The following is a 61,323-nucleotide window of genomic DNA, read 5'->3' as shown; positions in this document are numbered from 1 at the left end:
ACTTTAGCGGACATAGTCTTCACCATATTTTAGAGGGGCATGAAAGATTTCAGGTTATTTTTTTGGCGTCAAACGTGAAGGAATATTTTTGAATACAATACCGAACTTAGAGAGGGATTTTGATATTCTATATTCTTCTTTTCCGTTTATTTTGATCATGAGCATATTTGCTTATGTTTTCTCTTTCAGTCGATACTAAAAGTGTCGAAAACTGACGAGAAATACTCGTTCTACACGGATTTACTCATAACCATGAATCTGCTAATTACGTATGCAAGCACAGCTCAGCCGTGCATACGACTTGAATAAATACGTGCGTTTTCGCTCGCGCTGCCGACTGACTGTAAGCAATCAAAGCCCACGAGACCGACACTACACTTAAAAGGCCCACGAGACCGACGCTACGCATACAAGGCTCACGAGACCGACATTACGCAAAAGAGGTTCACGAGACCGACACTAAGCAAAGAAGGCCCACGAGACCGACAGGATGAACAGCGCCACCTATAGACCAATAAATTGTATAGGGTGTCCTGATAATGGCATAAGGAAGATATGAGAGATGGAAAAGAAGAGTTGCCAGGGTGTTACCCCTTCAGTTGCCCCCCCCCCCCCCCCCGAAATGATCAGGATCTTTAATTGTGTTTGCGTGGGTGTGTGTTTGTGAAAAAAGTGAACAAAATTCAGTAAAAGCGTGCAACAGATCTCTCCACATTAACTAAAGATGCCAAGACACCCTCGTTTGCATGTTAACCCTTTGACCTCTTCTATATATTTCTACTCCCAGCTCCCCCCCCCCCAAAAAAAATAAAAATAAAAGAGAGAAAGAGAGAGAGAAAGAGATCTGCCTTTGGTGATTGTTATTATATTCTAGTGGGAGGCATTTTATAGAATAAAAATCGGCATGATTTGAGTATGCTTATGATAGTAGGCCAGCCAAAACGATTTTTTTTACTTTGGACGGCAAAATTTGTTAATGCTAAGTTTTCCAGCTGAAAGTCTTGCAAAAATACTCAAGTTTAGCGTACGGCCGGATGTCAAGCGCGTTTTTGCCGAAAAATGCCTTTTTTAGCACAAAATTTGAAAGAATGTAAAAAATCACGATTTTTATTTTTTTACCGAAATAAGTAATGGTTGATAAGTATCTTTCAAACTAGAAATGTGTTATCTTCCATTTCAAGTTTAGAACCTGACTAATATGCATTTGAATGTAGAATTTTTACACGCACATATATGGCGCAATGAAACATAAAAACTTGATTTACTCAAAATTGTACTTTGTAAAATCTACCAATATTTCAAAGTTTTTTTAAACTACCTAAATCAATCTATTCAAAAGTTTTTATTTTTCCGAAATATAATATATATTCTGATATCTTATGCAGCAAAGAAATTACAAGATAAGGCGAAAGATAACTCGTTTTATGTTATCCTAAATGGGACGATGTATTTTTACCGGACGCGCATTTTGAATGAAAAATCGAATGTATAGCGTAAGCCCATATATATTGTACATGGTATAGTGCGTGTAGGTATTTATCTCACATAATTGGCGAAGTCAATGGACAGGTTGGATAGCTGACTGCAAAACCCTTTGTGGCACCTTGATATGATTGAAATGTGCTTCTCCCCCCCCCCCCCCCCCCAAAAAAAAAAAAATAAAAAAAAATAAAATAAAATCAGTAGTGTTGTTACCATGGCAACTGATCATCATTAGGTCACTCCCTGAAAATTTCAAATATTCATAATTGTAAAACGTACGAAAGTGTTGAGACATTTTGTGTGTGTGTGTGAAAAATGTATCAATCTAACTAATCTATGTTTAACGATGAAACCTAAGAGTTATATATAAATTGTTTACTATGTTCGGAAATGGTTGTCATGGAAACCGTGATAACAAATCACGTGTTACTGGGAAAAATTACGATACCAAATCTCCCATCCTGCATACTCACCCCTTCCCCCGAGAATGCTTTGTAATTCATAATGCTATATAGTTTGCATTCTCAGGCCCTGAAACGGAGCCCTGCAAGGGATAGGCACGAAATCACTTTTACTTTTGTATTGTTCTAAGGCGAGGTGTTTGTATTTTATTTTTATTCATTCTCCCGCAGGAGACTTATACTAAATGTTTCTTTTATGATGGTTGATTGTTTACATGAACGTTGTTTGGAACGCACACTTAGTCGGCGACATAAAAATGTTATTATGTATCCCGGATTTGTGTGAAAAAGTAAGGCAAATATCACCCTCAAAAGAGAAAACAAGAAGTAAAAAGGAAGTAGAAGTGAAATGCGTACAATGCAATAACAGCCTCATTTCCCCTTCCCATCATTAAGTCGGTTACTAGTATATCGAGTCTATATTGCAGATTATATTAATCCTTGACCAAGTTCTATGTCCTTGGAGCAGACATGTAACAACTTGTTTGTTTGCAATTCGATTTTTTTTTGTCTATATTATCACAAATTTGTGAAAAAAAAATCATTTCAGTTATCATCAACACTCTAAATTCCCAGTCAACCAACAAAACGTACTACACAATGTGCACACGCCCGCAACCACCGTCTCAAACAGCGTTCACGAATGAAATACAGTAAACAGTAAACGAGGCAATTTCTCTTTTTTAAAGCAATGATTTGCCATTAGCGTACATTTACTAGAATAGCAGCACTTGACATCTATGTTGCTGGTTACCAAAATGCTGATTAGAACACCATACACAGTAAGAACATGCTTGAATCCTGCAAAATATATATAATTATTTCTCTTAAACAGTATTTCGTTTTGAAAGGTAAAGAACCTCAGTCTCCATTTGTGGACATCTAAAAACAAACCAAAAAATCCATCTGAAAGCAATCTTCTTAAATGATTAAAAGCATTAGAAAAGAATGAGTCCTCAGTGAAAATGTCTTTCATGAACAAATCTCTGTGACATACATCCAAAGAGTTTGAAAAACAATACAAATCGCGCTGACTACATTAACTGCATTGATAGCCTCAATTTTTTTTAATGTGACATATACTATAATGTGTCCAGCATCACAAACGTCTCTTTAAACAATATTTCAATATCTCTATCTTTTTAACAATTTGTGGTTACATATCCTAGCTAATTATGACTGTACGCTGCTGCATTGAACTTTCGTCAATGTACAACTAAATTAGAATGGTGACTGCCAAATTTTTAAAAATCTACTTTTAGTCTGATATTATTTTTGTGTTCTGCAGACCAGTGTGATAAGATATCTGTACTGAATGCTCGTCTCTCAGTGAAGAAAAAAAAATCACCTCTCCAAAATGCATGGGTACTGTTTCCCTCTAATACTTTCCCTTATTCCAAGTACCAGAATACATTGTTGGGGCCCTGAATAGCTAACATATATTACAGTATTACCAACATCATGACAATTATGGCACATGTGAAAGAAACCTGGCAAAAAATACATCTTGACCAGTAAATTTTCTTTTCACTACTTCTTGTACTTAGCATTTGGATTAAAACATTTCACTTATGTTCGTTCCTTTAAGCTACATACTATTCTTTCATATCTTAAACTAGAAAAGAAAAAAACATGCTCTATGATATTTCCCTTCAGATTCACCAACTGTTACTTTGTGAAATTTTCTCTTTTTAAGCACTTCAACGTGCAGTTTTTTTTTCTAACATGTCACATATTTTCCTCCATCTGATGAAGAAAGGCAAAGTTCACTTCCCTTTTGTTGCCCCCCCCCCCCTCCCCCCATAAAACAAAAACAAAAGACATTCCATTCTGACAGGATTAAAAAGTTGGCGTTTGGGCTTCAAAGGAAATAACAGGATCAATTTCCATGAACTACTAGTATGCGGCTTGTAACTCTGAGTCTCGAAGGCATGGTATAGTTTTGGTTGAGATGGAGATTCAGACTTTAACTTTTTGCAAGCAAATAAAAACAACTTATGAAATATGAAAGAGCATCAAATTCTTAGAGTAATCTGAAGTTTGTTTAATTAAAGTTCTTGGTTTTGAAACGGCCGAGAATTTTTTTTAAAAAAGTGACACAGAATGATAATAATTAGAAGTGGGTGCCACCTTTATTAGGACCTCTTTGTTTTGGTACATCTCAGCCTTTTCAAAACCAATTTTTAACAAATGAATTTGGAATTCCTCTTGGTATTGTTTACTCTTTAATATTTCATAACAGGGTTCTCATTATTTTACAAAATCTCCATCTCAGCCCCCATCTCAACCAAAAGTAGACCATCCCTCATCCCTTTAATGCTGCCATCAAAATTGGAAGTACACTGTAGATCTATATCAAATCATATTGTAAATGCTCTTTGCCAAGTAGTGTTGTGCACATTTTGATATCATCACTAAGGGGAAAAAAAAGAAAAAAAAGATTAGAAAAGAAGCATTTAATCTGGATTAGTAGAAATTTCTAATATATACACATGTCTTTTATATATTCAACTTCTATAATAGTCCTGAAAGCACATTGTGATTATATTTGAGAAGTTTAGATGGATGCATTCCACATGTAAGTTCAGGTTCTGATGACATCCTTCATACGGAATCTGGATGCGGACCGGATAGCCTGGCAGGGTTGTTTCTGGAGAGAGACAGAGAGAGAGAGAGAGAGAGAGAGAATGCTGTATCTGTCTTTACTTGATGAGGAAAGTGACATGGGCATTTTAATCTTTGGTGAAGACACAGTGACATATACGCTAATAAAGACATACGGTTACTTGATTTCCTCAATATGTAGTGTTTCCTTGAAACTGTAAAGTATATTATTTTATACAGTAGATCCTAATTGTAGCAATTTAACCATGAGTACACGATGAAAATATAAAATGTAGGAAACTTTCATGATCCAAATACTAGTATCCAATTCTTTCCATTAAGCTTTTTATTCCATTCAGAAGAATTTCAAGGGAGTGCTTGCCTGATACTGCAACTGGATACATTCAACACTTTCGTGCATATAATGTCCCCGTGACCTTTCACATCAATACCCTCATAACTCATCAAAGTCAAATTGCTTAGAGGTTATGGTAACTTTGCCATCCGAAGGTAAATATAATATCATGGTAGCAATGCTCTACAGTCAATAAAAATCAGGGTTTCCCTGTAATTTACAATCAGCAGCAAAATCACAACAATAATTAAAATGCTACTTGTACAAGGCTCAGCAGGTAATCATCTCTTGTGTATAAAACCAAAGTTGAAGATGATCTGCTGAGTAAATGTTAAGTTATTGCAAGATGAGAATAGGACAGATGTGCGTGTGAATGGATGACTGCAACAACATAAAAACTCCTGCAACCATCTTTGACAGAGGCTAAAAAAAAATAATCAGCTTTAATTCATGTAAATCTTCGTTGTTGGAGTGATTGACTACATGCATATGCAGTACTGCATTCATTTAGCAAAACATGCGTTAATTTTCTGCCCAATGAACGATCGACAGTCAAAAATTTGGTCAAGATGTCAAAGGCTTGACAAAATATTCCAACATATTTGGGGTTTACATTTTACATGTATTATTGCTTACCTCCCATATTTCCTTTCGAAATAGAGTACAGGATGCACAGATTAGAAGTTGGTAGTCAGGACATCTGTCTCTTTCTTTTTTTCTCTCTCTTGTCCGTAGTTGGCTGTGGTTTGCAGGGTCCATTTTGTCCACTTTGTGCTAATTCTGGTCGAAAATACAATTAACAAAAACTTAAATAAGTTATCATTTTTATGAGTGAAACAGGATAATCATACTGCAACAAAAAACAAACAAATTCATCATGTATTAGAATTAATCATCACGATCTCATGAATCCCTTAGTATGAGATTTTGGATCTTCAGGTCACTGTCAACATTAATTTGTCTTACATGTAATACATTAATCGTGCCATTGTTATTATCATCTTTGATGCTCTAAAGCCATATCTTACTGAAAATGAATTATGTAGGATGGAAGTCATCTTGACACCTGTAATTCCTGTACACAAATATTTGATTGTATCATGCTCTCATTTGTATGTGGATTAGGATATGATTTCCTTGCATAAATCGGTTTGTATTCATGAGATGATATTCCTAATTTCAAATCGTTGACACTTACTTGTGAGCTGGAAAGGGCATTCACATCGTAGTCAAGACATCTTTCTATCTCCCCCTCACTCTAGTGGATGTGATCTCAAACTCAGCATGTCCATTTGTTGCTGACACCTTGATAAAAATAAAGAACAATACATCACAGCATATCACCCTTACGTCATACTTAACGCAACATAATAACAATGGAAAGTTAATTGATTTGTGACTACAGACGTATTTTCATCTGTGCACACATTAAACACTTGTGCCAATTGACATGGTTGAGAAATATTTCATTACATATATCTTACTTGATTACATTTATGTTTGATTTTTATATGATCTCATCTTCAGTAGATAGAATACCGTTCTTTCATATGATCCTCTACAATAGAACATGCAATGAATTTACAAGAAAACAAGAATACACATTTGATCATAGATTTGCTCCCCTTCTTATATAAATGGAGATACACGTGTATAAGATTATTCTTCTCTTTTTGTTTGCAAAGTACTTGTACAATGCATTGTAAAGCAACTGTCAAAGTGAAAATATGCTTGTTACAATTTATTCAAATGGAATAGGAATATTTGATACTCAGTGTATTTAGATTTGGCATTATTTTCAACTGGGCACTGAAGTGATACATTTGATAATCAAACACTTCGTAAGTTGGTATTTAAAAGATATTTCAAATTAAACCGCTATTTAAGACATTTACCGTTTCTTACCTTCTGGTTGTTCTGCACTTTGTTGCAGGTAGAAAGAGCTCAGTCTTTACAATTAGATTTTGGCAAGTCAGGATAGGCCTATGTCTCTCTCTTTGGTGAAGTTTGAAGACAAGACTCAGTCTGTCCACTTGTTGGTACATCTAGCTGAAAACAGAAATCAACATGACTCAAATAATTTTTTTTTCATCTTTAAAGCAGAACATTATAAGCTAACAGTGAACAAAAAGTAAAATCAATTTGAAATTTGATTGTTTTGAAAAGGCATCTTGATATTGACATAATTTTCTTTGTTCCCCATGCAAATCAATTATAACTGAAAATATATCTCTTTTATTAAGATGATATATATTTTTAGCTTTTTAAAAAGTTAAAAAAGAAGAAGGAAGATATTTAGGTTTCAGTGAGTCGGTATAAATGATCCATTAAAAATGTAATATTTACATTTTTTTCAAATGAACCTTTATTCTTTGAGACATTAACATAAGAACTTGGTACTTATGAGTAAAGACTAGATCTATTTGTAAACTAGAAGAGTACATGTAAATGATTCACAGATTAGAAGAGGTTGGCAGTCAGGACTGAACACTTTCTCTCTCTCTCTCTCTTTCGGGCATATTCGAACGGTAAGATCACTTGGTTGTAGACTCGCTTTTATATAAAACACCTAGGCCTAAATCCTAGACTCTTTTTCTGAACCCACAGGTCTACAAATACCAGAAAGAGTGGAATCAACCTTAATAGACCTCTGCTCTAGAGACTAACATTAGTCTAGCTAATTCACATTAGAGCTATTAATGGGTAATGTTCGGATCTTCTAATGTTGGATCTAACATGAACTTTTTGATCAAAGTTAGCCTACATATATAGTATAATTATTATGCATAACTCTTAGATTTTAGAACCTCTAGATGTCTAAACTTAGGTCTAGCTAGGCCTAGTAAGCTGGGTCTTTACAACAAAACTGCCTAGATATGAGTAGTAGGTAGAAACCTCTATAACGTTAGGTGGAATCAGTGGCCCAGATCTTGACTAAGGTTGGACCTAGATCCTAATTCCAGACACCAGCTATTTATGCTTCAGACCCCGGCCCTAGATTTTATATTGTAGGTCTAGTATATTAGACTCTAAACGTTGGTAGATCTACATCTACACCTTCTGTATAGACTACAGCCCCTTGCCCTGGACCTGGTTCTAGCCCTACAAATACATCTAACCAGCGCAGTAAAACGTTAGTAGTACCTGTAGTGGGCCTGTACTGTCCACGTTATACAACTGCTAATGTGCTAACGTTAGGTGTTAAGTTCATTGTGATATACTATCACAGGGCCTAGCCCGATTGAATTGTTTTGGCATAATAACAGGCGTAGCCGTACATTCTAACACTAACACTAACGTTAGAGTGACACTACCCCCTACTAGCTAGAATGTCTAAGACTTACGTTAGTACAGTTGTATTAACAGTTAGAGAGAGTGTAACCGTTAGATAGATTAGACCTAACAGTAGACGAGGATTCAGTCCAACTGCATGTGATGAGGCCATAGATTACAAACCTAGATCGAACGAACAAGACACCTAAATCTAGACGTAGACCTAATGTTTGTTAGGCCTCTTTTCGCACCGTGTCAAGACGTGCTTTACGGAATAATGGGTGTTCCACTAGCAAGCACCGCCGGCACGGTCGGGTGGCGACCCGGGGGTTGGTAGGCATGCCCGCGCCCACAGGATCGGTGCGAAATACAGTAATTAACTAAGGACATCGGCCTAACGTAGTATACTAGCGCTTGAACCTTGATATTAACCAAGTCTCAGATCAAAGTTGTATATCTAACTGTTAGATCAAAACAGATTTTTAAGTTCCGTTATGCAGTGCAATAAAGAACTATGTATTTATTTACTAAGTTACTTACATTCGAAGGAAATAGTCCCTTTTCCAGTCACCACGTTTCCAACTCAACGACCGAAACATGCAGCTCTCGCGCGAGAGATTTTACCTGTAGCTAGCTAGCTCGTAGGGGTAGACGTACGCACACGTATTAAGTATTTGCGCGCACACAAGCTGCGCGGGGCTACTGGAAAATGCTCGAAAATGCATTTTCTGAGTTCCTGCAAGTTCAGAGTTTTGATTAAAAGTAAAGATTTCTTCAAGAAAACTAGAAATAATATTGACACATTCAATTAAAGAAGCACTTGTAGTTTTATAAAACATTTAATTACTTTTGGAAGATCATCTAATTAGCTTGGAAAAGCAAACTTTGCAGAACGTTAATTAATCTGTGAATATTATTTCGAGAAAACAACACCCAAACATTTGAGAGCCCCATATATGGCTGTACAAAATGACTTTTTAAATTGCTAAGGAAACACATTTAAATCGTAATTTCATTAAAAGGGACAATTGAAACTCATGATCTTTCAAATATCAATTGAATGTAAGCAAAAAATAAAAATCGTGATTTTTGACATGCTTCTGAATTTTGTGCTAAAAATGACATTTTTCGGCAAAAACGCGCGTGACATCCGGCCGTACGCTATTCCTTAGTATTTTTGCAAGACTTTCAGCATGAGAACGGAGCATTAACAAAAAATGCCGTCGAATCCTTATCTAGAGCCTTTTTTGAGGCTTGGCTGGTCTACTATGATTTGAATAGAGAAAAAACGGCTTGTAAGAAAAATTGTTAGTGCAATTCAATCTAATCTGTATAAACAAAGTGGCTACCAAAATCATTACGTTTTTATTCTCGTAGGTGGTTGCTTGTGGAAAACTCGTCACAGAACTGGCAAATTAACATCACTTAAATTACATGATGAGAAGGTGGAGCTGCAGACAAGAATTTGATACAAGTCAACGAATTAGGAAGAAAATAAAGCATATACATTTTGTTTAATGCAAATACAATACATTGAATTGATGAGAGATAAGTGGTCTTAGCTATACTTCACGGATTTTGGGATCTTATGAGATTCTGTTGTACTATGATGTTAATCTGCATTGGCTCGAAAAATCAGATTATCAAGGAAAAAAATATCACGAAATGTGATGGCAGTAAATGATTAAAAAATGACAATTTCTCATATAGGTCCTATATAATATATACATATTCGATTCGGATTCGGAAAAAAAAGATGCATCCATGAAAACAGCTATTGTATTTCACGAAAAATGTACTGTTTTGGAGGAGAATAACACAAGCCACAAATCGAGTTGACTCCCTGCGATATGAAACGTTTTAATCAGTTGAATTACATACATTATAGTTACAGAGAAAATTACAAATAGATCTTACTCCAAAACGTCTAAGCACGGGGGTAGGATATCTAATATAGCCTAAGAAAATAGTGAATAGAGAAAGAGAAGAGGTAAAAAGTATATCCTGTCCATCTTCTAGCTGAAAACTAGGAGACCCTATTAAAAGTAGCACGGTGGCATTATCAAAGCTCTAAAATTAATCCATACATCGTTCTTGTCCTCTTTTATCAATTCATTTGACCATGTGTTTTTTGTGTTCTCCTTTTTTTGGGGGGGGGGGGGGCATGAAGAATGCAATTCTATTTTTCTAATTGATAACAATGTCGCTCCCTGACATACCTGCCCCCTGGAAGTATGTGGAAATACATTTGATGTCGTTCATTATGTAGATGGTTACCATCTTTCACTTGATAGCGTGACGAAATTGCACCCGCCAGTATGTTATTTTTTCGTTCATGGAACACCCTGTACAGGTAATTGACATGTAGATGGCGCTGTTTATCTTGTCGGTCTCGTGGGCCTTCTTTGCCTACTGTCGGTCTCGTGGGCTTTCTTTGCTTAGTGTCGGTCTCGTGAGCCTTTTTTGCTTAGTGTCGGTCTCGTGGGCCTTTTTTGCCTACTGTCGGTCTCGTGGGCTTTCTTTGCTTAGTGTCGGTCTCGTGAGCCTTTATTGCTTAGTGTCGGTCTCGTGGGCTGTGTTTGCTTAGTGTCGGTCTCATGAGCCTTTTGTGCCTAGTGTCGAACTCATGGGCTGTATGACTCCTGAGCCGCATAACTCATGGGCTGTATGACTCGTGGACCTTTTATTGAAGTCGGTCTCGTGGACCGTATGACTCGTGGGTGTCGGTCTCGTGGGATGACCCCCACCAGACAGGGGCTGCATAAAAAAAAAAAAAAAAAAAAAAAAAAAAAAAAAAAAATCGGCAGTGGAGAAGCATAGAGCAAGAGCTGTGGTGCGGATAGTTTTGGCATCTGTTCCCCATCTTGTATTAGCAAGCTTCATCAATATGCTGTTCCTTGCTCCAGCTTTTGCCTTTGTCTTGGCAATGTGCTCCTTGTATTAAAGTAAGGGAACGATCCAGTGTGACGCCTAGATATATCGGCTTATTGGTGTGTTTAAGCCATTTTCCATACCATCTGACCCTCAGTTGTCGGTTAGCATCTCTGTTCTTAAGGTGGAAGACGCTAAGTTGAGTCTTCTCAGGATTTGCACGTAGGTGATTTGCGGCATAGTAAGGAGTTAGACCTGTCGGAAAATGACAGACATGTATTAACAATTCCTATATATATTATGTGATATATCAGCCAGCTGCAATGCAGCGTGAAAAAAAAGAAAGAAGGAAAAACTCTGACAGTGTGACACGACCTAAGGTCTTGTACTAGATGATGACATTCCTTCCGAGCTTACCATTTATGATGTGCTCGTATAGTGATTTCGAACGTATGTTCGCTATTTGCCGTCCTTACACCCTCCCTATTTCGCTTTCCTCCTCCACTTTCCTCTCTCTATTTCTTTTTTTCGCCAACGAGTAATCCTTTTAAGGACTAGACCTACATACTCATGGTGTTACCGCAAACCTCTCTTCCTCATTTATACATCACCATGCAAACTTTCAAACAACACATTCATTTATTATTACAATGTATATACACAAGTATAAGATTACAAGATAAGTATACACTGCATAAAATGAAAATCACATAACGATTTTACAGCTACAGAACCACTTTTCAATTTTCAGTTTTATAATCATCCTGAAACTGACACCGTCAAAGCAAGAAAATCCATTTTATTCAAGAAATACTGTCTTGCATTATGCGTAGAAATAATACAGTTTAAGTCAGCTTGTCTTAATAGGCGATGACCTCACCAGAGCATCACTGAGTGTTTTTCCACCTCTTCAAAGGATTGCTTCTGTGAGGCAATGCAGAGATCATCAGCATACAGGCAGCTCCTTGTACTTGGATGGATTGGTTGGTCATTCGTGTAGATGTTGAAAAGAAGCGGGGCAAGGACGCTTCCTTGCGGGAGACCGTTTTTCTGTCTCCGCCATCTGCTGTGGGTACCATTCAGATTCACGTAGAATCGCCGGTTTGAAAGCAGGTTCTGGATCAATTTATTGTGTCAGCTTGACATCCTTGGTCATCTCAAAGACTTTCCTTGTAAGAATCCTATGGTTCACTGTATCGTAGGCCGCAGAGAGGTCAACAAAAGCTGCTCCATGCAGTTATCAGCCCTTCCTCAAACCCATCTTCGATGTACTGTGTGAGATTCAACAGTTGGCCAGTACAAGACTTTCCTGGCCTGAAGCCTGCCTGCTCGGGAATGAGGAGCTCATCTACAAAGGGGGCGATACGGTTGTTTGTTACGTTGTATATACTTCAAATAAGTCAAATCAAATCAAATCAAAAAACAAAAACAGGAAAAGAAAGAAAAAACTGATATTCGGAATGCGTAATTGGTTAGGCCTATTCTCGCAAGATAAAGATAAAAAAGTAATACCTAACTAATAACTATAATAAGCAAAACTATGAACTTTGTCTTTCCTATCTCTGGCCTTCATTCCTATGACTGTCTCAAACGTCAAAATGAAGATTATTGGGGAGATTGGTCTAACTGGTCGGAATGTGAAAGACATTGTTCCACTCGAAAGGGAGTGAGGAGGCGGGTGCGTGTGTGCTTTCGATCGACCAACACTCAGCATCTCATCCAGGCTTTCTCCGTGTGTGATGGGCGACTGGAAGGCGAACACTCAGAGGAGAAACCCTGCTATGAGGAGAAATGTGACGGAACGGGTAAGCTCCCTCCAGAGTTGCAAAGCTGATGTTGTGAGACTGTTTTCAAAGGCATTCTTTCCGTTGTCATCCCTGCTGAGCTGTTGCTGGTTGCATGGTGGAAATTTGCAGATGCAAAGTCTGTATATCATACAGGAGTCTCTCATCGCTTACTTTGTACCCAACAACATAGGGATCCTATAGTCATTTCTCTTTTTAAGAGTTTAGAACGTTATGGTGCTGTACAAAATGATCAGGGGCCGCGGAATCGGGGGGGGGGGGGGGGGGGGGCTAACCGAAACTTTTGGTTCGTGAAAAAAAAAGAAAAGAAAAAGGGAACGAATTGGGAAAAAATCACAACACCCATGAATTTGAATTTCCAAAGATTCCGCCCTTCATACATAAAGTTCCCGTCTAAGCACCGGCGTAGCAAAAGGGGGGGGGGGGGGGGGCGATGGGCGATGGGGCGATTCTGAGTGCACAAGACTTATCACTTACATTCCGGAAAAAAAAATCAATAGTTCCCTCATGTACAAGGGGGAATATCCCCTTTTAATCAGCTCTTTCCTCTCTCAGTTCCCCCATCATTTTTTTTGATAATTTCCCCAAATAATCCATCAAATATGCGCGTACGAGATATCTCAATTTCAACTTTAAAAAGGCAAAAGCTCCCCCGTACGGGAAGGGTTGAGATAGTACTCTCCCACGCTTTCTCCCTGTTCGCCCCCGCCCTGTGCATATAAGTAGACTATGGCTACACTTTAGAGGGGTATCCTGCCACCCTCCCATTGATTGGTCCCCTTTATAGACTTGGTACACTTTTGGGGAATGACAATTTCCGAATTTCCCACAAAAAAAGTGTGCTTCAGATCTCTTTATTTCAATTCTAAAAGCGCAAAAGCTCCTTCGAGCGGGAGGGGGCATCCCCCTCCCACACCCTCCCCCTCTATCGTACCTCATTTGACTTTGTACATACACACACATGATGCACAAGCGGAATAAGAGCTAAATGCCGTGATTTTGCTATTAACACTTCCCTGAAAAAAAGCCCAAATTATTTCCATTATTTTTTTTGGGGGGGGGGGAGGGGGGAGCTAGAAAAAATTTCAAGTACTGCACCAAAAGTTTGCACCAGATTGCTGAATTTCAGGTCTGAAAATGTAAAACCACCTTTGTGTGGGAGGAGAAATATCCCTTATGTACACTCTCGTGTGCATGCCTTTTCTGTTCGATTGCTTGACAGACAGCGTTCATGAAATTAATTGTAAGAATTAATACAAGAAGTTTATTTAAATGGTACCACTTTATTTGCAATTGTTCAATGATAATCCACATCAAAATATCCTGCTACCTTAAACAAGTGGGGCCGTTTCAAGTCGATAGAACACGCAAAAACGGGTGCTGTTCGTTATTCCGAAGGTTCTTTATTCCGAAGGTTCGTTATTCCGAAGGTTCGTTAATCCGAAACACACAAATTTCCTATACCTAGAGGTTCGTAAATCCGAAAATGAAAAAGGGTTCATAAATCCGAACATTCGTGGCGTTATTTCGAAGATTCGCTATTCCGAAGGTTCGTTAATCCGAAAATGAAATAGGATTCGCTATTCCGAAGGCTCGATGATCCGAAAATGAAATAGGGTTCGTTATTCCGAAGGTTTGTTGATCCGAAAATGAAATAGGGTTCGTTATACCGAAGGTTCGTTGATCCGAAAATGAAATAGGGTGCGTTATTGCGAAGGTTCGTTATTCCTAAGATTCGTTAATCCGAAAATGAAGTAAGGTTCGTTATTCCGAAGGTTCGTTAATCCGAAAATGAAATAAGGCTCATTAATCCGAAAATGGAATAAGGTTTGTTAATCCGAAAATAAAATGAGGTTCGTAATTTCGAAAATGGAGTAAACTCATTGTGATGACAAAATGACGTTGTCGTGATTTAAAAAAAAACAACCAGTTGCTATGATAATTCGCAATGAAAATTCGATATAGTCTCTGGGGAGGATGATACACGTGTATATATTCAGGTAAAGCATGTCGTGTTGCGTGAAGAAGTGGCGTAGATGAATAGTCTTGATTTTAATTCACTCTGAACAATTATTTACCTGAGCGATTGAATCTAGAGCGTAGGGGATCGACTGTGTGATTTTTGTATAGCCTACCTTCAGACACCCTCACACTTTTAATGATAATACATGTAACAGTAACGACAATAAGATTAATACAGAGAATAATCATTAATACGTATGGACAAGACTAAAAAGTAACATTGATGGTAGTAATGACAATAATTATCGATGTTAACAATGATAACGCATAGCAACTGTGATTATTACTAGATTCACAGGGAAAAGTGTCGTTACCGGTATCAGCATTTCATATTAACCCGATAATTGAACGACCTGCGGCAGAGCCAGGAGGAACTGGCAGAGGAAGTGGGGGGGGGGGTATATAAAGAAAGAAACGTAATCTTAACCTGGGACGATGAAGCATTCTTTTCAATGAAAGAAAGAAACACATTCCTTTGGAACGCTAAAACAAGAGAACCTCATTTAATTTCTCATTGAATTCATGCAAAAATCATTTCTGACAAAGTGTGTGATCGGTAGGACAAGTTCCATTAAATTCCTTTCTTCACAAGCGATTCAGAGTTTTTGATGACTGTCTAACACAAGAGCGTAGATAGCAGTTAGTATCCTGGGCTTAAACCGAATGCAAACATGGCTCTGTAACTTTTTCAGAATCCTGCGAAAGTAATAAGACTAACACTAGGTGTCATAGCATAGGCTGTCATAATGCTAACGCAGTTTTCTTTACTTTACGACAGCTAGAAATGATACATAGCACTAGCTGGCTTACATTTTGTCAGTCACCATAACGACATGAATTCCATGTGTTACCATGTCACACACACAAAAAAAGTGGAGAACTGCATTTAACTTCTCACTGAATTCATGCAAAAAATAATTTCTTACCGTGTGTGTGATCGGTAGGACAATTTCGATTACATTCCACTCTTCACAGTGAATAGCTTATTAAAAGAGATGTTACATTTGAAATCTGCTGGTTGATTATATTTAATTGTTTATTTGCTTGATAGCTTTTATATTTAAGTCCACGCATATAAGTTTTTTTTTTTCTGCTTGAGACATGTTAGAGTTGCCGAATACGGTAATCATTTCAAATAATTGATGTATTATCCTCACGATAAAGAGAAGAAGGAGGGGGAGGGGCGAGCTCATCCTCTGGAGGAGAAAATACCTCTACTTTCGTCAATAGTATACATGTACAAATGAAATTACAAATTACGACGACATTTTACGTCGCTGATAGAAGTTTGTGTGGAATTTCATGTGTTTGTGTGTGCCTGTTTACATGTGTGTTTGAATGTGTGTGTGCGTGTGTTTATGTGTCCAAAGAGAGTATGAGCATGTAGGCATCCCCTTTTCAAAGTGAACATGCCTCTCCTGAATTGTTATGATGATGATGAATTCTAAACTACTGATAAACGTAAGGCTATGAGGCGCGGAAAATGGAGGTGAGGGCGGATAAGATTGGCATTTAAAAAATAATTCCAAGGGTTCTATGCACTTGACTACCACACACACTCTCACACATAATGTGCACACGTATCAACGCACGCATAAGACAGTATGTTAATGACAACACCGTATTTTGTCTCTACAAGAATTTTACTTTATTTTCGGAATTACGAGCCTTATTTTATTTTCGGATCTGCGAACCTTATTTCATTTTCGGATTGACGAACATTCGGAATAACGAACCTTATTTTATTTTCTGATTAACGAACCTTCGGAATAACGAGCCTTATTTCATTTTCAGATTAACGAACCTTCGGAATTACGAACCCTATTACATTTTCGGATTAACGAACCTTATTTCGTTTTCGGATTAACGAACCATATTTCATTTTCGGATTAACGAACCTTTGGAATAACGAACCTTATTTCATTTTCGGATTAAAGAACCTTCGGAATAACGAATCTTCGGAATAACGAATCTTCGGAATATCGAACCTCCGGAATAAAAAAACCTTCGGAATAACGAACCTTCGGAATAACGATCTGTAACCGCAAAAACATGCATCAAATTGCACCATTTACAACATCAAAATGCAAAAAGTTCTCACCGTGGGAGGGGTGAGAACCCCCACACCCCCCCCCCCCCCCCCTCCCCCTCTCGCTCGCTTCGCTCGCTGGGGGGGGGGGGGGGGGGGGGAGGCTTGACACCCTCCCCCGGTCCGCAGCCCCCCCCCCCCCCCCACACACACACTGAAAAACGTTCCGCGGCCCCTGATGATCACTACATCTAGACTCATCTCGATTTTGATAACGATGAGTCAGTTGAAATTGTGATAAGTGCTCTATAATCTAACAGGAAATTTCGTAGGGATTTGGTCTCCGTGGGAGCCCTGGACCTGTACTTTCGAGAGCGGACTCTGCGGCGAAGGGATCAACAGGAGGATACGGTTCTGTACCAAGATCGCCGATAGCGTGGCCCTTGACAGTCGGATGAGAGTAGGACCAGATAACTGTCCTGAAGGTAGTGACACGGAAGAGGAAGAGTGTTTCAAGAGATGTCCACGTGAGTGCCAATATTTTGATGAAAATAATGTATCTTTCTTGTGATGATTTGTAATAATGATTAGTCCCGATAAAATGGTATAAGAAAAAGTTTAATGAACAAAATGCATTCATTGCTACTCCATTAAAAGATCGCATGTACGTCTTTGTACGTAGCTAGGCATGTCTCTCGCTGAGCCATGGTATCAAGATGAAATACACGATTCCGTTAGAATATCAGTAGTGAATCAAGGTGTTTTCCTCATTCAACAACTAGATGTGTATATGGTCTGGGAGAAAGTTATTGTGAGTCTTGACGATCCGAATCAGACTGTTGAAATTACAGTTTATTATAGTTCTTTATTTCTTAATTGTTTCTTTATCTCCTATATATTACTGGCTTAAGTTGATAGCAAAAACATGCAGTATAGGCCTACTCCCGATGCTTGTGTATACCGTATGCCCCCCCCCCCCAAAAAAAGAGAAGATACAATCGGAATTTCTGCAACAATAACCTTAAAAGTATATAGTAGGCCCTAAACCAATCAAAATGCAATTTCAGGGTATGTGTCTGTGACTTATTACATGTATCTACATATTGCAGAAATCCCCATTGGATTTGCGTCAGTGGTCACAGACAAATGGGTATCTTTGTGAAAATGCAACAAGTCCCTTCCATCCAAATTTTGGAAAGGGAACGCATTATCAATGGTGTTCATTGTACACCTTACAAATACAGTGGAGCTACTAAATATCATGTTGTTCATTGTGTTCTCTGGCACAAATCTCTTGAAAAAGTGACTGCTTGTTTATTTCATGGATTTTGAACTAAGCTGTATATAGTACCTGTATATACATCATAAATGCATTGCAATAATGTTTGAGTCTATACGATTCAGTTAGTTTGGACGTGGTGCTGGCGTGGTTATCTTGAGAAAAAGGCTACCGAGGAAATTGAACCATGATGACCATTTTATCAAAAAAAAAAATAATGCACATAACCGGTCGCTACTTAAATCATCCACCCTCCGTAATTTGTATACAGTCCAAAGTTACTAAAAATATCGGGTGGATAATTCATCAGATTCTGACCCCCTATATGAAATGCGCAGAATATCATATTTTGTATGTCAATGAATCTCTTGCCTCTGATTTAGATGTCATATACTGAACTCATAGTATTTTGTGATATTCATCGAAATTATTTTCTTCTCATTGGTAAAACGATTTCCCTCTACCTTTGCACTCTCTTAGTTCGTTCCAGAGCAGGTACGTATAAGATTCGTGTTTCTTGGTTCTTTCAACATCTCTTTATTGATACGGTAATATGCATGGTGTCTTGTCCTAATCCATTGTACAGTTGTCCTTAATTGGGAGACTGACAATTTCTACTTTGATGACTCGAATGTGTTTTACCGTTCTTACACTAGGAATGCTGTTAGTCATTACTAAACCCATCACCTTGAAATCTCCCCAGAAACTTACCCAAATTAAGTGGCGAGTCTGGTATACTGTTCTTTGTATTACTTTGAACCTTGTTCCCGGCAGCAACGGCAGACCCGTCTGCCCGAAACGTAGTGCGCCGTGGGCAGGTTGAATATTTATTCTCCTTCCTCTCTCTCTCTCTCCCTCTCTCTCCGGTATAGTTTGATTAGGATGATATCCTCGCCAGTGAAAATGTTTTAGCTAGACAGGCCAGACTACGCCATACACATTATTTCCCGTCGCGTCCCGCGACGAAGTATGCTGCGTGTACACCATGTTCCGGGCGTCCACGGCAGTCACGTTTCAGGCCACCGTGGACAAAACGGAATGGACGTGAAGCAACGTGGTGAGACGGGATAGGCAAACGTGACAGGCCGTAGATGCCGTGTCAGATTTTTAAACTGTCAAAAAAATTGCCACAGCAGTGCCGGTGCCAATGAGATCTCTTGTATGCGGTAATAGAATGGGGTGAACGCAACAAAACACGACGTCACGTAATAGACCGTAGCAAAACTTGGAGGTGGTTCGAAGTGGGACGCAACGAAAATACTGATAGTCTAGCCTGACCAGACGCCACGAGAACAGCGTCTGATAGCTATGATCATCGGGGCGAGGACTGGAAGGAACAAGACTTATAGAATATAAGAGGGGAAAACAGGAGAATATCTCATCTACCCACGGCGCATTACGTTCCGGGCAAACGGGACTGCAATGGCCGCCGGGAACATGGTGTAATAGGCAGTATTAAGTACTGTCTATTACGTGCTGTCACTATTTTGCTCACGCCGTTTTGCTTTTTTCCTTTTTTTTTCCTACGGCCTATCCAGGTTTGTCATCAACACCATGACTGCCGTGGCAATGTCTTTGATATAACATAGTCAAAAAAACTCTGACACGACATCCGGGGCAATCACTGCCTGTCACGTTTGTCCATACCGCCCCCTCCCCCCCCCCCCCCACACCATTGTGTCACGTCCATGCCGTTAGGTCCAAGGTGGCCTGAAACGTGATTGCCGTGGCCGACGGAAACATGGTGTAAGCGTAGCACTATCTGTGAACACCACTTCATGTGCAATTTGGTCAATGGCTTGAAATCGAGCAAACAAAATGAAAGTTTGCGATCAAATCGGCAAATCAGATGTGATTAGGTCATTCGCTACTATAGTGCTCCACCAGCTTGGATACAAATCTGCACAAGATACCCTCTAATATGTTTTGTTTTGTTTTGTTTTGTTTTGTTAGTTTTTCTTGATTTGCTGAACTTAAAGCAAAGATATCTTTCTGATTACTCTTTCTATAGTGCTGTAATGATTTGGAAATCACGAATTTTCATAGGAGAGTTGCTATTAATGCCATTCTTTTCTATAGCTCATCTGCACATGGGGTCGAGTTTCCCGTGCCCAACAAGTTCTAGGTAACTTTGCTGCAGAAATTATCATCTTGTCATCATTAATTTGCCACCTCTAAATTTCACAAGGATTCTCATATATTGGAGAGTATCTCGTTAAATATGCACAAATCAGACAGATATTTACATAACTGACAATCAATTTTGAAGACAAAATATAGGAACGTCAATCTTCTTCAATGTGTTGCCAATTAGAAAAAAAGTAATAAATTAAGCAATTGGGTTTTTGAAAATAATATTCACATGACCAACAAAGTTCTCATATGGTGAAATTGATTCATATATAACTACCTTCTGAAACACGGGCAGTGCAAAAGTACAAATTACGACTAAAAGAGACAGCACCAAACCACATATAAATGAGGTTTCTTGGGAATTGACGGGTGAAGGTATCGCAGGAGCGCTGATACCAATGATAGGCAAACTATGTAATTATTTGCTCTCTTGCATGTAGTTGTCGGTAATAAACGGAATATGTATTTATGTTGAGTGGAAAGCGGATATGCTAATAGTCATTAACGAATCACAGATATATAAATAGGAAGGCACATCGTCATTTTTGCCACTGTTCTGGGTTTTGTGTTTGTTCTGTTTTGTTTTTGTATTGTTTTTTTTTTTACAAAGACAAATACGGTGGCTGGAGCGATTGGAGTTCCTGGGTATGCCAGATGGAATGTGTCGACGGTGTCATGGCAACGCGTGACAGAAGATGCGACAATCCTCCACCTCTCCAGGGCTACACATGTCCAGGTGACGCCGAAGAGAAGAAAAGCTGTGACGGGGTCTGCGTAAAACGTGAGTTATCGACCACAGAATTAGAAATTTTTATTTTCTTTTTTACTACTATCGACACCTGGGGGGTGTTTCATGAAGGAACTTGTCGGATAAAATATCTGACAAGTCAATTATATCCGACAAGTTTTGAGAAATTCTTTAGTCTGATTGGCTGATTTCTCTGAACTTGTCGGATATAATTGACTTATAGGACATTTTATCCGACAAGTTCCTTCATGAAATACCCCCTGGATAATGCGCCTACATTGTATTGTTTTGATATGAAGAAGAAGCATGTGAAGAAATAATGCATTATACGTCCATGCTCATTATGATGATATACGTAACGTGTGAACCATGATGCGGACACCGTTGAACCGCGGTCCGACCGCACTTTTCAAACATGGCAAAATATTTTTTTCATCCCCTTCATTGTCTGCCCTTCTCAGTTTACATGAGAAATGTATAGGTTTCTTTTCTCTTTCTTTTTATTTCTTCTACTACATGGTATCCATAATAAGGGAAGTCCAATTCAGCGTGCCTATTTCTTGTCTCCACATGGTTATCGAATTATTCCCCCTCGTATTGGATTTCGTTCTGGTACGATATTGGAGCAGACATGTCTTTGCTCTGCAATGAAAGATGACAGAAAGCAAAACGTACCAAAGCGTTTCTTTACAATTTGAGCTGAATTTGGCATCGACACATTTCTTAGATTTATACCCTGATAATGTCGTATATTGTACAGTCAAGTGACTTTAAAACAAATAATGAAGTATAGATTGTACATAATTCTATTCACAGGTTCTTGATCAAGTTTGTCTTACTTCACACTTTAGAATGGAGTGACTGGCTGCAATGGAGTCGATGCTCGAAGACATGCGACCAACCCCTTCGCGAGCGGCATCGGGACTGCTTGGGCTTCGGCACTCCATGCGTAGGTGAAAGCAAGCAGACGACGCGTTGTCTCGATCAGACCAGGCATCAACTTTGCCCTCCAGGTGAATTCATCCCGCTGTCTTGCAGTGATTTTTTAACGACCAGGAGGGCATTTCATGAAGGAACTTGTCGGATGAAATATCTGACAAGTCAATTATATCCGACAAGTTTTGAGAAATTCTTTAGTCTGATTGGCTGATTTCTCTGAACTTGTTGGATATAATTGACTTGTCGGACATTTTATCCGACAAGTTCCTTCATGAAACGCCCCCCAGAAATGATAATTAAAATGCCAAGAATACTTTGATGAAAATATGTTAATGTCAATATTACTGGCGTCGTCATTATTACCCCCCCCCCCCTTTCCGATATCAGACAAGATCATGTGCATCGTCGATAGTTGCATTATTTTGATGGATTCTGTCTTATGCAAGTAGACTTGACACTCCTTTTGATCGTTAATGATGCTGCTTAAGGCCACCGCACACTACACGATCAGACTGGTCTTAAAGTCTTAAGCCAAGCTGGGTCTTAAGACCAGTCGTACGACCGGACACCGCACACTATACGACCCGACTGTATAAAGCGCTCGTAGTGCGCACTGCGTGCGCTTGCATTTTACTGCATTGTGAATGGCTGAAAGCCTACGACCAGTCGTAGAAATTCAACATGTCAAATCTCTACGACTGGCGCTAAGACCCAGTCGTACGACTGGAAACTGGCAAGACTGTGACGTCACACTTCTAGTCTTAAGGTCTTAAGACCGGTGAATCGGGGCAAAATCGTGAAGTGTGCGGCGGGCTTAAGTAACCACGTAGTAACAGTAACGACATCATTTCCCGCCATATCCATAAGTGAATCAATGAAACTGAATACCGTGACGATATTTAAAAAAATACGAGTGTGGCTTTTGCAAGACTATAGTGCCCTGTCGTGTCACCATCACGAGGAAAGGGCCAAGGAATTGATTAATGAGAATCTCAAAAGCTTACACCATCTGTACATATCACCACATTATAAAAAGTTTCTTTAGCGCATGGCATTTATGCTTGATGCAATAAGTAGGGCTTATTTCAGAGAGCTAATGCCCTCACTTTTACTCGTCTGTCCTCAACCCTTATCAGTGAACGGTCGCTGGTCGAGGTGGGGTTTCTGGTCAGATGACTGCAGTGTGACCTGCGGCCAGGGAGTCAAGATGAGGAAAAGAGAGTGTAACAACCCACCACAGGCAGGTTTAGGTCGAGGTAATTCTTGGATTATAATGGAACAATATACCCGCTATGAAGTGAATGATTCGTGTTTTCATTAACTGCCTCATTAACTACGTGAAATATGTTTTGCTTTGTTTGATTCTTTCTTCCAAAGTACTTTTTGGTGTTTACATTCATTTGATTTCAACAACAATTTCTTACGACGGTTCTTTGATATTGTACAATGCAAAAAGAGTGTAATTATCAATTTTTGCGCAATCTCGCACAATAAGCTCAATGTTATGAGCTCCAGTTAATGAGCATCTATTAATCTTTCAAATGTTGCAAGGTCAGTAACACTTACAAAAAAAAAAAATCCAACGACATAATCCTTATTGCCTATGACTGAAAAAAAAAAAACTCACCTTGTTTGCCTCATCGTCATGAATGATTACAGCAGGATCTTCCTTCATTTGTGACTGATGACTTGGCGTATCAGCGTTGAAAGAAAATTAACTCTAACTAAAGACAGGGACTCAATGGATGCAGAAATATTATAGAACACATCAATGAGCTTTGAGAAAAATTGGGCAGTCGGTTCAAATAATAAAAGTTTTGGGAATTTCGGTTAAATCCATGTGCCATCATCGTCGGGGAAGAAGTTAGTGATGTCACTGTAGATAGCGGAAGGATATTATATTTAAAAAAATAGTGGGAATTCTATGTTTGCTTGTGTTTGTTTTGTTAGTTGGTTAATTGTTTCTTTTTGTGTGTGTGTGCGTATTATGAAAGAGCACTGGACAGACCTTTTTTTTTTAAAAAGAAAGGGAAAGACCTGTGTCCAGAACAAGTTGATGCAATGAAAAACATGCACTCTTCATTAAAATGTAAAATTTGTTGTTATGGGAATTTAGCACTGCCTCAAGTGCAGTTTCATAGATAACGAAAGCCATTAACGACCAGAGCCGCTATTCTGTATTTTCTCTCTATTTTTTGACACCTACCCTATGTATGTGGAATATTGTTGCTACAATTTAACAAACACGCATATAAAACACTCATGTGCAGACACACGGGCTTGTGTGCATTTCTCATCTTTCGATGTACCACAAAGCCAAGGATTACATTCAAAGTTTTGTATACATTTAGGCAATGTAACTAACCAGATAATTATAAGGCTTCTGATATTTTCCATTATTCCACCATTGTCCCTCGGATAAGACATAAACTGGAAGTCCCGTGTATGAGAGTCACAACCATGCACGCAAACGATGCCCTTTTACCTCCCTGATTTCACTAACTTTATTCATCGCAAAGAGCAGGGCGCATAACCCGGTAAAGTGGTCCGCCCCAGGAATTGCATAGAAACTGTACCCCATCATGGAAGATCAGCTGTGATAGTGCAAGTGAATATTGGCTATGCAACCATCAAACTGATCAAACTGAAAACAAACAAACATTTTGTGACCATCTTGGTCATGAAAATGGGGATGAAATTTTACGTTCTTATGCACCTCGAGAACCGAACGATCAATTAAATTGCATCAATCATTGCAAACACAGTGTGAACCATAACCGAGATAGCAATAAGATAATTATGAAATCAGTTGACCATAAAAATACAGAGAAAATACTGCACGTCACCTTTGTGCTATCTTTTCTAATGACATTCAAGATTGCGAGGGCAAACGGAATGAAACGCGGTCGTGCAGGGTGGATATAGTCTGTCCCATTGACGGCAAGTGGACGGAATGGGGTCCGTTCAAATATTGTTCGAAGGAGTGCGGTGGGGGCAAAGGCTACCACAACCGAACGTGCATACCACCCCGAAATGGCGGGAAGCCGTGCAGAGGCATAACGGAAGAGTATGATGCCGCTTGTAATACGGAGCAATGCCCCGGCGCTACCCTACCACCAGGTGAGTGCTCAGAGATCTTGTCAGTAGGTGGTGATGCATGAAGGGATGTCTTTTGAATGTTCACTTCGTGACTTTCTTGGGAAACTGATCTTTTATGAAGTATCAAATGTATGGTTGATATAAGGGGTGATGTCAATCATTGTACATTCTGGAAAAATAGGTTCAACTTCGCTCCTTTACCAGTGCGCACTAAGAAACAGTTGTACGGGTGCAACTTCGCACCTTTCAGACCAGTGTCTCGATGGTAGCTCCCAGTGTGACACTGGCAAAGTTTCAAGTGAACTAATTTTTCTTGTAGAGATTGGGTATAGAGGGGTTGCAATGTCAAAATAATGCATGTAGGCCCTCCATTTTTTCCCTGAAACCCAGCTTGCGATTGTGTTTAGACAGTCTCAAAAGGTTATGTACAAGACCATGATAGTTGGGCCCTATTAGCCCCAATTGCGAAACATCACGGAAATTGCCATACCACAGTGCTCCGATTAACACCTATGTCCCATATAGCAAAAACAAACAAACAGACATTTTCATGGTCACCACCGTTCAGTGGATAAAATGAGGCAGAGGCCGAAAGGAGAATCCATGAAAATAATGATCATAGCAATAGTAGTGTTAGTGATAATGATAATGATAATGATAATGATATGAATGATGGGTATAGTAGTAATGATAATAATAATAATAATAATAATAATAATGATAATAACAATAACAATAACAATAATAATAATAATAGTAATAAGAGTGGCCTCTTGTGAAACGCTGAAGTCCATCAATGATTATGCTCATGGCGCTGTTTCATAACCAGTAAATTGTAAACTTCTAACAAAAACATCAAGGCAGTGTGAGAACACCCAGTGATATTCAATTACCATCTATTTACCAGATAAGATTTCACCGGAATGGGAAGGCTTTCCAGGAGGTTACTTCCTCGTAGGGTAAAAGTCCGGTAACTAGAATTTTTATGGGAGGGTTCAACTATATTTTGAATAGCAAACCTTTCTGTAAAAATATACACTCATTTCAGACACCACTCCTATAGGGGACGATCAGACTAGTTGGTATATTCTTTGTTATCTTCAATAGGTTGTTTTATGTATCGGCCAGGAATACGAGTCTCTCTCCTTCGTACCTATTTATGCTGAATTGTTCTAACCTGTTATCTTTACCAATTTCAGTTTTGTAATATTGTTACGTGATTTTCTTATGTACTGCATAAATTATATGAAAATCTAACATCCTAGCTGAAGAAAGAGGGGGTTTGAACAGGGAGGTGGGATCCCACCTCCCTGCATGGTTTCAAGACCCCTTTTCCCAGCTGTGTACGGCCAGGTTCGAGTCTGGGTCATATTAGCTCCCACTGAGATACTATTTCGCCGACTCGGTGGTTGAGTGTCTGTGGTTGAGTGTCAAGACTCAGCCAGTCACTCTGAGTCTAGACACTCGACCAGAAATGACGATGAAGCGGGGGTGGGAGGGGGGGGGGGGGGGAGGGGTCAACCTATCATGGTCATTTACATGTATTTTGATTTCTGCTCATTCGAAATATTTAACAACAACAACAACAACAACAAAAGAGAAACTCTTTTGTTGCATTTAGGCCTTTTGGAAGAAGTTTTCATCTTGAATTCTTTCATTTTGTTTTTGCTTTATTCAAGTGGATCCTGCTTGCCAGCGACCTCCTACCGTCGACCCCCTCCCAATCTTTAGTAACAACTTGGGTGTAACAGTCTCACGGCCTATCTTTTTTTTAAGCTTCTCTCTCCTGCCACTTCCCGACCTACCCAACGACTCGTATTTTACTATCTTACCTATCTCTTTTATTCATGTTTCCATGCGTGTGTGGATCATCAACTCGAGATCATTGAAATACATTGAACTGATATCTCTTGTATCCTTTAAAATTCACGTTTGGTGTCTTTCAGTCGTCTCATGATTGGGTATCTTCATACAGTACCATCAAAATCATGTATGCGCTGATCTTCAAACCTACAACGCCGTGACATGATTATTTCTTCACGTCTTTCTTGTGTTCTTCTTTCATAACAAATCATCCTTACTTCAAAAAGAATTGGCAAACTCTTTAAAGGAGCAGCTCCAAGGTACGTATTATACGCGATATTTCAGGAAAAGGTTGATAACAGATTCAGATTGCAGTGTTGTTGGAGTGGATAACAATGATCACTGAACGGAAAGTGATATAAATCGCATAACGTACAAAGGCAATGTCACTTTTTCAAATCTCTGAAGCTTGTCACACATACTTACTGTGGGCCTATTTATTATGTTATAGTTGATCAGACTGTATTGACTTGACTCATAACGGAGGTCCCCTTTTTAAACTACACAAAGGGCTTCTGTCCTTGGACAAGATGCTTTTATCCATGATGTCCCTCTATAAAGTCGTATATACATGTATAAAAATGTGTACCTGGTATGCTAATGGGGTAATAATAATGGCAGGACCATTTGAGTGGCTGTAGAGCTAGGCTACTCTGGATTAACACCTGGGGCCCGTTGCATAAAACTTACCGTTGAATTTCAATGGTAACTACCGTCAAAATTAGGCGTCACAGCTAATCAGCATCAAGGATTATAAAATTTACCGCTAATTTGAAGACTTACCGCTAGAAAGGAGCGGTAAGTCCAGCGGTAAGGGTTTTATGCAACAGGGCCCTGGAGATAATCACATTAAAAGTAGATTTAGATAGTTGTGTGTAACCTTCATTAAATGAACAAGAAAGTCAATGCATAGGAGCTATGCTGAACATTTCGTGTTCTTTTCTCCGGCGTTCTCGATCCATCAGTGAGCAACGAAAATTACGTGGAGGAGCCCGGATCCAAGGTACGAATGGACTGCACAGCAGGCATCGCCCTTATTCACGCTGAATACCCAGAAGCGCGCATTGAGTGGCGTCGAAACGGTCAACATGTGGCCATTGACGGGGCTCGCATTGCAGTAGATAGCGGGCGACTGGGTGAGCATTACTGCATCTTCACATAGCTGTTACACAATACGTATCCATCCCTCCATCAAGAGTAACGAGAGCATTTCATGAAATATATTACTAATTATATTTTATTTCATATCACCGACACGGGGGGGGGGGGGGGGGGAGGAGGGAGGAAGATGGCACGGCAGAGGAAATGCCATCCATAGTTGCTGGACAAACACGACGTGAAGGACACCTACCCTTTGCGTCGTTCTGGCAAGTGTAGGTCTATCTACACTCCGTTTAGGACCAATGTCACTGGAGGAGATTTCACCGGGACTCGTTTGACTCTAAAGACCAAGTAAAATAACTCGCGAATAAGGCGAATCAAGGTCGACGTCCGAACCTTTCCATACAAGGTGACAGAGACAATTTAAGTGCCCATCTCACTGGAGAAGACTTTGCCGCGACTCGTGCGAATCTGAAGACCGAGAAATGACTTGCCCTCTCACCAAGAAGGCAACTCTGGGGCGACGTCCGAGACGTCTTCATACAAGGTGTCTACTTAATCGACCGGACGTCTCCGAGACCATGCAGCTGGAGACTTGAAAAGGTCTCTGAGAAAATAGAACATGTTCAATTCTCTCGTGACTCCCCAGAGACCAGGCTAGACTCCAAGAGACGTCGCGGACTGGTATCGCGGAGCTACACTCCGCGACCAGCGAGACTCGAGTTGCCACCACGTCACCATCTAGTCTCCCAAGCAATGAGATCCCCACTGGACTTGGCGGCTTCAAACGCCGCAGAATGTCACAAGGTCACATTCAGGATTCATGGATTACATGAATTTGTGTGAATTCAAAGAAGGACAACCCGTCGAGAACACTCTGCTGTGAATGACATATTGCTCTTTGTGAGGGCGCTGTGGTTAGTGGATAAGACTCCCGACTCCCAATTGGAGGACTCGAGTTCGATTCCCGCCCAGTGCTATACAGTTTGTACGTTCTTGGACAAGATGTTTTTACCCACCATGTCCCTCTCCACCCAAGTGTATAAATGGGTACCTGATTACGCTAGGGTAATAATAATGGCAGGGTACTCTGGTAGAGCAGTGACAACACTGAAGAGGCTACCCTGGATAAAGAAGACATTATTGTTAGTATCATTATGTTATACTGTTTTCCTCATTTTTTTCCAGAATGAAGTATATTGGTATATCAATAATGTTTGCAATTTCCTTCGCAAGTATCATTTGTCATTCACACAACTCGTTATTCGTTATTCCCATGTCTAATGTATGATCTTGAAACATGTCGCAGTGTTTGAAGCCGTGAAGTCCAGCGATAACGGCGTCTACACGTGCCAGGCCGAAACAGGGGGTATAACAGGTGTTGTTCTCGCTGTATTTAGTCTAGCAGGTATGTGCTCACTTCGATGATTCACATTTACTATAAAAGCATGTACATGAACAGGCCCGTAACTAGGATTCTTATGGAGGATTTAAAATGGGAAATAAGGAAGTAAAGCGACCAAAAGGGTTTTAGAGGGGCGTGGTCGTGTGCAGGAACATTTTTTTTTTTGGGGGGGGGGGGAGGAGGGGGGGGGGGGGCAATGATATATTCAATCTTTTTGGAAAACGAGGAAACGTAGCAACAGAGCAGCATCGACCGAGCAGGGAAAGCGTTTGAGAGAAGATAGTCCCCCTCCCCTACAAGGGAGCTTTTGTATTATAAGAATTGAAATTTAGCGACCCGGGGCCCGTTTCATAAAACTTGTCATCAGTGATAAGTTGTCATAGATGTGACAAGCTACTGAAATCTTTGCATCTGATTGGCTGAGAGCAAATTTGTCATAGAAAATGTGGCAGTTGTCACTGATGACAAGATTTGTGAAACGGGCCCCTGATGCACACTTTTGGAGGCTTTTTTTGTGTGTGAAAATTTTGAATAAAAAAGTGAGACGATCGATACTTTGGTTACATCTTAAAATTGCAAAAGCGAAACAAACAAGTATAGTGCGTGATTTACAATATATATAGATATATATATATATATATATATATATATATATATATATAGGCCTCTAATCGTTATGAATTTTGTTCAAGCAGATCCTGCTCGCCGGCGGCGGTTGGGGGGGGGGGGGGGGGGGGGGGGGTCGTTCGCACACCCTGCACACCCTAATTACGGACCTGATGTAAATTATAGTACTTCACCCTTTGAAATTTGTATTGCCGGGATCGATCATGTTTACGAAAACATGCCCGATTCTGAAACGATTCTTTATCCCTTTATTCACCTTCCGCTCCCCGGCAACTAATGAAGAGAGCGGTTTTAGGACTAACCTGTTTCGCCCATTGACTAGTCAGCAAAGTTTTTTGCTACCTCCTGACTGGATGTCGCCGTTTATTTTGGCCAATGTTTTAGTATTTCACATTTCAGCACATTACCGCGTAATGAAAATACATGTATCACATAGATTACCTATGTACGATGCTTTCAAGAATACTGGAATACAAGCTCAAACATTATATTCCACGCTTATTTTACCCTAGCTGAATTACGGTGTACTTGAGTGGGGGAATTGTGCATAATCACACATTGAGAAAATTTTCAAAATACAAAAAACAAACAAACAAACAAACAAAAAACCGGGCTATTCGTTCTGTCAACCTTGCTGGTTTTTGTTCTCACACGAATTAGATTTTCTTCTTTGAAAACAGACTCCTTTAGTTTGCTGATTTGTTTTTATACAACTTAGGCACATTTATGTATCAGTTATCAGCAACAGACCTGCCTGACGTATTTATGCATATACATGTAATTAAGAAAAAAAATTATGCGGTTCATGCCCTCCCCACAAGACGAAGAGATTCATTTCATCTTCCACGTACTCGCATGCTCTAGTTATTAAAAAAAAAATGTTGTCACGGTACCCAAATTCCTGGAATGATCTTCCCGTAGATTACTCAAATGTTCTTCTCTGTTCATTTCCAAACAAAATCTCAAATTAATGCTACGTAGTGATTATAACTTGCCTGATCAGAAGCATTCGACCTGTTATTTTACATTATGCTCATGTAATGCATGGCGGATCAATTTGATACTGTACGCTTGCTTTACCTCTAGTTTCAGCGTTTATGCACTCATATTATAATCATTACTTTGAATTCGTTTTGAACTTGATGGTAGATGTATGCTCGTATACTTGTGTATTTATAATCTGCAGTGTTTTTTCTCTCAGTTCTTATTCTTTTCTTTTGTTTTTCCCTTTTCTTTCTCTTTTCTTTAACTTCTTCTGCCCTTTGTACCTTGCTATTTTAGCTTTCATATAGTTTTGTCATTTCTTTATGTCCTTTTATCTCCATTGCAAAATGTATTTACATTGGTATTTTTTCATATTTTTTTTCACGTCCTTCATATTTCACATGTTATTGAGAACTGTCTTTTATGTATATAAATATGTTGGCACACTTTCTAATCTTGATTCACTTTATATCATATTTTGTATGTTTGTATTTTTTTTTTTTTTGCTACGATGTATAACATAGATGTCAAGTGAAATATGAAAATAAACGTGCTGGAACTGTTCACTGTGTCTCGAGTGTAAGACCGGTGCACTTTCAGTCATTCGATTCAGTGCTTAAGGAGCGATGAGTTTTCGATACCTTACATAAAAAAGGAACGAATTTCTTGTGTTGCAAACATTTTACGTCACATTTCCTGTTTGACTCTAGTGCCACCCGAGGCACCCGACACGCAAGCTTACGAGGCAGAAGGACTGGAGATACCTTGTCACGGTGAGCAGTTGGGACTACTGTTTGATGGATTCGTCACACAGTGGTACAAAGGAGACAGGTTGATCAAGAGCTATGAGGACGTTGAACCAGAAGAGGTATGGCCTAATGAATGTACATGTTGATAAATGCAATCAACAACAGGCACAGGGCTTGACGCTCATCTGATTTGTGAATGATTTTAGCTTGATGCAACAAACTGCGTTTAGTGTTCCTTGAACGTATGCTATTAGCTAATAGTTACCTCTTCAAGGACGCTACAAAAGCATACCATCATATATATATATATATATATATATCTGCAAAGGCATCAACACACCGCGCATAAAGCCTACAAGTTGTTGTACATAATATGGACAGAGAGAAATGCGTTTGGTTCCTCGGGAGCCCTGGGAAAGTCTCCATGGAGACCAATGATTAATGCGCTGTCTGAATTAATGTGGATTGTGTGCCTTGGAATGACCCAATTACGTTTGGTTAAACTGTTATCATTCATTTTGATGGCAATAATGAAAATGATCACATTAGCTAATTTGAGTCTATCAATGGCTCGAGTAATCTGAAGCAGAGTGGTTGATCTGGAACAAAAGTGATTATTTTCAAAGTGTTTGATTTGTTTTATTTAGCTCTACTTTTAACAAAAATACCTACTTTGGATGACTATCTAAGAATTTGATATCTCGAGCAAAGTCATCTCAGATTTGTTAGTTTCCACTTCCATAGCAAGGTAGTTTTGTAATTATGTTGCGATTGTTTTGGCGTCCGTTATGGTTAATGACCAGATTGGAAACTCTACAACTCTTGGACAACTAATGTACGAGCAAGAAAACAGCACGTCAACCACTTCAAACATTTTTGAAGCACTTAACAGATTGTAACGTGCAGCCTTATCCGGCAATTCAGATTGTATCATCCCGATTGACAGGTCAACGTAGAGCACTTCAAAAATATCGACAAGCGCTATGAGGGTGTTTACAAGTGCATCGTAATTCACCAAGCTTCGCAGAGGCGCTGGGTAACAAACATTGCACAGGTTGAAGGTAAGTGTTAACTCTTAATGTGACTGTACTTGTAAAGAAATATCGAAAGATCATTTGAACTGCAACAATCTTTTTCCGCATTAAGTCCACAGCATTTTTGTGTAGTTAAAATTCAACCTTAACTTCAAACATAAGACAGGCGAGTTTTTAGATGTGTATCGATGTGAGGCCTCTTTATCTTTGCCAATGATTATTATGCACAAGAGTACAAACTTTATAAGATACGGCATGACTATACACAGAAGCTTGAAATGATAGTTACCGCGTCGGCGGGCTTACTAAGTTTGTCCATCTAAACTATGATTCAGCTGATTTGTCTTATTAACCAATTTCTTCCGTTTTATTCCACAGTCTTACCAGAACGAGGTGAGTACAAAGTGCTTGTGCGTGATGTTCACTTTTTGATGAGAACTACACTCAGCAAAAAAAGAAAGTAAACGCTTTTTCAAGTTTAGATTTCTCATCGAATATTTGGCTGAAAGCTAATGTATCATATATCATATTGAAGGTAATTTAATTGGCTATCAACCTGGTAGGTCATCAAAAAGGGAAACTTTACACATGAGTGAACACCATCGTTTTTCTCTTCCAAGGCACAAAAGCAAAAATTGCAAAACTGAACAAGTTGTCATTCATGAGTATGTGCTCTTCCATGGAACAATGAGAACAAACAACAAATTTCACAAAAAGAAACATGAATTAAGTTGCAAAAATAAAGCTTTGATCTCTCTGATATCTCTAAAGCCCAAAAGATCAATGAAGGCTAAAAACAATGGAGGAAAATAAAGCATCTTATGTCAAATCTAAATTCAAGTGAAATAAAAGAAGTAAAAATCAACAAAAATGGTAGAAATTTGAGGGTATTTTTTTTCTAATTAAGAAATTGTAAGGAATGTTTGGTTCTTGAAATTGTCAAATGGACTCTTAAATCACTAGATTAAAAGAAGTAGATGAAGAAGTTCTGCTCATTTAATCATCTTTATTCTTATCTAGTTTATTCCGTATGTCATTTGAAGTTTGACTTGACAGAAAATTTTTTTCCCCTTTAGTTTCCCACTTGATGTTTCTTAGAGGTTATAAAGAGATAAAGAGAACATAAACTTATTTTTCCTATTTCTTTCATGTCTCTCATTGTGTTAAACTGGTCTTTTGTTGTCAATGTTATCGTAAAGGGCATTTGCAAATGAAAGAGAACATGTCAATTTTTTTCAATTTTTAATTTTGTGCCTTGGAGGACAAAAGTGAATCTGCTCACTCATGCGTAAAGTTCTCTATTTAATTAACCTTTTAACTTAATAGCCAATTAAATAATCTTTAACATGGTATATAATACATTGATTTTTATAAAAATCTTCTATGAAAAATATGACTTCGAAAAAGTGTTTACTTTCTTTTTTTGCTGAGTGTATAAAGAGTACTGGAAAGAAGTAGTCGATATCAGAGTATTATTGTGAATATGATGTCCATATGCACAGTGATGGTGATGATAATGCTAAGTTACTGTAATTTATTATACTTAATTGTGTATCGTTGCTATCGTAAATATGATGACACTATGCGGTAACGTTTACCCTCAAGTGAATATATACATAACCAAAATACTTACAGTACATGCATACGACCTCTTCAAATGGACAAACGTATATCATTTCGCATCAACCGTAGTGTTCTGTCGTATAAGGATTACCTGCGAACAATCATAACATTCTATAATCAACTAAGGCCTTCTTATGTAGTTTACTAGACGAATACAGGAATCCACCTCACTAGCACTTTTATATCTCCTATTTGCAACGAATCACGCCCCGGTCTGTTTAAGCCATGCACCAACGGCTGATGACGATGGTGAAGTCCAAAATTCCTTTGTCTTTGCCGATGCTGAAACTGAACCAGAAGAACACCCTAATTGTAGCTGGAGGTGTCGGAGGAGGTTTGGTAGTTGTTCTTCTCCTGTGCTGCGTTTGTGTGTGTTGGTGGGTATAATTATGCATGTCATTAATGATATTAGGGATCCCTTTGAAAGCAACTGACCAGCGCCAGAATTTGCAGATCAACTAGTGCTTCTAAATAAGTTTTGGTATTATCAAAGCGCATGTTATATCAACTACTCAAAACAATGCTATAGCAGAGAGAAGCGCAGTAAAATGGTTTGTTCTTTCCCCGCTCCATTAATGGCCATAAGCGACGAAAATTGTCATCGTTGAAATCATAACTTGTCTGTTCCACAAGTAATCGATAGGCGGACACCGTAATCGTGTAATCTTTGTCACATGTGTAAGTTCCCTGCCGGAGACACCAATATATGCAGGGGGCACTACTAGTATTTGTTACCGCTACTTGTTCACGAAATAGGGGCAAATATCTATGGTCTGGTGCCACATTCAACAAGGCCGGAGGCCGGAGGCTGGATGACATATTATGTAGGGGTATCAATTTCATCTTCTAGTGTGTAGATCTAGATCCTGAAATCTGTAGTGCATTCTCATTGGTAAATTTTGGATTTACTCTTACACGTAGGCCTACCTTTAATTAGTACTACCAAGGAGGTATAGGCCTACTCTCCCCTAATACCTCCGTGGTACTACTAACTTTTTGTTGACCGGTCTGTTCACGAGCGGCCAACCAAAATAATTTATGTGTGCGTGTATGCGGGCGCGCTGGCGCGGGTGTGTATGTATAGTGATCTTTGCGCATTATCCAGACGAACGACATAATGAACAATCCACTGAAGATATTATAAATTTGTTTGCATTTATAGCTGCTTTGAAAATGAAGATGACGAGAAAGAGCGATACACGGACAAAGAGGCAAACAGACCTTCAGCTAGCGGCCGGACACAATCCTCTGTCAAATCTGGAGGATATCCAGGTTATGGGAAGCAACGACCTGTTCCCAGTTCACTCCAGCCTCTCTCTGGGTCAAATCCACGTAAACATCCACTCCAACCTGTCACACGTCCTCCCCCAAGGCCGGCTGGTAGTGCACAACCGTCCATTAAATCCGCAAAGATGCCACCTCCTGGGATACAACATCCGATTAAAGGTCTTGGAGATGTGCAGCTCAAGGACTCCAGGAAAAAGAATGCCCCATCTCGCAAACCTCCTATGACCGTTCCGACAAAAGGCGGGAAGAAATCCTCAAGTCCAAAGAAAGACAGCCGCCAACCGAAGACAAAGACCAGCTCGAAGAAGCAGAAAGCAACGCGAAAGTGATGGGTTAAGATCATATATACTTAATCATCACGTACTACGATCTTGAGATGTGATTTTGGTAACATTTATGTTCAAGAGAGATAGGTTGATAGTCTCGCGCCGCGCGCAATCTGGTGGCTGACAGTTTGTTACCCATAGGATCTTACAGTGTAATTCATTCAGTCCAACGACGGGTATTTGTTCATTTCGGAACGGAGATAAAACAAATCTTGATAAATTCCAAGATCGACTGAAGCACTGAAGTTATCAGAATTTGATATTGAACTCCAAATTTTGGAGTGAGGTAATGGCCGTTTCTTTGTTCCTATATTGGGTCTCTTTCAAATATCATATCCTCGGTAGTCTCGTATCACCCGGCGCCTTTCTCAGACTGTTTGCATTTCTTATAGTAGATGATATCCGTTCATCTAACTCAGCAGTTTACTTCCCGATCACCTGTAAATTTGCAGCGATTGATAAGTCACAGTCTGGAAGACCGATCTCCATTTAGTGTGTGTTCACTAAACTTTAATTATTTTTCACCTTTTTAACCTTCTTCATAATAGGGCGTTAAAGGTCCAAAATTCTGAGACCATCATAATGGTCTCAGAATTTCCTTGCAAAATATCGAAAATGTTTACCAAGAAACTTGTTTGGCCGACGTGATTTGCAAGGAAAACATGGTTCTTTTATTTCTAGCATTTTCAGCTTAAAAGTGTAAAATAATGTAAGTCGGTGTTCCTGACTAGAATTCCGGAAAAGTCCTTCCCCTTTTAGTAGTGAGTCTATATAGGTAGAACCTTACGTGATGATCGATAATGCCCCAGCAATCTTATTTTCCAACAACCAGAATGCGATACACTCTTTCACGGATCATCGATGGATAGGCCATACTGCCTTGGCGATTTGTCGATTATCGATAATCTACTACATGTAAGTACAACACGTACCGTAACAACCACGATCGGATATTATGTTCTCATATAGCAAAACTGTTGGCCTACCTTTTTGGCTTATATTTCGCATTTGTTGTTGTCCGACTGAAGTCGTGTAACATTGTTGTCCGACTGAAATCGAGTAATTGTTGTCACAACGTCATTTCACACATTTCTTTTGCACGATATCTGTCCATCTTTGAGCAAATATCGACAGTTTCTGAAGGCATATGGAACCTATGTTTTACCTTGAAAGACAATCGATATAGTTAGTTTAGAATTCACAGCAGAGGCTAGCACGCCAAGACATGCACGTCCGCTCACGAGTGCAAATTTGACGTGATCAGAGTACCAAGAGCACGTTTCAGCCATTTCTGCGCAGGCGCAGTGGAAGTTGGAAGCGTTGCTCTTCTTTTCTTTTCTTTTTTTTTTTTCGCGCAAAGCGTAATTTCCTTTCATTCGTAGACTTAACAGTATTCAGTCCATCTCAACACGTAATGACCGCACGAGTATGCGTAAAACGATCGAAAATACGTTAAAATGTAGGAGCACTAAATGCACGGACCGACATGAATTGTTTTGTGTTCTCTTTTTAAATTGCCTTGTGATTCCGTGCGCATTTCGGCCCGTGGCGAACATCTTGAACGCAAAGGACTCATTCAATGTCAATTCGAGATGTAAATGAAGTGTAAATTTTCAATCTAACAAAAAGAATTTGATGGTGAAGATGACCACTACAAGGGGCAATGTCTTTATTTGAATGTGTTAATTATCATACTACTCAGAGTACTCAAATTTCGCCATAACACACTTTTTTTTTTCATGTTATGTATCTTATAAACTGCTTGAAGAATGGCCCTGACTTTTTTGTCGCCTTTCAGCCAAGACAGGATGAATCATTCAAATAAAAACAAAATAAATTATGCAAGATGTCCATTCAATTCAATTGCATTTTTATTTCCATCCAACGATGAGCAAAACAAAATACAAAGCATGTACTACACAACCATATTGTTTAATCAATTTGAGAGAAAAAAATGTAGACTATTTGATAAGATATATGATATCATAATATGTAGACCCTACAATGTTTATATTAAGTAGAATAAGTAAGAACACCAATGCGTACTTTGAAGGCTGACAGAAAAGTAAGTATGGAAAAGAATGGTCCACTAAAAAGCAAGGCTTGTAGTATGTAGATCACTAAAAACATGTAATTATACATCAATATTAACAGCAATTCTTCTACAATACCATCAAAACAAAGATGCAAATTCAGATTAATCTATGTTCAACCTGCAGGCACTAAGTAGTGACATGTGGGAGAAAACAGATGATAAATCAATACATGCAGGTTGTAATGATCGTTAATACGTATTTGAACGTTTTATCGAAACTCATGATTTTCATGCGATATCATATCACATTCTTGGGAGACAGATAACAAGCTATCAATTACAGGATCGTGATCTCATCATACATATAGTTCTATGGAAAAAGGTTCAAATATATTATGAATTATTTTGTCTTACATCTATGAGTTGCTACGTTTTGATATTGCATTGTAGTTGTAAAAGCTGAGTAATAAAATCAATTATTTACCTATTTTATTTCTTGTCTGCTTTTCAGTGCAAGTATATCATACATTGTTGAAATATAAAATTGTTGGTGTGTTTATGTTATTTACATGGCACTAATTATATAGGAATATTAATTCTCTCTCGGGTGTTTCTTTTTCCAATGGAATTCCTTGCTATGTAGACGAGGAAATTAGTCCTGTTTGCTCTCTATTCTATATTGAATATACTAGCATGATTTGAGCTGATACAGTCGAGAACTTGTCTGTCATGCACAGTATAAGAAAAAATAAAAGGGCTCGAGGCACATTAAAGACAAGTGGGTCAATCGTATGTGTTATCATGCCTATCATATCTGATGCAGAAAAAAAAAACCTACCTTGTCTCTCGGATAGACTATAATTCCGTAGTTCAAATATGGTAAAATTATAGTTGAATATACATGTAATATTAAACATGTTTTGATCATGAAAAATGCTTTCATTCATAGATAACCAATGTATTTTTTTAATTCAGTTTATTCAAATAACAAGATGAGTGCTCCAATCTAAATTAACATAAATGACCCCCTCAAAAAACAAAGACAAAAACAAAAACAAAAACAAAAACAAAAACAAAAACACGATTGTTGTGAATGTGCATGATTATTGGGTGTTTGATTACACACAATTTGACCTCTGAAGAATTACTGGATAACATACAATGAGTTTTTTTTTAGATACAAAGATAGTTCATTGGCTCGAATCCGATTGTTTAAAGAAAATAATTCATTATTGACATTATCAAGAAGTATTCTAAATCGTTGTTAGATAGCAAAACGGTCATCTGCGAATAAAACTAAAAGTCCAAAGTTGGATGAGTGTGTTATATCATTAATTTAACCCCCCCCAAAAAAAAATAATAATAATAATAACAAATAAAATGAAAAGGCTGAGTTCCAGTAAGGATCCGTATTAGCCATTTTGACAGTTTATAGTGCCAGTACATATTGACAAAATAAAAATATCTAAGAATAAATCATATGCGGAGTAACATCTTTCACTAAATTATTCGAAATATCCAAACCAAGACTACCGTACTTTTATTCTTAAGTTGTTTTATTATATCCAATACTTCTTGCTCATTTGTGTGGGTCAAAAATAAAGATTCAGGGATGGGATCATGCAAAAAAAAAGTATTTTATGTACGTATAAATATATATACACATATATATACTGTATGTATTATATATAATATATATATGGCATGGCTTCGGATGGGGCGCATTTTCTATCGCCATATCAGGAGGTATATTCACAAACTAATTATTGAATTTCTCTGCTATAACTTGACTATCTCTTTCCATTCCACCCATGTTCATTTTTATAATACTCTTATAATTTCCTGTATTAAAGATATTGTTGTAACTCTCAATTGCTTACTAAACTAAAATAATTATTCTCTTTTTATGAGGCAAAATATTGTCATAACATAAGAAAGCTAATTAAAATCACTGGGAACCTTCTTATACTTAAAAATAACGTATTTTTCTTATTTACCCTTTTCAACAAAGACTTTTTTAAAACCATGGTTGCTTTGAGACTTTAATGATTATTTGATGTCTTCAAATGACTGATTCATTATAAAAGGTATGAATCAAAACCCAAAACAACCCCCCCCCCCAAAAAAAAAAAAAAACCACCTCGAAATAAATTAATACGTCATCTTCATTAAAAACACTACTGCAATCCGCAGACGCTAATTTCGCATTTTTTTAGGGGGGGGGGGATGGATGGACGTATCAACATGATTTTCAGAGACCAAGAGGATTTCCCCACTTTAAGTATTGATCTATGTATAATCCAAATTTGCTGTAAGGGCGGCATCAAGTGCTTTCATGTAGCACTGCTAAATAGTGATAAAGGCATAAATAAACTTTGTCATCAACTCTTTGAGTAAAAACAAATGGAGCACAACCTTAACGCAATCTCCACAACTGACTTAAAGGCAATACTGCATGTACATATTCTGTATACGCTATAATTTTCGCGTACATAAATTTTCGCGAATTGCCGCTGTCACACATTTTCGCGAGTGGTTAAATTCGCGATTGGGGGACCAGAGAAAATATGAAGTGGCAAAGAAAGTGTGAATTTTCAACTTACTAGCAAATAAGAATGATACTAGTTATACACTGCATGAAAAAAACTTACCAAACTCTGCGAACTAGTAAGTTAGAATTCAACATTTTTGAAGTGGTTAAGTCCATCGCGCTAGATTTCTGACGAGTGGTCCCCTTGCGATAATGGATTGGCTCTCTACAGTATTCGTAAGTAGACGTGGACGTGCGTAAACAAGCTTAGCCAGTATGGTCTGTTCGGTAAGCCGTGACATGGTATACTAGTACTGAAATGTTCGTATCATCAAGGCAAGGGATTCATTTTGGAAGGTAATATTTTCGTGTGTTGTTAATTTCGCGAATAGCTCCTGACTCGCGAAATTCGCGAAAATAAAACCCCCGCGAAATATATAGCGTATACAGTAGTCGATTCTACAAATATTCACCATCGAAATCGTTACTGAAGTTTTATATCAAATATATAGTGGGGCACAAGTTAGATTCAGTGGTGATAATTGTAAATCGTTTAGTAGTGTGATGGACTTCTCTAGATTATTCATTCATCACGTAAATCATTATACAAACGTGTACTAAACACTATATCACCTTGGGCCCACTCTTTGCTGCAGGTTTCAGAGAATGTTATATAAAAAAGAATGACACCCATGCAAACATCAAACTGATTTAGCTGTACCGAGAGGCTAATGTCGATCAAAAAGATACAACAAAGTAGTCCCTCCCCCTCTTTTTAACTTGACAGTGAAAGTCAAACTATATCAGAGAATTTTGATATAAACGTCATACCGCCTATACTTTTATTCCTGAAGCGCCCTGATTCCCATTCTGTAGTGGGTAGTTAGAACGTTACTGGCACGTGATGATCAAATCGTGCCCAAGCAGTTACTTTAGTATCGAACCGCATGCTGCCAACAATCTTCATGCGATTCACTCTCGCGCGATGAATACTGCAAAGGCCCGATAGATGTAATCGTTGAAGTCGATGTAATCGATTGTACATCACGATCGGGTATGGTCTGAGACTTCAATACTGAATATATTTTCGTCATTCGTCCGCTCTCCGCCTATCTATTTATATTGCTCCCGGAAAGGATTTCTACCTTCCGCTGACCAAAAAAAAAAAAAAAAAAAAAAAATTAATTAATTAATTAATAAAAAAAAATGTTACAACAGACATTTTGAAGGGTAATAGTGTCATTTTTTTGTGTGTGTGTCACGATGTGCAATTGATCAGCTCTCTACAAAGCCTTGTTATTCTCGTACGAAACGTCTCTTTCGTTGGAGAATTGTTCCCGTGGAATAATTTGCTTGCGACTGCAGAAGATCAGCACTGCCAGTGTCCCGACCAATAGTATGAAGCCTATCACGCCCAGGACGATCCCTGTTATTTGTCCCGGGGAGAGACCTTCGATGAAGAGAAATAACAAATTTGTTGTCAATCATCGCTCTCAATGGAACCGCAGAAAATTGTCACGGCGATTGTAGAGTCCTCTGTAGAGTCTAAGCCCCTTTCACAATTGGTTGCGAACGCCTGCAACAGCATTTTCGTGGTGTTCCTCGATCAATCGCTTGGTGTCTAGCGAGCACTCGCAGTCGTTGCAGGTTGTCACACGAACCAGAGGAGGTCGTGACTGGTCGCATCTGAACTTTGAACATATTCAAAATCCAGACGTGACCAGATGCGATCTACTCATTCGCATTAGGTTGTATGACCAGTTTTGCAGATTGCCGTACGAGTGTTGCACGACTTGATGCGAGAGTTCGCACGATTCGATAGTCGCATTGGGTCGGCTGGAGGTGGTGCAACACTCGCACGTGCGCTCACGACTTATTATAGAGACCAGTATTGCAAGTTTTGCGAAAAATTAAATTTACATGCATACATCTTTTTTTTTTCATCTGGAGTTTGAATTATGTGGATGAGAAAATTTTTATGAAGCTAAAGAACAGGTAGCATTGTATTTCAATGACACAAGAGATGAAAAATTGAATAATGTAGTTCAGAATGAATTTTGAAAAATATGAATGATATATTTCATCAAAATCATACAGTGATTGTGAAATACCACAATATTTGGTTTGATCATTAGTTGCAGGGTTGCGCAGAATCTACAGGATAATATTTTGTGTTTAGTCAAACAAAATTGTCAGAAGAGATATAACAGGGTTTTTTTTTTTTGGGGGGGGGTTGGTTTTGTTTTTTCAGATGTCAACTGGATGACCATTAACGAGATTTATGTTGCATCTGTATATGACAATTTTTGCTCATAAAACATGGGGCGGGCCGAGTCCCACTTGGCTAGTTCGCGCTGGAGGTGGGGAGGGAGCTCCAGCACCTTTGTTTTCCCTCTTTCTTCAGCTCCCCCTCCTCCTCGTTCTCCTCCTCACACATACTTCTCCCACCCTCTGTCTACAGTCTGGTCTACTGAAGGCTCCGCCTGCTCCCCTGGCTGCTGCTCCGGCTTCTCAGCCTGCTCTTCGATAACCACTCTGCAACAGGGCCCTCATCTAACAACTTCCTCTTCTTTGTGATATTTTTCTTTGGCATCTTGACTATAGTCCAACTTGAAAGTAACTACCGTTCAACTGTTGTGTTTTGGTGTGTTTTTTTTATACCCCACGAGCGATCGCATGGTCTCAAGTCCACTCGCACGACCATGCGATTGACCTTGCGGCTGTTGTGATTGGCGTCACCCTCTCGCAATCACTCGTACAACACTCACATGTGAACACACAACTCGTACAGGCATATGGGTGCAAATGCGACTTTGACTCTTGCAACGGTCTCTTTTATATGCATTTTTGTGCTGTCGGATGTACATGCCTTTCTTCGACCTGATGGCGATTGAAACCTGTTGCCTGTCGATTATGGTCGCAAACAGTCGCACACCAATTGTGAAAGGGGCTTTGTATAAACACTACAGAGGTAAACAAAAAAAAAGTGGTAAATGGCACAGAGAGAGTCAACCCTAACATAATTTCATTTATCTAAGTGCTTTACTGTATAAGATGCACACGTAATACTAGCATCCTTTCTTGCATGCTGAAAGAGCAAGTTATGTACATTCATGACTGTCTGTACTACCTTCTTGTTCTCTCTCGTCGGTCGTTTGTGGCAGTTCTGTTGCTTTAGCTGCACCATCACGTAGAAACCAACAGCGTTGAGCACCATGGACACGTCAGATACGCAGTGATGATGTAGATTGTTGAGGTTGGAAAATATGATTAAGTTAAGGGCAGAGAATGTTTTCTGTCGGCTGTATGAACTTATGCGCTACGGATGTCGCATTTAAAAAAAAAAAGTGAAATGCTTTGCGAACCTTTTCCATACACTGGGTTGTGATTTGGTCGTGATTAAGTTCTCGAAAATGTCTTTAAAGCCTTGTCATATTATACGCAAGACCTTCGCAAGACGTGCACGATGTTAGCAAAATCTTCGTGAAATCCCAAACAGACCCAGAAACTTTGGAAATTGTCTATCGAAGTTCTTCTGATCATTTTTACGACATAACCGCAAACTGTTCGCGTACCTTATGAGACATTCTCATGAACGTTTGGCGCATGTTTGGGGGCAATCCGCACCCTTGATGTAGACTTCTTTAGAGCTCTACGTTTTCCACAAATAAAAATTGTAGCATGCATCCACACATCAAACAACTACATTAGGTAACAAAAATTAAAAACAAAACAGCAAAAAGAACGACATGTTTGCTATCCACAAAATCACTGAATACACTTAGTACACCAAAATTATATTTGAAACTTAAAATAATGTGTGGGGAACAAAAGAAAAATCAAATGTTTGTGGGGGTAGGTCCTCGGAAAACTTGGCACACACACAACAGAGAAATGAAAGGGAAAGAAGAAATAAAGGAAAGAGAAAAAATTCAACTCATGACAGCTATCAACTCTTCTTGGAAACATTTTCTCCCATGATTATTGACATATTTGCGTTGTTCGCATTTCCGTCGCGTGATCTTCGTGTACGTAACATGCTGTACTTTAGCAATGGTACACACGACATTCGCACATGCGTCGTGAGAACTTGGCACAAATTGCGCAAGAACGGTTTTCAGCTTCATTGTCGAAACACATTTGGAAAAAAACTTTTCCGAATGATGGATTTTGCCATTCGCGTCCTTCGCAAATCGTTCGCATGCTCCGTGAGATCAGGCCGTAAGGTGTGATTTCACGGAGCACGCGAACGATTTGCGAAGGACGCGAATGGCAAAATCCAGCATTCGTATTTTAGTCTGCAAAAGATCGCCAAACGAACGTGAGGGTTCGGAAGCGTCGTCAATTGTTCGCTAATGTCGTTTTTACTTCGGCGAAAATTTCAAAAAAAAAAAGAATAAATAAATAAAATTGCGAACCTGTTCCGCACACTTGGTCGTGATTTGCTCGTGATTTGCTCTCGAAAGTGTCTTTAAAGCCTCGTCATATGCGTAAGACCTTCGCAAGACACGCGCGATGTTCGCAAAATGTTCGTGAAACCCCAAACAGACCCCGAAACTTTGGAGAATGTCTCGCGTATGTTTCGATCATTTTACGACGTAACCGCAAACTGTTCGCGTACCTTTTGAGACATTCTTACGAACGTTTAGCGCATATTTGGGAGATGTATGACCTTTGTTTTCTACAAATCAAAATCGTAGCACCACATCTAAACATCAATTGATTATAAACAACTATATAGTAAAAAAAAAAAGAAATTAAAGACTACCAAAGAGAAAGAAATTTGATGTACAAAAAAATCGCAGAATACACTTAAAATAAATCTAAAGTATGCCAAAATTACATTTGAAACTCGAGACTATGTGTTGGAGAAACTGCAAAAAATCAAGTGCTTTACTAGTGGAGATAGGTCCTAAGAAAAAAAACTCGCACGCACACAATAGAGAAATGAGAGAAAAAGAAAGGAGAAATACAGGAAAGGAAAAAAAAAACTCTCCTCGGGTACATTTTCTCCCATGATTATTGAAAAATTTGCGTTGATCGCATTTCCGTCGCGTGTTCTTCGTGTACGTAACATGCTGTACTTTAGCAATGATACACACGACATTCGCTCATACGTCGTGAGAACTTCGCACAAATTGCGCAAGAATGGTTTTCAGCTTCATTGTCGGAGCACATTCGGAGAAAACCTTTTCCGAATACAAGTGTATTGGATTTTTCCATAACAATAATAATAATGATAATAATAATAATAATAACAATAATAATAATAATGATAATAATATGAACACTTGTAATGCGCCAGTATCCATCATGAATAGATGCTCATGGCGCAAGAAAGAGAGGCAGAAAGAAAATACCAGTGAAAAAGAGGTATGAGAAAAGGAATAAATCCTTCGCAAATCGTTCGGTGCTCCGTGAAAGTACGCTGGCACTTTGCTGATACGTCAAGAAATGATTAGAAGAACTTCGTTGCTTCTCCGGAGCATACGCGAGACATTCACCTCAAAACGATCGGGATCTAGCTGTTTGGGGTTTCACGAAGATTTGGCAAACATGTCTTTAGAAGGTCATGCGTATGTGACAAAGCTTTCAACATAAATTATTTTCGAGAACGAATCACGAGCGAATAACGTCACATGATGCTGGGTACGTTCGGAAGGCACCGCCCACGCCACCCCCTCCCCAACCCCATCTCCCGCCGATCTATAAAAACGACGTTTCCGAACCCCGCGCCGGTGTGGCGATCTTTTGCGGACTAAAATACAACTGTTGAACTTTTTCATTTTTTCGACATTTGCAAATTGTTTCTTGTAATCCATGAAAACAGCCCTTTACGATGACCCGATGTTTATACGATCAGAGTTGTATTTGAACATTTCCTTTATGATGCGTCCATCTTTGCTCAATTTCGGGACAATGTGGCGCCTGCTGTACACACGACATTCCCAAATACGTTGTGGGAACTAACTCACAAACTGCGCAAAAATAGTTTATGACTCCATTGTCAGGACACATGAGAAAAAAGTTTCCTGAATGTTGGACTTTACCATTTTTCGACATTCGCCTCGCTCGCAAACGATTCTCCTGCTCAGTGAAAAAAAAAAGCCCTCAATGTACAAAAGAAGACCTATGGGTATATAACATTTCTGGCGCCATAAAAGTGAGCAGTGTAAGCAGGTTACTAAATAATTGTTGAACAAATGATTATTGAACAAATCCCTGTCAAAATAATCGCTTTCAGAAGATCTGCTTTCAGAATATATTTGACAAACTTTAATAACATCATCGTTCAACTTACACCAAGGGAATTTATTGTCAGAATATGGCATTTTTTATAGCTTTGATGGCCTTTGACCTTGACCTTTCACCTTTCACCTTTCAACGATCAGTTTAACTGATTATTATTTTTCATCTTCTTTTAAGATGATGCTACCACTTCTGGACTTCTTTTTTATCAACACAGAATATATATACATATGTATACATATGTATATATATATATATACTACAAAATTTAGAATAGTAAAGTATACCACCGACTTCTCACTTATTGCAATCTTCATGTTCGTGCATGTGATTGTCAATAGATTTTTTCCAAACTTTTTAGCCCTCCTTGAACTATTTTTTTGTCTCAACGTCAACATGGTGGACCTTATAATCTACAGCCATAATCTCGTTTTTTCGTAACATTTCTTTTGTTATCATTTTTACACAAAACTGCTAATAGATAATTAAAGGGGCATTCCAGACGATTTTCAAAATTTCACACCATGTAGTACTTAAATCGACAGCTCCACGTATATAGATTTGTGGAATTTGTTGTGGTCCTTGAGCAGATTTGAACAAATTACACTGAACAGTGTTGATGACATAGGAGCCTCACATATTTCAGAAATGTAGCAGTGTAATTCCATTTTATTTACAATGCGGCTTGCTTATCAATTTCACCTGTGTAGAATCTATGCATGCTTTCTTCTTTTGTTCTGATTCCTTAGCCCCAACTCATTCATTTTTATGGCGAGGCTGCCATGTCATCATCCTTGTTCATTGCAATATGTTATAAATTTTGAAAACTTGAATTCCGAAATTATTCGGAATTCCTCATCCCAATCACTATAATGAATTCTGAAACTCTGTAGGCCTACTCAGTGTAACTAATTTATAGTTGTTCAAATGTAGTCTGAAAATCATCCGGAGGTCTCCTTTAACCTGTCCATGAACTTCACTACTGGACATTCCCTAGCTGACGAACAGACGGACGGACAACCCGAAAACGTAATGCCTCTGGAACCGGGGGGGGGGGGGGGGGGAGGGTTTAAAGATCGCCGCTCTCAGGAGAGCACCGAATCTCTCATCCGCAACTTTCCCTTCTAGTAACCAGTTCGAGAGATCGGCGAGCTGCAGAAAATAGGCCTACTTATCCAATAATAGCGAACGAATATTGAAATAAAAACTGAGTTAAAAGGCACGGGAGCTTTCGATCCTTTAGCAGAATCTTCGTCATGAAATTACACCACGAAACAAGCTCCTCGAACATTTTCTAGTTTGAAAAATGAAGTGATTATACATTTACATTCCATTCCCGTTGATGAAACGTGCTCCTACATAACGTAATGTAATAAAATGTAATGTAATGAACAACATTTACGTTGCTTCTCCGTGAAACTCTCCAAATTAAATTTGTCGTCAATACGCTGCTTTCTGACCTATAAAGCAAACTTTGCTTGTCGTAAGAAGTACAAGTGTTATCAATTTATCTATTCCCCCATTTATTAAGTTCAATATACTCAGAGCTTGTTAGTATATTACCAATGACTCCGTATATACTTTTGTTTGAGATTCATAAAAGGTGTATTTTTTTTCCTCCATCCTCCCTAGAAAGATGCCAGCGAAACTATATCAAACACACACAAAAACAACCCAACCTTTGATTGTCTCTTTCTGTAGGCCTATACCTAGCCCTGCAACATGGCATGCTGCACAAGAAGAAGATGCGCTATTTCGAATTTGAGCAATACACATTTCGAGGGCGAAGGCCACTAACTTTGGATGACAATCTAATTTGAAAACCAGATCTTTTATTAGGAATGTCCAGTGGTCATAAATCTTACTACGAAGGATGAGATCAAATTAATGATTATCTAGATGAAATATCAAGAGTGAAACGTCAACGGTCAAAGTCAATGTGCAATGTTTAATATACGTATATTAAGTGATACCTCCAGGTAGGGGTGCTAAATTGAAACATAATTTTGTAATACTGAGAGGAACGGATAGATATTTGACTTGTATGATATGAAAGATTCCTAAGTTTCGAAGTCCAATCGTAACCTAAACAGGAGTGATAGATAACCGAAAATTGGGAACGCTTTTCTTTGCGGCTGACTATAAATCATCATCGTAAAAGGTCAAAATTGATGAATTTCACGTTCAGGGTAATGAACGGCCATACTTGTATAATGTTATGTTTCATCACGATTCTGCTGTAATATGAAAGCAATTAATGCTTGTAAGCAAGCAGGACTACAGGATCACCGGCTTATACGTCCCCTTCCAAGGAATGATAGGCACGTACCGTGTTTAGAGCTATATTCGTAGTCAGTGCAGCACATGGACGATTTTCAACGAAATCCCATCATCTCAGTTCCCTATCTGAAAAGATGGATCAAGCTTCTGACTGATATCAGTCCATTCTTACCTTTTTCTCGTTTACATCCGTAGGCAAACAAGCCGAGGCAATTGGCAGCCGCCCAGTGACCGTACACATCTGTCTGCATGACGACGCAATCGTCAGTCCCTGTGTGTGGTTCTCCTGTAGCCCAGTCCACGAAATTCACTGGCTCCCCGTCTAGATATTCGTAACCATCTGTTTCAGAAATGGTATGGAATGAAAATTGTTGGATCAGGAATAAGGAGTCAGACCAGTATTGGAAGTATGTTTTCTATGTGCAGGGTAACTAAAGTACAAGAGAAGCGAGATAATACGCAACACGCCTCGTAGTTGTCACAGTATTAGTAGTTAGTGGCAACAGCATAAGTCATATATGAAGATAAATACTGCGCAGGTGCATTTTTGTACATCCGCCCCAAACATTTCACCATGGAGCTACTAACAGAGAGTTAGTAGCTCCATGATTTCACATTGCCCCCCTTTTTTTACACACACACAGACACACACAGACACACACACACACATTTTCTGAGGCAAATTCTGCGCACCCTGTTCTTGTCAGGCTCATCTGAAAACTAGCTTGATCACGACTTTTGACAACACCATCAATACTAGTGGACAAAAAACAACAACAATTTAATGTTAATTTGATTTCTCCCACACGATCATGCATCAATACTCCGATACTCAAATACTGAAATATTCACACCCATCGACACATCATTCTACCAAGTACTATAGCGCAATCAGCTGCGTCTTCAATTGCTATACCTTCTTCATTTTTCGTGACACCCAGCCACATGTCCCCGACGAGACTGCCATCCGACGTCGTCTGTTCCAGGAGGAAAACGTTCTCGGCTGTATTGTGCACCGTCAACAGCGTCCCATTGTTGCTTGCGCACGCGCTTTTGGCGTCAGCGAAAGTCGCTGTCGACTGCGTCGTAAAGAGGTAGCAGTAAGAGCCGAATTCGACCCAGCCATTGAGACAGTATCCAACTGAGGTCGGAGGAGTTGTTGGCCGTGAGACTGTTCCATAAATTAATTGTGATAACAACAATAATGCGATTTTCTCTATGTTTTCGGTGCGCCGAGTCTTCCTAAGACGCTTAAGACACATCGAGAATTCAGATATCTACATAGTATTACACTGCAAAACAAATAGACGCAGAGACAAGGAGAAGCAAGGAACGGAGTGATATTTCCTGTGGAGCGCAATAATGTCAACTGCTGTGTTATGTGATAACTGAATCCACTAGCCGACTCCGACATTGTCGAATAAACCCACATGCATATTTTTGTATATTGTACGTATACATTATTTGACTAATATGGCATTGACTCTGATCAATCGTCTACATCTCGAACTGCCACATACGCTACGAGCCGTACATCGATTTTGTATGCATGTTATACAGTAATTCTTTTCTATTCACTTTGCTGTCATCTTCTCTGCTCTCCCACGGTTAACAGACAGACCGTTCGCGATCCATCCGATTACTTATACCATCAACATTTATCACACAATCGTTATCAGCAGTGGTTCTTTCTCCATCAGCAATCAAGTCGTGCTATCATTATAACCAATCGATGTACAGTGTATGAATCTTATAGTGTGTAGGGAGTAAAAATAAACGCTCTGCCTCGAAGCCGATTTTGTCATCATGCATCTTGCATGTGTCGCCGTCAATAATAAACACACACACAGACACACACAGACAAACACACACAAGAAGATGCAGACAGTTCGAAACGTCGAGAAGTTCTACCCGTCCTTCAAGGCCAGTACACTTCTTAAAAGATCTTTCTGAAGAAAGAAAGAGATGTTTCCACCTCTTTTCCGCTCTCTCCTCTTTTTCAAATAATATCTATTCACTTCTGATCAAATAATACAAGAAACATCAATCTATTTTGGTATTACTGTCCAAACATAAAAGAATAATTCTTGTAAAGTTAACATCTGAAATATACCTATACTGTATTCTCTCTCCCTCACACAGACACGCACGCGCACACACTGCCCCTTTCGATGCACACTAAACCCGATCACATCTACATCGATAAAAATGAATGTCCAATCTCCGTGTCTTTCCACTCACATATACCTCTTTTGACATCTAAGCAGTCACGTTAAGGCTTGCTACCAAGTGCTGAAAACGAACGCCCATCGACGGTTTACTTATTCTTGGTATTTGAACAAAGATGAATAAAGATGTTCATGCATGGCATGTCATAATGTGATAACTACATTCCAATGCACATTTGAAGTACTTCCAAAAAATTTGCATCACGATGATAGTTTATGATCTACGACTCACCATCCGTGTATTTGCACATGAAGGGTTGTTCTTTGCTGCAGTTGGTGTCGTCCCAATTCCTTCCTGTGGTAGCCTCGACACAGCCCTCTCCGGGTCCTCCAGAGGGTTCCCCCGACCCCCATAAAGTGTAGTAGACGGGCCAACCATTAGTCCACTCGTACGTGTCGCTCTGATTCTGAAAAATGCAAAGTTTCGATCTCCCTGGTAGTAGTAGGCCTAATATCCAGCCATAAGAGGTAGACATCCAATGACACGCATGCACACACACAATACGCATAGACATACAGACGGATTCAAATGCATAAAATTAAATACACACCTCAAAATCATAGGGCAATTGTTAGGTGCATAGGTCTATATGGATTGATTTTTCTCAGTGTGTGCGTGTGTGTGTGTGTGTGTGTGTGTGTGTTCGGGGTGGTTTGGAAGCTTGAGTGGTCACGGTGCAAGGATCACCCCTACGTATACACACACACACGCACACACATATAGATATTTATCGTATATACATATCTAGTATATATATATATATATATATATATATATATGTATTTATGTATGCCGGCTTATGAGAGATAGTGCATGGAGTGAGATTGTATATTATATATATATATATATATATATATATATATATATATATATATATGTATATATACATATACATATACATAATGAGCAATATTATATAATTCTGGATCCGGCTTATGCGAGATAGTGCATGGAGTGAGATTGTATATTATTTTGTATATTAATTTCAAAAATGTTCAAGATATCACATTTGATGCATAATGTGTAGGTCTGTTGTATTACAAAACATCCTACCATATAAAGTTTTTGCAATGTGGATTAAAAAAATTTAAGGAGATATCAGCATTTTCTCAATAAACCATAACTGTAGACGTTTTAGTCTGGAAACATTTCTATTTTAACTATTATTCACAGTCTGTATATTCAACAATACTTCACATCGATTATACTGATTCATATGTTTACAGTAATTGTTTATATTCCTATAACTCACATTTTAGAACTATTTTAAAGCACTAATGCTAGATTTTTGTTTCATCTGCAAATGGTAAATTATGCCTTTCAGCAGTAAATAATGGATTGAATGGGATATGATACTGTTGAAAACGTTATAAGGAGGCACAGATTTGTCTCTTTAAGATCTGGTGTCTCCTCAGTTAGTAATGATAACCAATTAGGTCTCCCTAAGGTGACATCCAAAGATGATGGTTAATGCTTCGATTTCGATGATGTCTGTACGTAGCTATAAAATAGTTTCTTCGGGCCTCCTGTGTTTCCCCATGTGGTGACTAAAAAGGCAAATTTTGGATTGAAAGAGACGTCTACAAGAAAGGCATGCAAATGTTCGGTTTTATCTCGATATGATATATTCATTCATTCATAGAGGAATACATGTGCATATCGTTAAACTTTCATGAAACGTACAGTCATTTATCTACGTGTACTTTGATAAAATATTGTCGTTGCTATGTGCGCAGTATAGATCTGACGTATCGGCCGAGGCCCTGAAGCTAATTAAACGGGCTAATGCAAATACAGAGACGTCTATATTGGCTTTCACTATGTATATTGTGTATGCGTATCACTTTGTAAATCAAAGTTCATCAAAACGATTAGTATAGGACATAAATCTACTCGTACATCGGTGTAATCCTCTAAGACAGTTTCCATACGAGCACTCACAATCATACACAAACACACAAACAAAAACACAAATTTACAGATTTCCGCGATTATTGTGTACAGTAAGAGGGTGAGAAAGAGTCGCATAGACGGTCGCAGACGGTCCCACCACCAGGACTTCTGTTTGTTTGTTTGTTTATTTGTTTTAATGATAAACTGAGAAAAAAAGTTCGAATGCACTCGGTTTAATCCCTGCAGCATATCACCTATGTATGATATCATATTGACAGTATTATGATATATAACAGTATGATATTATATTGACAAACACTGGTTTAAAAAAAAACAGACCACAAAAGACCAACTATTTACCAATATTTGTAGTCCAATCCAGGCCGACTCGAGCTGCTCTTTGTATAGCACCGATTCTAGGTACGCCTCTTCGTATGCGTCCGTGATGCTGGCTAGATGTGTGCCCTCAGCAACACATACACCCTCGGCGTCGCTGAAAGTCTTGGGCGCGGGGTAAAACTTGAAGCACGACTGGAAGTAAGATTCGTAGTCCGCGTTGCAAAGGGATATGATATCAGGGGGAGACGTCCGAGTTGGATCTGTTGATAAACGTTTTGATTTAAAACAATCCTTGACTCATGGAACTGACTGAAAACAAAAGAACAGCGGCTTGTAAACATCATAATACTTCTTGTGCTGTTACTGTCGGTATTGTGCAAAGTCCACTATGTAATTTGAAACATTAAGGCCGTGTCACACCTTTCCGGGCAAGCATTGCGTGCGACTTGCGAAAAACAATTTTTACTACCCGGAGGTCCCCGCAGATGACCCGCACATGACAGTACCTAGCACGTATCTCACCCGTAGTCGCCCGGAGGTGCACACGCAAATCATTTTAACCCGCAACCTTGTTACACCTTTGCCATTTTTTTATTTTTTATTTTTTATTTTTTGCATAGTGTCGAATTCGCGGGTCTTTTTTGCCTATAGTGTCGAACTCGTGGGCTTTGTTTGCCTATATAGTGTCCGACTCATGGGCATTGTTGCGTAGTGTCGAACTTGTGAGCTGTATGACTCGTGGGTGTCGGTCTACAACGATGACCCCGAGAAGACTGCCTTCAACTCTCCATAGTATATTGTCATACAATCATTTCAAGGCAGCCAGATAGACAACAAAATGGTTTCGCATCTCTCTATGAATAGCAAACCGAAGAACAGTAAAGCATCTTTTTGATCATTCTAATAATTAGTATTATCTAACGGAACTAGCCTCCTTCCAATCCCTGAGAGATGTGTATTAGATTTAATCAACGTAAATAAGCACCGATTACGCAATGTCTTACAAACATTGAATAATCGGTGCTCAGGCCTATTTATATCAATTAAGGGAAATTTGTCAATCAATTACAATAAAAACAACTCGACGCAAGAATTCATTAATTCGGAGTTTTACTCAAATTTGAAACTGATAGGCAGGTAATGTTTCATATCATAACTGCCAGTGGGTTTAATGCTTCACTCTTCGGATGAATTCAAATGAAAGAGTGAGTTTACCTCATGTCGTAGAACAAAGAAACACACCTATGGGTTTCTGACAGTAATATGGCAGTTCCCTGGAGCAGTTTTGGTCATTCCAGTCCCCTGCTTCAGTCCTAGTAGACATCATGACAACACATGTCTACTCCGAGATGAAGAATACATGAAAGTCAGCACGAGGTTCTCAATGTGCAGTCCTGAAACGTGATCTCTTTTCCTGCATGTTCTATTGCGAATCTCATCATCCCTGCTATATTTAAGGCAATCTACTTGCTACTCTAACTGTAAAATGCAACTTTGTGTTTTGTTGAAATAAGAATAGGAAATGGATGGAAGTGGAATGAATTAGAATGAAATAAATATGTAACTTATATTGGTATATAAAAGATAATTTCATCACCATACAGAAAAACAAACGATGTTGATTGATTGATTGATTCTGAATTCATTTCAGAGTTTCTTTTTCATACATAAATGAAATACAAGGTCAATTGAACAAACAAATTGAGCACAGTGAAATTAAATCTGACAGTTAAAACAAATAAATGATTAATTCAAATATTCAACTTTTCCCCTGACACAATGCAAAATGAAAATAAGCAAACTATTTTGTGCATACATTTATGAAAACATAAGTTACAGTATATCTCTTGCTCAAAGACAAATTAGGCAATTCAGATGTGCAGAAATTCAGGAGACCATCATCATAAGCAAGCGCTTGACGAGGACAATGGCCTCATAGATGATTGTCTAAACAATACAACATTGTAAGAATATAACATATAAGTCACCACTCACTGAGTGGCGAGAAGGAGAAGGGGTGGGAAGAATGAGGGGAAAAAGTGCAGCGGTGCATTGTGCATTGGGCAAGATGTGAAGTGTTTGCGTGGATATGAGTTGTGAATACATTGTATGTGTTAATGTTCATGTTTGTTGTATATATACGTATATTCAGTGGTCAAAAAATGTGGTTTGAGTTCTAGTTTCGAGGTGTTTCTGAAAAGTGACAAACAACGTGAAGGGGGAGGTCGTTCAAGAGTTTTGGAACAAAGATGCTGGAAACAATATTGCTGGACGTGTAGTGTGTTACAGGGGCATTGAAAAGAAATCCATCAGAAAATAAGCGATGATCAGGTCATAGGTTGCTGTATGTAGAAACCAATGTATGCGGGGATGTAACACTTTTAACATCTGTAAACTATAGTTCAGATTTTGAATGCAAGAGACGGTTGTTGATATAGGCAACGAAAGTGGTATTCCTATACATGTATAGGCATGATAGGTAATTCGTCGATATTTATAGCTTTGTTGTGAGCTCTGAGAAATTACTATTGCGTGTACCGGGCGCTATACAAGAGATAACATAAACAACACGATTTGAATATATTCCTTCCTGCATACATTCACAAGATAGTCCTTCTGTTTCCTTCTGGTCTAAAACGCTCGTTTCATTTAGAAATTTTCCGTCCCTTCATCATTACCTGCTGGGGCCACACAGGCCCTCTGTCTGGAGGCCTATATTAGGTAAAAGGCTTCAAGACATGCAGAGAATAGGTTTTCTCCTCATTATGGACCTAATGCAAACGATGCCTATTATCTACCTGTACAATTATTTTTACTACTTATCGAAACTAAATGATAAGACTGATAGAGATGATAACCTTAATTGCAGTGGTAACGGGATGTCTGCAGTTGTAATGGCAATAAAATACATAATGTATGATAGTAACATTCATCATAATCAAATACTGGAGGCGCTCGTTTCTGTAGTTGAAATAAATCATATTAAAGCTAATTCACTGCCATCATTTTAATCTTAGCTCTGACAAAATAATGACACTGTCGAATACCATCCATGACAGAAGTGAACGGTGATGATGATGAGATATAAACACAAAACAATCTTGCTCAAGAGTAACAATATCAGAAATAAATGGGTCTGTTCAAGGATGAGTATGTATTGACTTGTCTTGAATGCGTACAAAAAGACAAGAGTGAGGCGTGTCCAATCATGCACTGACATTCAGTATGACAGGGAGGGAGAGGACAGATGGAAACTTGCATAATCATATTTGCAGCGTTAAGTGCATTGGGAAATTGGGATTGAAACAAACAAACAAAACTTACTGGGGGATGATCCCCTCCATTCGGATATCCATCCGGCTGTTGGCGACCCCAGCTCTCAAAGTCAACGTTGGAGTTGTCAGATTCCCAGCGAAATGTTCTATCTGGATCAGTGTTGGATAATCCTATCCAAACGTCCGTAAATTCGAACTCCATACCGGCAGTCAAAAATGCTGTACCATTAAAACAGGAGGAAAATGTTTCCACAATACGGGCAATATAGATCTCTGATGCGCGATTTCGAAGGAAATTTGAGTTGATACTTAAAGGGGATGGCGAGTAACTGATCAGTAGGAATCAGTGGGAATGCTGGGGGATGGTTGTTCCAATCCTTGTGGGATTCATTTAAGAGTACATTGTTCTGTGAAAATTATTTGGTTAAGAATGGTCTCATATTCAGTAATGTGCAATTTAATGTGTCCAGGTTAGCATGCCTGTACAGTGGCGGGGCATTAAACTGCACATTACTTGAATATGAGACCGTTCTGAAGCAAATAATTTTCACACAACAATAGATTCTTAACGTACTCTTAAATGAATCCCACAAGGATTGGAACAATCATCCCCCAGCATTCCCACTGATTCCCACTGATCAGTTACTAGCCATCCCCTTTAACCCTATAAAGCCCTTGAAAGCTATTTTGACCCTTAATTCCCAGGCACAAGGGGGGGGGGGGCACATTGTGCCCCCCTATTATTTTGTTATTGTTTGATGTATCATCGTCATATTTGGCACATGGGTAGAACAACCCATGTTGTCAGAGTTCATGTCAGAGTTCATCATCCACCCACCAATCATTCAAACACTGAATTTATTATTACGTAAAGAAGTAGCCATTACAATCCTTGCTCAGCTGCATGCAGCACCAACTCTATGAAGCACATTCTCTACCATCCTCTGTTCCATTTCCCTTATTCAGCGTGTAGGTATTCTCTCATTCTCTCTTTTCTTCTTTCTTTCCTTCCATACTTTTCATCTATTCTGGCAAGTTGTGTCATGTTGTTGCGTTTCTTCTGTTTTGTCCCGTCCTGTCGTATATTATATTCGTCACAAGAGTTTGTAAATAAGTAATTTATAGGTTTTATGAGTGGTTCACAATCTACAAGCTTTGCTTTTTAGTGGACCTCTCTGTCCTTTCTTCCTTTTTTTTTTCAACTGAAGCATGACTTTGTATTATTTTTTTTTTTTTGCCAGGATGCGCTCCTATGTTTATTGATACCATTTATTAATTAAGACAAATGTTCTTTGTTTATGATGTAAAACCTGATTTATCTTGTGTTATGTTTTTGTTGAAAAAGAAAAAAGAAGAAGAATGAAAATAAATGAATTGAATTGAATTGAACAACTCATACTCTACATGACCGCACATTTGAAATATTTCAAGGTCACCCATAGAGGGCGCTATTTATCAAAATATAAAGAAATACATAGGAAATATGCTAAAAACATAATTTTTCTGTACAATTTCTTTATCCCCAGTATACATGTCTTACTATAGATCAATCATTTTTATATTTGCCACAAATGATGTGCAAGTCGAATGCCATTATTTGTTATAGTTGAAATTTCTCAAGGTCAGCACATGGGGGCGCTCTTCATAAGAACATAAAGAAATACATTATGAGACCTGTGATGCGTTGTTTGGGAGAGGTACGTGTATAGTTATCACATTTCATATTTCGATAATATTGGAATTTTGAGTTTGAAGATTAATAATACGATAAACAAATGATATTACAGGTATAACTTGGGTGAAGGAATCAAAATAACACAAAATAGAAGGGCAATCTGTGGAAAATACGGTTGTTTTCAATTATCTCTATTATATCTATTGTTTTATGTCTTTGTCACATAAAAACAAAGGAAATAATAGTAAAAATATTTCAGGGCCATAATTACTATACTTCTTCAGCAAATTTTAGCCAAAAAACACCCATTCATACACTATAATATCGTTAATTGAAATTGGAACAGAAAAATACGCAAAATCTGATTGACATGGTTGTCAGTTTATGATTGCCATGGCAACCAGCAATATCAAATATAGCTAAATTATATATCAAAATGTTTGCAATCAGATTTTAAGAAAAGTCACCAAATTTGGTTGAAATTGGATGAAAGGCGAAGGAGTGGCAAATGAAAATCTGGTTGGGGGCACGCTTTATAGGGTTAAAGCAGACGGACATGATGATTGTGAGATGATTTTTACGTACAAAAGAAAAAATCTCAACAACTTGTATATAACTTCATAGGAAACTGTTTGATCAATTAAATTAAGGGATTCGTACTTATTCGCTGGTTTTAATTAGCATACAATGCATAGTGAATAGCAATAATTCTAATGCATGTTTTGAAAAGTCCCGTTTCAGCTCGAAATTGCTGAAAAGTGACTATTTAGGTTTCATATCCATCATTTGGGTGACAGGTGATGTTGTTTTTATGGCACATGAACAATATGAATGTATCTTTAATTGTAAGAGATATCTACTGATATGATGAAACAGAGATTAATACAAAGAAAGATTTACAGAGAAAACTAAAGACTAAAAAGACGTATGAACGCTGAAAGATCGGTGCCAATGACGAGATGACATGGATTAGAATAGCGATCGTGATGATGGATGTCTTGATTATGAGGACCAATGGCAGTAATAATGACAACTATTCCAGTGACGTTTTACTCAACCTTGAGCATCCGGTGTAAGGATCGTCGCCAGATATCCCCCATGACTCCGACACTGGCTCTTTGCGTCATTCCAACTTAAGACACCAACACCATTGAACCCGTGGATCTGGTAGCACTGGTCCTCGTACAGATTCCATCTTTCCTCGCACCCTCCCTGGGTGGGTTCAGCCGTGGTTGCTGCAGAGGCACCATCTCAGGAACGACAGTATCAAGGAATAGATTTCATGTCAACTTGGTGTATAATTGAGCGTGATATTGCATGATTTATTTGCCAATGAGACATTATACAAAATCGTCATCAATGATATAAACGTGGATAGCGATACTTCGTGACTTCTTGACAAGAAGTACGGAGGCAAACAGATCGAAATGTGAAAGCGACGCACATAGGGCAATAGGGTAGGCCCACTGCAGCTTCACACGTATGTATGTAAAGGCGACATTACGTGCTTCAGGAAAGTGAACAAAGCATGTGGCGAGCTTCCAGTCGTCGGGCCGGGGGGGGGGGGGGGGGGGGCAGGGGGCAGTAACGGTGATGGACATTATGCTGAGATGACAACATCTATGACGATTCTGTCAACACGTCATGTCTACTACAGAAGAACTAAAGTCACTGAAGTTGATACTAAAACGATCGGCATAAATATCTCTGTCGACTTACTCTGCTGTTATATTGATTGTATGGTCTGGCTTTTTTAACCGCGAGATAAGTAAATTTTCGCGAAGATAATCTTCTTATGAAGAAGCAACAAATGTATTACGTAACTATTTATGACATGACAGTGATGTGAAATAACTCACCGAATGACCCCAACAACGCTAATGTTATCAAGTTACACACAATCATTTCGCTGTTTGTCATCAGCCCTTGAGTAGTACAGTAACAACGTCACTTAATAAATAGTCCGCAGATGCAAATGGAGGAATAATCACAATGGATCCAATTCGCTTCCATGTAAGAGCCAAACAACGATAATCTTGAGGTCAGCAAATTGTCCTATAGTCTACTTGTTAAAAGGAGAACCTCAAAAGGATTGAATTTCTTCTTGCGTTGATGGAATGCCATATGACGAAGTATTGAAGTCAAGCAACAATATGAACGATACTGCCTGCGGTGCCACTTGCCATTGGCGGTCATATCAGCATGATGACTAAGACAAAGAATCAGGGATCAAAGTGTAATTTTTAGCTTGCCATACCACTCTACGATCCACCTGATAAGATTATAATTATTCTCAAATAATAGCTCCTGGCAACATTGTAAAGGACAATTGAAATCGACATGCCGCCAGGGTGTGAACCTGATTTTTCCACAAAAGATTGCATGAAACACTGTGTGCAAGGTGAACGTTAAATTTGTGTTTTTATTATTTTTTTTTGCACATGACCTAGCTCATTAATTGGCTACTTACTAAAAAAAAATCACCTTAATTTACGTCCGCACAGCGATATTATCATTACTCTCCATACGCTCAGAAATGATATTAATTTTGATCACAGACTTTCAGAGTCTGTGCAAAGCTCAAAATCAAACACCGAATTGTACCTTTAAAACGAAGGGTGTACTAGGCAGGAGACGAGGATTGAAAGCATAAGAATTGACGTTAAAGTCCACTCCTGCTAAAATGTGCGATTGTCTTGTGTTCTTTGATAATTGTCAC

General features: G+C 38.8%; 2 protein-coding genes across 3 annotated transcripts; one reads left to right on the top strand and one right to left on the bottom strand.

The window, feature by feature from the left end:
* Positions 1 to 23,183: 23,183 nt before the first annotated feature.
* Positions 23,184 to 36,446, top strand: LOC139716617 (uncharacterized). 2 transcript variants are annotated; one of them, XM_071628178.1, is made up of 10 exons: positions 23,184 to 23,257; positions 24,879 to 25,121; positions 27,191 to 27,223; positions 27,929 to 28,099; positions 29,374 to 29,472; positions 31,791 to 31,948; positions 32,776 to 32,890; positions 33,242 to 33,256; positions 34,710 to 34,863; positions 35,649 to 36,446. In XM_071628178.1, exons 1-10 carry the CDS (start codon positions 23,209 to 23,211, stop codon positions 36,100 to 36,102), a joined length of 1,491 nt encoding a protein of 496 aa, XP_071484279.1. In that variant the 5' UTR covers positions 23,184 to 23,208; the 3' UTR covers positions 36,103 to 36,446. The 2 variants fall into 2 exon arrangements, with proteins under 2 accessions (XP_071484279.1, XP_071484348.1); XM_071628247.1 differs by lacking the exon at positions 27,191 to 27,223.
* A 5,501-nt stretch (positions 36,447 to 41,947) lies between these two features.
* LOC139721206 (macrophage mannose receptor 1-like) lies at positions 41,948 to 60,800 on the bottom strand. The gene is made up of 9 exons (XM_071632565.1): positions 60,788 to 60,800; positions 59,663 to 59,839; positions 56,979 to 57,148; positions 54,897 to 54,993; positions 53,676 to 53,914; positions 51,654 to 51,828; positions 50,110 to 50,364; positions 49,366 to 49,533; positions 41,948 to 42,114 (listed from the first exon to the last, which is right to left on the bottom strand). The coding sequence occupies exons 1-9, from the start codon at positions 60,798 to 60,800 to the stop codon at positions 41,948 to 41,950; spliced, it is 1,461 nt and encodes a 486-aa protein (XP_071488666.1).
* Positions 60,801 to 61,323: the final 523 nt, after the last annotated feature.

Source organism: Diadema antillarum, unplaced genomic scaffold (assembly GCF_040938485.1).
Source record: "Diadema antillarum isolate AM-2024a unplaced genomic scaffold, OU_Dant_1.0 scf00000001, whole genome shotgun sequence".
Classification (NCBI taxonomy): domain Eukaryota; kingdom Metazoa; phylum Echinodermata; class Echinoidea; order Diadematoida; family Diadematidae; genus Diadema; species Diadema antillarum.
This window is presented reverse-complemented; position numbering and strand designations above follow the sequence as displayed.

Excerpts from the sequence above, each read along its gene's own strand:
- LOC139716617 (XM_071628178.1), top strand. The coding sequence starts at position 23,209 with ATGAGGAAAAGAGAGTGTAACAACCCACCACAGGCAGGTTTAGGTCGA. Across the intron at positions 27,224-27,928 it reads TTTAAAGGAGCAGCTCCAAG|TGAGCAACGAAAATTACGTG; the intron begins GTACGTATTATA and ends TCGATCCATCAG. Across the intron at positions 29,473-31,790 it reads CGCTGTATTTAGTCTAGCAG|TGCCACCCGAGGCACCCGAC; the intron begins GTATGTGCTCAC and ends GTTTGACTCTAG.
- LOC139721206 (XM_071632565.1), bottom strand. Across the intron at positions 53,915-54,896 it reads TTACTGTCAGAAACCCATAG|ATCCAACTCGGACGTCTCCC; the intron begins GTGTGTTTCTTT and ends GTTTATCAACAG. Across the intron at positions 51,829-53,675 it reads GGATTGGACTACAAATATTG|AATCAGAGCGACACGTACGA; the intron begins GTAAATAGTTGG and ends TGCATTTTTCAG.